This window comes from Cervus elaphus, chromosome 5, assembly GCF_910594005.1.
Source record: "Cervus elaphus chromosome 5, mCerEla1.1, whole genome shotgun sequence".
Classification (NCBI taxonomy): domain Eukaryota; kingdom Metazoa; phylum Chordata; class Mammalia; order Artiodactyla; family Cervidae; genus Cervus; species Cervus elaphus.
In genome coordinates this window covers 113,012,470-113,084,078 of record NC_057819.1, presented here as the reverse complement: position 1 = coordinate 113,084,078, position 71,609 = coordinate 113,012,470, and the positions used below count along the sequence as shown (strand labels likewise).

Below are 71,609 nucleotides of genomic sequence, written 5' to 3'. Positions count from 1 at the left end.
TAGCTGTATTCTTGAAAGCAATGGTTTAGGACTCAGTTAAGACTCAGGTGGTCAGTATCAAATGTGTCCAAGAGAGTGTAGGAGAAGAAATACGAAAAATGATGACTGGATTTGAGATGTAGGGTAATTAGTAATTTTTGTGGGATAAGTTTCAGTTAAATGATGAGATTAAAATTCAGGGATGAGCAGGAAGTGAAAAGTGGAGGAAATGAATGCAGAAAATTTTTCTAGAAATAATGACGGGAAGAAATGTAAGAATACAAGAAATTGAGAAATAGAACAGGAATATCAGGTCATAGTCTAGTCCCTTCATTTTACAGATGAAGAAACTGAGACCCACAGAGGTTAACCAATACTGTTATTTAACCTGGTTAGAAAAGAGCTTAGACAGAAAACCAATAAAGATGGAATGGTAACTCAGGAGGGATAAGAATCAAGAGAAGACTATCTGTCTTCAAAGAAGAGCCCATTAAATTCTTCGATTTTCATTTTGTACCTGGCCTTCTTCCTCTGGTACCATGAACCCACTGGTTCTTGAAATTATTTTTGATCTATCCAAAAGGATCATTATTACCTAGAGAAAACCATGACTTTGATGGCTCACTTACTGGAGAAAAAGCAAAGTTATTGATTTGAGCAAAAGGGAAAAAGAAGTTTGTGTATCACACTATTTTATTCTTATAGGAACTTTATAGTCCTAAGGCCTGGAAGACAGGAAGGATTACTCATGCTAAATTTGAAATGCCTCACTATAATAATCTTGATAATACTCCTCCCTTTCTCATTTTGGAGATAACAAATAACCCTAAGGTAACTATCCACCTACAGAAATGGACACATTAGGGTAAAGGCATTCATTTAAGAAAAAAGCACCTAATTATGAAAACTTCAGATGAGCTGGCAAACACCATTTTGCTATGGGTGGCAGAGTTCACCAAGAAACACCCTGATAATGTGTATATAAAGGTACATGAAACTGTTTGAGTAGGACATTTGCCATCAGAGCTTCCCTCCAGAAACAAGCAGGGCAGTCTAGACACCATGAGCGTGCGCTTTTCTTCTGCATCCAGACGCCTTGGCTCCTGTGGGGGAGCTGGCTCTGTGCGGCTCTCCAGTGGGGGAGCCGGCTTTGGGGTCGGCAGCACAGGCAGCGTGCCAGGCTTTGGAAGCGGCTTCACCTGCGCCTTTGGAGGAAGCTCCTCTGCAGGAGGCTACAGCGCGGGGCTGGGCGGAGGAAATGCTTCCTGCGCCGCCTTCACTGGAAATGAACATGGCCTCCTCTCCGGCAATGAGAAGGTGACCATGCAGAACCTCAACGACCGCCTGGCCTCCTACCTGGACAACGTGCGCGCCCTGGAGGAGGCCAACGCCGACTTGGAGCAGAAGATCAAGGGCTGGTATGAGAAATTTGGGCCTGGTTCCTGCCGCGGTCTCGATCATGATTATAGCAGATACTTCACGGTAATTGACGACCTTAGGAACCAGGTAAGAAATACAGTGTCATGAGGTTTAGTACCTGTAAGGGTAATTAGCCGCATAGGCACAGATGCCTAAATTATCACAGCGAGGCTTTGCTCTCAGCTGCTAATTTTAGGTAGTTTATTAATATTAAAACTAATTTATAAATTCTGGTCTTCAAACATGGCTCACTCATCATCTGGTATGTGGTATGCATGTTTATGCTTTCAGAAATACTAAAATATCAAAAACTGCCCAATGTCTCCAGTTATATATTTACATAGAAAGTTTTCCATAGAAAGTTTTTTTCTTTTTTAATGGGTAAGATAGAGAGTAAAAGAGGCTATACTTAAATTTTCTGTTTTCAAGGATCATCTTCTTGCAAGAGACAGGATGCCAAAAATATTGCATAATTTTATAGTTGACTTTATTTCAAGGAAATCTGAATTTTTAAAAATATTTCCTCATTCTTAACTAATTCTCCAATTATCAGATAATTTCTGCAACAACAAGCAATGCCAATGTTGTCCTGCAAAATGACAATGCAAGGCTCACAGCTGATGACTTCAGACTAAAGTAAGTGGAGCTGAAAAGAAACCAAAACAGTTGCCTAAGCCTTTCCCTCTTTTATTTAGGCTATTTGAGGTCATCTCCATTCTTTATTTGTTTTAAACCAAATGCATGTTCGAATGACTTACTGAACTATATATTTTATTGGGAAATTGGGGGACTGACACAAATGAATGTCAAAGTCATACAAAAGGGAATTTTGAGTTTTCTCATTCTCTTGTGTCAAAGAAATTTATTTATTTTTATGATTATGAATGATCTACCTGAAGTTTGGAGTATATTTTAACAGTTGGACTTAAAAGCTTAGTTTGAAGGGTTTTTTGTTTTGTTTTATACAGTTTCTGCCTTAACCTTTTTTAATATCCTTTCTGAGTTTATTATATTTTATTCTATTTGCCATGCCTTGTGGCATGTAAGATAATTAGTTCCTCCAACAGAGATGGAACCCCCTGCAGTGCAAGTGCAGAGTCTTAACCAGGAGACCATCAGTGAAGTCCCTTAGCTTGAGTTTTATGATGACCTAAAAGGTGATGATGGGGCTTCCCTGGTGGCTCAGAGGGTAAAGAATCTGCCTGCAGTGCAGGAGACCCTGGGTTCAATCCCTGGATTGGGAAGATCCCCTGAAGAAGGGAATGGCTACCCACTCTAGTATTCTTGCCTGGAGAATTCCATGGACAGAGGAGCCTGGAGGGTTACGGTCCACGGGGTGGCAAACAGTGGGACACAACTGAGTGACTTAACACAAAAGGTGATGACTGATGTGATGACGCTTTCCAATATTTTTCTAAGGTTTGAAAATGAACAGGCCCTCCACCAGAGCGTGGACGCGGATGTCAGCAGTTTGCGCCGGGTCCTGGACGAACTGACTCTGTGCAGAACGGACTTAGAGATTCAGCTGGAGACACTCAGCGAGGAGTTGGCATACCTCAAGAAGAACCATGAGGAGGTAGGTGGTCTCCCTCCCCTGTTTAAAAACTTTTTAAATAAAAATGTTTAAAAATATGTTTCAGATGACAAATATAATATCTTGAATTCAAGAAAGAAATTGTTGATTTCTCCATATGGCTTAGATGGTCTGAAATGTTTCTGTTCATCTCCTTCCAAAGAAACCCTAACAGAAGTTTCTAAACATATGGATCGTGTCTGTCTGGCTCCTTCAGAAATATTCCGATCCCAACATGGTTTCTTTTAGGAGATGAAGGCTCTGCAGTGCGCGGCCGGAGGCAACGTGAACGTGGAGATGAACGCGGCGCCCGGCGTGGACCTCACGGTTCTGCTGAACAACATGCGGGCCGAGTACGAAGCCCTGGCGGAGCAGAACCGCAGGGACGCAGAGGCCTGGTTCAACGAAAAGGTAAAAAGCAAGCTAGGATGCGCTGACTTGGCACCCGGTGCTAACGCAAGCATCGCTCATAACAAGGCCCATAATGTTTCAGAGCGCTTCGCTGCAGCAGCAGATTTCTGATGATGCGGGCGCCACCACCTCAGCTCGGAATGAACTGACAGAGATGAAACGTACTCTTCAAACCCTGGAGATTGAACTTCAGTCTCTCTTAGCGACAGTAAGTAAAAATGACACCAAAGAGTTGCTTTAGAAGTTGAGGGGAAAAAATTAGTTTTTCTGCCACCTGTTGTTATTAATTTTCATTTTTATTCAGTCATTACTCTGCCTGAAATAAGATACATTTGCATTTTTTCACAGTGGAATATCTTTGGCCTGAAAATTATACCAAGATGCTAATAATTGTCAAATGTTAGAATTAAAAAATACAATGATTTTTTAGGTACTCAAAAAGAAACAGGGGCTAAGACTCTGCACTCCCAATGCAGGAGACCCAGGTTCCATCCCTGGTCAGGGGACTAGATCCCACATGCTGCAACTAAAGATTCCACATGTTACAACTAAGACTTGGCACAGCCAAATAAATAAATAAAAATAAAAGGTAAAAAAAACCAAAGAAAACAGTTTTTACCCTGAGTCTTCTCTCCCACGTCAGAAGATCAAAAATCACTGTTCATGGAGTGCAAAAACACACTTGCACCCATCCTAGTTTCTTTATCTAGCATTCCTTTGGGCCACTTAATTTTAATTGGAACACTTACAGGTTCCCTTTTAAGTGACATAAACAAGCAAAGTAGAGGCATGAAGGCTGCCCATAAAGCTAAACATGCATGACAATAATATTAATAATAACCTTTTTCATTAAGGGTTGCCCAGCACTTTCACCCATTGTGAGTTCACAATAACCCTGGGTCTCGGGCAGACCAGACTTTATATTTCATGTTATTATTTCCAAGAGAAGAATCTGAGGTTCAAAGAAGTTAAGCAGTTTTCCAAGAATCCCACAGTCAGATACAAAGGTACCCGAACTTCTCTCCAAATTTTCTAACTCCCACGTCTATACTTTTTCCACTGTGGCTAGTAAACTTCCAGAAGAGGCTATAAATATATGTAAAATTCTTGCAGGTAGAAGAATAAGACACTCTCATTGTCATCCCATGTAAAATTACAGCAAGCACCCATCTGTGGGATAAACCCATAAAGCCAATGAATCAAACTATTTAAAGCCTAAGAACACCACTCTTTTCTTGGGATCATTCTACTTCCAGAAAATTTATGCAGAGGTTACTTTTTTAAAGTTTTTTTAAAATGCATTTTTAGCTGCATTCAGTCTTCATTGCTGCACGTGGACTTTCTCTATTTGTGGCGAGCAGGGACCACTTTCTGGTTGCAGTGTGCAGGCTTCTCATTACAGTGGTTTCTCTTGTTGCAGAGCATGAGCTATAGAGTGCAGGCTCAGTAGTTGTGGCACATCCCCTGCATTGTCAGGCAGATTCTTAACCACTGCACCACCAGGGAAATCCCAGGATTACTTCTTTAATGTAACAGCTATAATCCTCATGACACAAAGCTGCCACACAATTAGAAATGAGTTCACAAACTGTAGGGGGACTTTAATTCCTGGAAAAAGTGGCAAACTGTACCAAAGCACAGGGTAAGTGAGAGGAGACAGATCTTTAGACTGTGTCCTAAGAGAAAACAAATTTTCTAACACACATGGGGATATGAGTAGCATTTACCACCAACTGTGCTATTCTCCAATAGATTAAAAATAGTATGACATCTAATAAGGGCAACAATTAATATTAAACAAGAGGAATACAGTTATGATGTAAGGATAACTCAATATCTCTTAAGTGCTTTGAAATATCCTAAAACAGTGACATCATCTACTAAATTGTCTCACTGATCCTCAGAAACACTCACTGGAGTGCTCCTTGACGGAGACGGAGGGCAACTACTGTGCCCAGCTGGCCCAGATCCAGGCTCAGATCGGAGCCCTAGAGGAGCAGCTGCACCAGGTCAGGACCGAAACCGAGGGCCAGAAACTGGAATACGAACAGCTCCTGGACATCAAGGTCCACCTGGAGAAAGAAATCGAGACCTACTGCCGCCTGATAGATGGAGAGGATGGGTAAGTAGTATTTACACTGAAAAATCTATTTTAAGATTATTAAAAACTTTTTTGAAATCCAAATACAAAGTGTATATGATCTAGGTCATGTGTACATAAACTCCTCCTAGTGTTAAGAGTCCGTTATCTCCCATCTTAAATCATTCATCTTAAATCAATTTCTTGCAAAACAGTGTGAAATATCTAATACATACTTTATGTTTTTACAGCTCCTGCGCTAAATCAAAAGGCTATGGTGGGCCAGGAAATCAGATAAAAGGTAAACAAAAGCTGGGTTGAGCATTCAACATTTGTATATGTTTCAAGGAATGAGTTATTTCCCCTTTATGAATTTGATAAATTCTACCAATTCTTGTCTCATTTAACTTTTTTCTTTTTTTAAAGTGAAGTATAGTTGATTTCCAATGTTGTATTAAGTTCTGCTATACAGCAAAGTGATTCAATTATATATATACATATACGTAGTCTTTTTTAATATTAGTTTCCACTGTGGTTTGTCATAGATTATTGAATATAATTCTGCATGCTATACAGTAGGAACTTGTTGTTTATCCATTCTGCATATAAAAGTTTACATCTGCCAAGCCCAACCTCCCAACCCATCCATCCAAACCCCTCCCCCAGGTGACCACCAGTCTGTTCTCTGTATCCCCGATTCTGTTTCTGTTTCGTAGATAGGTTCATTTGTGTCATCTTTTAGATTCCCCACGTAAGTGATGTCATATGCATTGTCTTTCTTGTTTTGACTTAATTCACTTAGTATGATAATCTCTAGTTGCATCCATATTACTGCAGTATATATATCATTTTAGATCCATCTAAAGCCACCGTGGTTAAAACAATTGTTGAAGAAATAGATCCTCGTGGCAAAGTTCTGTCATCTAGAGTTCACACTGTGGAAGAGAAATCCACCAAAGTCAACAACATGAAGAGTGAGCAGAGGGTGCCTTCCTGAGCCCAAAAGGTTGCCCTAAATCAAAATATGAAATCAAAGCTAGGTTCCTAAATAAGAGCCCTGATTTCTCTGCTTTTCTTCCCATGAACTTTAAAAAAAATTATTTTTAGAATAGTAACATTTCTTTGGCTGTCTCTGTGGTGGTGTTTCAATAAAAGTTCTTCCTCTTGCAAGTCATCCTCACTGGTTCTGGTCAGTCTTTGCATTTTAAATGTACCCACCCACCCACCCATCCCCACCAACAGAAGCTGAATTTGTTTTTAATTTCTTCTCTTTAATGCAATGGTCTTCACAAGTTAGGTGTTAAGTTTAACAGGCAAAAAACTAGTTGGTGTCTTTTTCATATCTTTGTCAAATTTTAAACCTTCCTTCCTTCAGTAAATACTTGTTGAGCATATACTACCAACAGTAAGAGTAATAAAATCCAGTCACTGAGTGCAACACACTCATTGAAGTGGAAATAAAAGGAATTGAAGAATCAGAAATAAATGACATAAAGACTAGAATGACATTAGAAAAGGTCAACAAAACTGAGTTGGGTTTTTTTTTTTTAAAAGATAAAATTGACAAATCTTTAACTAGACTAACCAAGAAAAAAAGAGAGAGAACTCAAATAAATAAAAGTATCAATGAAAAAGGAGACATTACAACAGATGCCTGAAATACAAAGGATCATAAGAAAACACTAGAGGGACTTCCCTGGTGGTCCAGTAGCTAACACTTCATGCTTTCAATGCAGGACACCCAGGTTCTATCCCTGCTCAAGGATCCCACATGCTTCAACTAAGAGTTTCCATGCTGCAACTAAGACCCAGCACAGACAAATAAATATATAAAAAAGAAAATACTAGAGTATTTAAATACCAACAAAATGGATAATTTGGAAGAAACAAATTCTTAGAAACATACAATTTACATAGACTGAATCATGTAGAAATAGAAAATTTGAACAGACCAATAATGAATAAAGAGATTGAATTGGTAATCATACCCCCTCAGCAAAGAAAAGCCCAGGACCAGGTGGTTTCCTGGTGAATTCTACCACTTAAAGAAGAATCAATGCCTATCTTTCTTAAACTCTTCCAAAAAATTAAATAAGAGGGAAATTTTATAAACTCATGTTACAAAGCCAGCATTACCCTGATACCAAAGATAAAGACACTACACGATAATAAAATTATAGGTCAATATCTCTGATGAACATAGGTGCAAAAGTCTTCAACAAAATATTAGCAAACAAATTCAAGAGCATATTAAACGGGTCATAAACCATGATCAAGTGGGATTTATCCCTGGGATGCAAGATGCTTCAATACATATAAATCAATAAATGTGATATATCACATTAACAGAAGGAAGGATAAAAATCATATGATCATCTCAATAGAGGCCAAAAAAGCATATGACAAAATTCAAACCCTTTCAGGATAAAAATACTCAAAAAATTTGGTATAGAAGGATGTATTCCAGTACAACAAAGGCCGTATATGATAGTCCCACAGCTAACATCAAACTTAATGGTGAAAAGCTTAAAGCTTTTCCTCTAAGATCAGGAACAAAAAATCTTTTCTTCTAAGATCATGTCCACTCTTGCCACTTTTATTCAATACAGTACTGGAAGTCCTAGCCAGAGCAATTAGGTAAGAAAAAGAAATAAAAGGCATCCAAATCCAAAAGGAAGAAGCAAAACTGTCTCAGCTTGCAGATGACATGATCTTAAATATAGAAAACCCTTAAAACTTCCTCAAAAAACTATCAGAACTAATAAATTCAGCAAAGTTGCAGGATACAGCTCAACATTTTTAAAAAATCAGTTACAGTTTTATATACAAATTATCCAAAAAAATTAAACAATCTTATTTACAATAGCATAAAAAGAATAAAATACCTAGCAATAAATTTAATCAAAGAGATAAAATATTTGTACACTAAAAACTATAAAACATTGATGAAAGTAATTATAGCAGAGGCAAATAAATGGAGAGACATTCAAGTTCACAGATTGGAAGAATTAATATTGTTAAAATGTTTCTACTATCAAGATGCTCTACAAATTCAAACAATCCCTATCAAAATCCCACCTGTATTTTTTTACAGAAATGGAAAAAAATCCTAAAATTCATAGAGAAACACAAAAGACTCTTGATAACCAAAGCAATTTTGGGAAAGAACAAAGCTGAAGGCATCACACTGCCTAATTTCAAAATATATTACAAAGTTACTGTAATTAAAACACTAGGGTAGATATATAAATAGCCAATAAACACGTGAAAGGAGGCTGAAGTTTACTAATCATTAGGGAATGCAAATCAAAACTGAAAGGAGATACCACCTCATACGCAAGTGAATGACTACTGTCAAAAAAAATAGAAAATAACAAGTGTTAGTAGGGATGTGGTTGCCAGGTGCTGCGAAGAGGAGGGAATGGGGAGTTATTGTTTAACAGATATGAGTTTCAGTTTTATAGTATGAAAACAGTTTTGGAGATGGATATTGGTTGCAAACATTGTGAATGAATATATTTAATATCACTGAACTACACACATAAAATGGTTAAGTGGTAATTTTATGCTTTGTGTATTTTACTGCAATTGGGAGGGAAAAAAACAGTATGGTGGGAGGGGGGAAGACAGACCTAAACCATTGAAACAGAATAGAGAACTCAGAATTGAACTCACATGTATACAGTCAACTGATTTTTGACAAGGGAGCCAAGGATACATAATCAGGAAAGGACAGTTTTATCAACAAATGGTATTGGGAAAACTGAATATCCACATGTGAAAAGAATAAAATTGGGCCCCTATTGTACTCTTTTCATACTGTTCATAGAGGATGAGATGGTTGGATGGCATCACCAACTCGATGGACATGAGTTTGAGCAAGTTCCAGCAGTTGGCGATGGACAGGGAAGCCTGGCATGTTGCAGTCCATAGGGTCACAGAGTCAGACATGACTGAGCGACTGAACTGAACTGATCATACACTATTCACAAAATCAACCCAACACGGGTTAAAGACCTAAATATCAAGACCTGAAACTATAAAACTCTTCAAAGAAAACATAAGGAAAAGCTTCTTGACATTGGCCTTGGCAATGGTTTCTCAGATTTGATACCAAAAGCAATAGGCAATGAAACCAAATATATATCCAGGACTTTTTAACATAACTTCCAGGGGGAAAAAGTCAAAATAATGATAACGAATACTTGCTATGTGCTAGGGTCTATTCTGTGCATGCATGAAGCTCAGTGTCTGACTCTTTGTGACACTATGGACCATAGCCCACCAGGTTACTCTGTCCATGGGATTCTCCAGGCAAGAATACTGGAGTGGGTTGCTGTGTCCTCCTCCAGGGGGATCTTCCCAACTCAGGGATTAAACCCAAGCCTCCTATGTCTCCTGCATTGGCAGGTGGGTTCTTTACCACTGGCACCACCCGGGAAGTCCATGGTCTGTTCTAAGCATCATTTAATTCTCACAACAACACTATGAGGTAGATTCTATTAACACCCTCTTTTTACAGATAAGAACACTGAAGCAGAGAGTGATTAGATAATTTGCCCAAGGTCTCTCAGCTAATAACTGGAGTTGCTGGAATGCTAATCCACGCAGTCTGGCTCAGTCTGTTTGCTTAATTACAACATAACACCATGCTAGTGAGAACTTCAGGCTTCCACCTTCCAGCAAAGGAAGGAATTTAAAAAAAAAAAAAAAAAACCTACTAAATCATCCTAACTCCAATCAGTCTGAGATTAAGCAGTCTCAGAGTTTCCTTCCCAAACGAATCAGGGAAGCCATTTTGTGAGAAGAATTAGCACACCAGAGTCTGATTCTCAGAAAAAAACTAAGAATCTGGTGACAAAACAAACTTCATCTGTGTTTAAGAAACACACTTTTTTAAACTTGGCTAGAAGAAATGTAGAATGTTAATTTTAAACAACCGCAAAAGATACCAAAAAGTAAAAGTAAAGTTGCTCAGTCGTGTCCTACTCTTTGCGACCCCACGGACTGTAGCCTACCAGGCTCCTCTGTTCATGAGATTTTCCAGGCAAGAGTACTGGAGTGGGTTGCCATTTCCTTCTCCAGGGGATCGTCCCAACCCAGGGATCGAACCCGGGTCTCCAGCATTGCAGACAGATGCTTTACCGTCTGAGCCCAAAGCATATATGAAATTAAACACTAAATTTATCAGGGGAAAAATTAGCATCCAATCATTAGAATAAGATAATGTAAGGAATAACTTTATCCTGAAATAAGCAGACATTAAAGCTGCCTAACTTAAAGTTTGTATGTTCAATTATTTTTGAGCACCGACATTGTTGTTGTTCAGCTGCTAAGTCATGTCTGACTCTTCATGACCCAATGGGTTGCAGCACACCGAGATTTTCAATCCTTCATTCTCTCCCTAAGTTTGACCAAGTTCATGTCCATTGAATTGGTGATGCTATCCAACCATCTCATACTGTTCATGGGGTTCTACCTACACTATGTATATTATATAATGAATTTACTAATACCTAATAGATTCTCAAGAAATGATAATGATATGCAGCTGAATACACATTTCTTATCGTTAATAAAATAACCACTGTCAGGGGAGAAATATATAGATAGAACTAGCTTAGAATATTTAACCCTGTCCCCCACTTCTAGAAAGGACTAAAGCATGTCTAAACTTTTGTAGTAATTGTTAGTTTGGAGGAAATCTATGATTAAAAAACTCAAGAGGTTTGCCCTTATGAGTAAATAGATAACAATGTTTCACAGCGTTTAGCATCATACATTCCAGTCCTGCTTTGTTATAGAAATGCTTTATAATCTGTGTTGCCTCTTAGCTTCACAGTCAACTTGTCTTCAAAATGATTTTAATAATACATGCTTACCTTATGACACAAAAGATTATCATTTAATTAGTATTTATAAAAGATCTAGAGATAAGCAGATTATGTTAATAACACTTTGCAGTCTCATAATACCTCTTATCCACGAAACTCAAGACTTATCAACTATTACGCTGACAACATACTCTGTTTTTCTTGTATTACTCATGGGAAACATGGACAAAAACATTGAAATTTTGACCAGGTCACTACAAAATCAGTACCAAGTTTCGAAATATGAGCTGAATCTCTTACTACACATTGTTCTAAATGTGTCCCAGTGGTCTCAGTTTGTTTTACCTTAATTATCTTTAAATACTTTGGATCAAAAAATATGGATTTTTATGGATTCTGGTACACCAAATATCATTTAGAAACAATAATGTTAGATGTTTTCCAAAGGTATCCACAACATTGACAACTCTTTTTCAGAAAAACTACTGTTTCAAAACTATTTGGACACATAATCGGTTAACCAATCAATTTGCACCATTTTAAGTGATGGACAGCTGACCCTGTCTGACATGTGTACTTTATTATAATAATTTAAATAATTAACACTTACAAAATGTTTGCGCCCACCCAACTGTGTTGTAATCATTAATTATTGGAACTGCTCAACATTCATTTGAGACTTTTCAACATTATTATTTTCATTTGCCCAACAGGGAAAAGAAGCACAACCAGACAGGATAACTTCCCGTGGGCATCAAGGCAGAAAAAGGAAGACTCTGCTCAACAATGACAACTAATCTTTTACCTAGAGTACCATGATTATTGGCTTTCTAAGTAGTGATGAAAAACCCCCTCTTTTTCATATACTTTACTCCCTCCTCACCAACATGAAGCTCATTTCTCAAAAAAAATTCATAATGTCTCAAATACATACATTTTTGGGCTTCCCTGGTGGTTCAGAGGTTAAAGCGCCTGCCTCCAATGCAGGAGACCAGGGTTCAATCCCTGGGTCGGGAAGATCTCCTGGAGAAGGAAATGGTAACCCACTCCAGTATTCTTGCCTGGAGAATCCCAGGGATGGAGGAGCCCGGTAGGCTACAGCCCACGGGGTCGCAAAGAGTCGGACATGACTGAGCAACTTCATTCATTTAAACTATAAAACATTAAACAATATTTTTGAGTTAGAAAGATGAGCAATTTGGAGGCTCAGAAGTTACTTGAGTAGACATTCTGTTCCTGGACTAAACCAAGAAATCTCAATACAAATAATTTTTCTGTCAATGCCACATACTCATTAATTTTAGTTAAATTGATAAGCAAAGTTCTGCAGGACTTTTATTTCTGTTTTTTTTAATCAATTAGAGAGCTCCCACTACCAAAGGATCACTATATATTGAGAGCACCTGATTTGAATAAGAGAGAAAACATTCAATAACACATGAATAATAAAAAATAGTTCATAAGTATTTTCAGAACAAAAGCGTTAGACACTGTCCATTTGAATTATGAATCTTTTGTTATATTGGAGGAAAAAAACAACTAAAATCTATTTCAGAGGTCAAAATGATGTACATTGACTCATATATAATATTGACTTTTAAAACTGTGGTTTGGTATTACTCTATCTGGCACCTTTTTCATATACAAAGATATCCTTGGGCCAGCTTTCCACCTACAGACTGGACACTATTAAAAAATCACCCAATTATGAAAAACAACAATTAGCATGCAAGTAATATTTTATTACAGATCGGCATAGTTAAGGCTGAAATGACCTACTAAATCCTATAAAAGGCCAACAGAGCTAACTTCATGGATGGTGTCTTTTGACTTTGTGCCTCTCTGAGAAAGGGTCGTTTGGGGCTGTCACCATGTCTTTTCGACTTTCTAGTGGATCCAGGCGGCTCTGCTCTCAAGCTGGCCCTGGTCGGCTAACGGGTGGAAGGACAGGCTTCAGGGCTGGAAATGTATGCTGTGGGTTGGGAGCAGGAAGCAACTTCTCTGGCCCTCTTGGAAGCGTTTCTTCTAGAGGAAGTTTCTCCCATGGTGGTGGAGGGTTGGGAAGTGGTGTCTCTACTGGTTTTCTTGAAAATGAGCATGGCCTCCTCTCTGGGAATGAAAAGGTGACACTGCAGAACCTCAATGACCGCCTGGCATCCTACCTGGACCATGTGTGTGCTCTGGAGGAGGCCAACGCTGACCTCGAGCAGAAAATCAAGGGCTGGTATGAGAAATGTGGGCCTGGTTCTGGCCGGCAACTTGCTCATGACTATAGTAAATATTTCTCAGTCACTGAAGATCTCAAAAGGCAGGTAAGAAAGATGGATACTTTTACTACAGACTTTGGGTGTGCATAACCTTAAAAAAAAAAAAAAAAGATGTAATAGAAAACATGCTTAGCAAATTTGTATGAATTTGCTAACTCTACATTCCCAGTACTTGGCACACTGCCTGGCAATAAGGATTTGCAGAATTAATTGATGAAAGAGAAATTGTTTCCAAATAGATAGAATTGCTTCACTGATCTTTTATCTAGCTCATACTTTTTGATGAAGAGTATTAAAATTGTCTGTAATTGGAAAAGTTTACACTTGGCTCTTAAACTCTGCAGAAAATCCAAATTTCTTTAAAATAGGAAAACATGATACTAAAATAGATGTTTTATGGATTAAGAAGATAAGAATCACAATGAGATCTGGAATCTCCCTTGACTTTTGGGACCTAACATTTTGCACCATCTACGCTATTTAGATTATTTCTGTGACTACCTGTAATGCCAGCATTGTTCTACAAAATGAAAATGCCAGACTGACTGCTGAGGACTTCAGGCTGAAGTAAGTAAACATAAAGTAATTAATTATAATAAAGGTAAAAATACTACAGTTGGAGTAGAGAATATAACTTTTGGTTTAAAAATCAACATGGTTTTATAAAGTCAGACTAGATCACTGAAGAGATTAAATGTGCCTGATACAAAGCTAGCATAAATTTTATTTTTTTAGCTTTTTAAAAACGTTTTATTTTATATTGGAGTATAACCAGTTAACAATGCTGTGATAGTTTCAGGTGGCAGCAAAGGGACTCAGCCATACATATACATGTATCCGTTCTCCCTCAAACTTCCCAACAGGCTGCCACATAACATTGAGCAGAGTTCCCTGTACTATACAGTAGGTCTTATTGGTTATCCATTTTAAATATAGTGGTATGTATATGTCGATCCCAAACTCCCTAACTATCCCTCCCTCTCATCATTCCCCCTGACAACCATCAGCCTGTTCTCTAAGTATGTGAGTCTGTTTCTGTTTTGTAAATAAGTTCATTTGTAACATTCCTTTTTAGATTCCACATATGAAGGATGCCATACAATATTTCTCCTTCTTTGCCTGACTTACTTTACTCAGTATGATAATGTCTAGGTCCATCCATGTTGCTGCAGATGGCATTATTTCATTCTTTTTAATGGATGAATAATATTCCATCATATATATGTACCACATCTTCTTTATCTATTTCTCTGCTGATGGGCATTTAGGGTAAAGTTAACATAAATTTTAAAGAGTAATTTTCTTCTGGTAAGCACATGGGATGCCAAAAATAAACTCTGAAAAAAAAATAAACTCTGAAGAAACAGCTCCAAAATAATATTCATAAATCAATAAGTGTTCCAAAGTGTTTCATCATTTTGCTATCATCATCTGCTTCAGGGGTATGTACTGAACATCAGTATCTTTCTGTATATGAAACATCTAGAAAAGTCATGCTTTGCACCTACCTACGATTGTAGTTCTCAAGCATTTTAACAACCTTTTAGGTATGAAAATGAGCTTGCTCTGCACCAGAGTGTTGAGGCGGACATCAATGGTCTTCACAGAGTTATGGATGAGCTGACTCTTTGTACAAATGACCTGGAGATACAGTGCGAAGCACTCAGTGAGGAACTGACATACCTCAAAAAAAATCACCAGGAGGTAAGGAACCCTGGTTTCCTATGGTATCTGATGCCCCTCCTCAAGTCCACTGTGGATCTCAATCAAAAGTCTACCTTGAACAGATTTGTGATTGCCAGGAGGGAAGGGGGAGAAGGAAGGGATGAATTGGGAGTTTGAGATTAGCAGAGGCAAACTATTATATATAGGAGAGATAAAAAGCAAAGTCTTACTGTATAGCACAGGGAACTATATTCAATACCTTGTGATAAGCCATGATGAAAAAGAATATGAAAAAGAATCTGTAGGTATGTATGTATAACTGAGTAACTTTGCTCTATAGAAGAAATTAACACAACATTGTAAATCAACTTGTGTGTGTGTGTGTGTGTGTGTGAGAGAGAGAGAGAGAGAGCTCAGTCGTGCCTGACTTTTTGCAACCCCATGGACTATAGCCCACCAGGCTCCTCTGTCCATGGAATTTTCCAGGCAAGAATACTGGAGGCAATTGCCATTTTCCTCTCCAGGGATCTTCCTGTCCCAGAGATCGAACCCACGTCTCTTACATCTCCTGCACTGGCAGATAGGTTCTTTACCACTAGCGCCACCTGAGAAGCCCAAAATCAACTATACTTCAATAATTTTCTTTAAGTATACTTTGATGATTAATACAGATTGCTTTTCCAGGAAATGAAAGTCATGCAGGGTACAGCTGGGGGGAACGTGAACGTGGAAATAAACGCAGCCCCAGGAGTGGACCTCACTGTTCTGTTGAACAACATGAGGGCTGAGTACGAGGACTTGGCGGAACAGAACCGCGAAGATGCCGAGGCCTGGTTTAATGAGAAGGTACATGTAGCAAATCACAGGCCAAGGGTTTGTTCAGGAGACCGCCAAGCAGGTCACTAACCCATCTGACAATTATGCTTCAGAGCACATCGCTGCATCAGCAGATTTCTGAAGATGTGGGAGCTGCTACGGCAGCCAGAAATGAGCTGATGGAACTGAAGCGCAACCTGCAAACCTTGGAAATAGAACTTCAGTCCCTCATGGCCATGGTTCGTAGGCATCACCTTGACTTGAATGTGTGTCTGTATTAAGTAAATATATATATATATATATATATATATAGTTGTTGTTTAGTTGCTAAGTCATGTCTGACTCTTGCAACCCCATGGACTGTAGCCCGCCAGACTCCTCTGTCCATGGGATTCTACAGGCAAGGATACTGGAGTGGGTTGCCATTTCCTTCTCCAAGGGATCTTCCCAACCCAGGGATCAAACCAGCATCTCCTGCATTGGCAGGCAGATGCTTTACCACTGAGCCACCTGGGAAGCCCATATATATATATACACATATGTATATATATTAATATATAACTGAAAATATATAATTATATATCTGAATATATATAACTAATTATATTTCACTAAAGATGCATTAAATGAACATGGACATATTATATATCAAGCATTTTGTCTATAAATATTACTTCTTATTCACCAATCCCAAAACTTGAAGAAGGAAAAACAAGTTTTCTCAATGGAGAACAAAAATTTTTTTAATTTGGCTAATGTTGATTTTCAAGGGGAAAGATTTAGCCCATGTACAAAATATTTCTTTCTACCTTGAGAATGTTTTTAAAGCATGAACATGTGGTTTATCTGTTACATGTGCAAGCTGTGCTTTGTTCTTCTTTCAGAAACATTCCTATGAATGCTCCTTGGCTGAGACTGAAAGCAATTACTGCCATCAGCTCCAGCAAATCCAAGAGCAGATTGGAGCAACGGAGGATCGACTCCAGCAGATTCGGATGGAAACAGAAGGCCAGAAGCTTGAGCATGAAAGGCTTCTCGATGTCAAAATATTTTTAGAAAAAGAAATTGAAATGTATTGCAAATTAATAGATGGGGAAGGAAGGTAAATATTAACTTGTGAAAAACATGAAAAACATCGACTAGGTTTTCTCAGTGTACGTGTAAACCAATACTGTATCCTAGAATTTCCTGCTCTGAAGAGCATCACTTAGCAATTTGTTACTACATGTAGATGACATGAAAACAGGCAGCAAAATCCAATCTCTTAGTATGTAAAGTATCTATACCTGTTAATGTAGAGAACATTTAAATATGGAATATTGAGCCATGCCTGGACTCCAATCCAGGAGGAAAACTGCTTTCTGAGATTGAGCATTGAAGCATATCTCTTATAATAACACACTCCATTGTGGCTTCACTGGTTACCACCCTGTTGCGGTGTTGTTTAGTGGCTAAGTCATGTCTGACTCTGCAACCCCATGGACTATGGCCAGCCAGGCTCCTCTGTCCATGGGATTTCCCAGGCAAGAATACTGGAGTGGGTTGCCATTTCCTTCTCCACGGGATCTTGGAGATCTTGGAGATCTCATTTCCTTCAACTAATGTTGAAGCCATATTTGAAACTAGAACTTCAATTGAAACTAGCACTCCAAAACCTTTATTCCCCATTCATAGTTATTTATGAGATCCATAATGAAAGAAAACTGCAGCAATTTTCTTTTCTCTTCACAGAAAAAGCAAGTCCACATGTTACAAATCAGAAGGGCGTGGGCCCAAAAATTCTGAAAATCAAGTCAAAGGTACAGGAGGGCTTTTTTTTTTTTCCACTTGGAATAACTCTTTAAACTCCAGGAGTCATATTAAATAAGTCACTTATTTGGAAACTAAGTAAAATTGTATATAAGTTTAGTTCTAGTGGATGAAGGGTATCAGCTCTTAACATTCATATTTCATGTTCCTGTAGAACAGATGTGGTCAAATTATGAAATTACTGAAATGGGAAATCAATTCCCCCAACATTTTTCTTACTTAGAACCTATTGTTTTCCCAGTTTCAATGTTTTCCTAGAAAAGCAACTTTATTTTAAACCACGAAAACAGGGCAAGTTGGTGTTTAAAAGAAGACATTACTTGCTCCAGGCCTATACCTGCCTGATACTTCTTAATGCATGTTTCACTTATGCTTTCAAACACCCATTGTTCTAAAAGATAAGAAAGATAATCTCAGGCCTTGCTAAGCACAGATATTGAGCATTACATCTCAATTTTCAGCAGACTCGCAAACTGTTTTTTTTTTTAATATTTTTATTTATTTATTTACTTGGCCGTGGCGGGTCTTAACTGCAGCATGTGGGATCTAGCTCCCTGACCAGGAATCAAATCCAGGCCCCTTGCATTGAGAGCAGCAGTCTTAGCCATTTGACCACCAGGAAAGTTCTGTAAACTGATTTACACGAGCATGCCCATTGTGACTAAATACCTTTCCACCTGTTAAGAATGAGTACTAAGCTTGCATTTGTTTTATTTCAGACTCAAAAGAAGAAGCTGTTGTCAAAACAGTGGTTGGGGAACTTGATCAGCTTGGCAGTGTCCTCTCACTAAGGGTCCACTCGGTTGAAGAAAAATCCTCAAAAATAAGCAACATTACAATGGAGCAACGACTGCCTTCTAAAGTCCCTCAATGAGGGGAAACGCTATTTAAAAAAAAAAAAAAAGTCTGCTTTTGTAAAATCCTATTGACCAAAAACCCAAGGAAACCATTCATTTCTGTTCTTCAAAATAAAAGGGTTAGAAGATGTTTTCCTTCTCTTCCCTTTCTCAGGTTCTTTGTATGCCATCCTTCCCAGGAATAGGAAAAAATCTTGCTCTGTCCCTGGTTTTCGCTTGCATTTGGTGGAATCTTTATTGCCTTTTCATTAAAAATTTTCTGTCCCAAGTTATTTTTGATAAATTCTGTGCTTTTGAATTTCCAGTTGATCTCAGTGTCACAGTACTAAGGATATGCTAATAAAATTAAGGGCTTCACTTGTAGTCATATTTACTCCAGTTCATGACAGGATGAATTGGAAACAATGCCAGTCCTAACCTCTGGTCCCAAATCTGTCCCTGATTAACTATGTAAATGACTGGTTCTCTTTGAGTTTGAGCTGCTATGGATGTAACAGAAAATGATACTGATTGAGCTTTATAATTGGTTCAACCTTAGAATGCCTGGCCTGCAGGGGTGATGGGCTAATGTTAGTTTGTTACTCTGAATCTGGATAACTTTTTTCCATTTTGCACTTAGTTACTTATTGACTGGGGTGGTTCGCAATCTTGCTCATATCCTCCTGCACACAAGATCCTGCCTGATATCGTAACCAAGTTATTTTAGAAAGTACAGCTGGGTCTTGACAGCAGCAAAGTTCTGGGATATAAAAGCTTATTTTATATGGGTGATGAGGCAGAGAGCTCTGCAATAACCTAGATTTCCAATGTGAATGACAAAGTATCACAAAAGGGTTGTTTTGGCTTTTGGGGGGGGCATGGGGGTGGGGGAGGATTGGTTTGTTTGACTGCACTGTGTTAGTCACAGCACATGGGATCCAGTTCCCCAATCAGGGATCAAACCCAGGCCCCCTGGACCAGAAGCTTAGAGTCTTAGCCTCTGGACCACCAAGGAAGTCTCTCACTAAAGGATTTTAACCAACTGGTATATACACCATGTGGAATTCAAAGTGGCCCACATACTCAACTGCAACATATCTAGGTGCTGAGCCACACTAAGGTTGCATCTCCAGGTCTCAAAGATCATTTTGATTGCTATATTTCCTACTCCCACATAAGTAGTTGACCTCTGCCCTGGCATAGTTTCTTGAACTATAGCTACAGCTGGACGTTACCTTTTTCATGGTCTTCTTCTGATGAAGGGCTCCAATTTTGGTAATGGAAGTCATAAGTTCAATGGTGTAGAGTTGGATCGGGTTAGGTTAAAAGTACTTTCAATTGCAGGACCATAATACCAATGTCTTACATTTATTGAGTGTGCTTTAATCTTGCTTTCTGTGAATTCACCATTTTGATCTTCATAAAGACTTATAAGGTAAGTGTTTTTATTATTTTTATTTACATAAAGGCATAAACATACAAATAGATTAAGCAATTTCCCCAGAGTTACACAGATGATGGGCGGTGGGGGATAAATTCAAATTCAGATCTCCCTTTCTTCCTCGCTGACCAGAGTCTTAATTGACCAGGAAAAAATCAACAATTTCCCCAAAGCACCTTCTATTTCACACTAAGATTCCATTGCCATCCAGGAATGTCCATCATCAACAGATTCTTGTGTGCAGAGATGTAGTCTTTTCCTCTCTGTTCACCACCCATCTCCAGCTCCTCTCCAACACCAGTCTTCTCTGTCTTCATATTTATTAAGTCCTGGTCACTAGATATTCTCTCTCTTAGGCTGCAAGCTACTTCATTATGTCTTGTTACCATCTCATTCTGACTGGTAGGGTCATCCAGAGGCTCCATCTCCTAGGAATTGGAGGACTAGAACCACAATTACAGCTCTCTCAAGACACCTGGCTAATCCATCATCTCAGTACCACAATGTTGGACCCTCTTTGTTTGCGACCACCAGTGCTAGTCACTCCTTATTCCCAAGAGCGTTCTTATTCTTTCCAAAAACAATCTAACTTCCATTTTTCTATATCCACTCTTTCCTATTCAGATAAAAAGACTTGTCTCTCTATACAAGACAGATTTATATTTAATACAAACTTAAGTTGTGATTCCAAAATGCATGGTTTTAGCTAATACTTCTGGAAAGCATAAGTATGAGGGCTGGAAAACTTAAGTACTCATCCACATTTCTAAGAATTCAGTCTTAGTGGAAAAAAAAGGTAAAACACTGGTATCAATAGCTAACAAATCCCCAAAACTTTCATTCAGTTCAGTCACTCAGTCGTATCCAACTCTGCGACCCCATGGACTGCAGCATGCCAGGCCTCCCTGGCCATCACCAACTCCCGGAGCTTGCTCAAACTCTGTCCATTGAGTAGGTGATGCCTTCCAACCATCTCATCCTCTGTCGTCCCCTTCTCCTCCTGCCCTCAATCTTTCCCAGCATCAGGGTCTTTTCCAATGAGTCAGCTCTTCGCATCAGGTGGCCAAAGTATTGGAGTTTCAGCTTCAGCATCAGTCCTTCCAGTGAATATTCAGGACTGATCTCCTTTAGAATGGACTGGTTGGATCTCCTTGCAGTCCAAGGGACTCTCAGGAGTCTTCTCCAACACTACAGTTCAAAAGAATCAGTTCTTCAGTGCTCAGCTTTCTTTATGCTCCAACTCTCACATCCATACATGACTACTGGAAAAACCATAGCTTTGAGCAGATGACCTTTGTCAGCAAAATAACGTCTCGCTTTTTAATAAGCTGTCTAGGTTTGCCATAACTTTTCTTCCAGGGAGCAAGCGTCTTTTAATTTCATGGCTGCAGTCACCAACTGCAGTGATTTTGGAGCCCAAGAAAATAAAGTCTCTCACTGTTTCCATTGTTTTCCCAGCTATTTGCCATGAAGTTATGGGACCAGATGCCATGACATTAGTTTTCTGAATGTTGAGTTTTAAGTCAACTTTTTCCCTCTCCTCTTTCACTTTCATCAAGAGGCTCTTTAGTTCTTCTTCAATTTCTGCCATAAGGGTGGTGTCATCTGCATATCTGAGGTTATTCATATTTATCCCAGCAATCTTGATTCCAGTTTGTGCTTCATCCAGCCAGCATTTCTCATGATGTATTCTGCATATAAGTTAAATAAGCAGGGTGACAATATACAGCCTTGACATACTCCTTTCCCGATTTGGAACCAGTCTGTTGTTCAATGTTCAGTTCTAAAACTTTCATTGGGCACTCTTAATTGTTAACTACCAAACCTTGTCCAGTATCCATCATTCAGACCTTGGCTAACAGAACATGTCCTAGACATTTCACCATCAGGCCCTTGGAAACAAATATTTTACAGAACAGGCCGAGAAGGTACTGCCCTGAACAATCAGGACCATAAGAGCTCGTGGCCTCTGGAGTAAAACACAGCATGGAGGAATCAGGCAGGATCTCCCTCCTCAGTCCTACAAGGACAGCAAAAACACAAACAGGCAAGATACAAACAGTTTTGTGCTATATTAGAACTTTCTGAGGATATCTGAAAGGCCCTATTTTGTCTCTGATTCAGATATTTCACATGTTCCCTGAGCCCCAAGGGCTGATGCAAGAGTCATAGTCTTGAATGTGACCAATTTGAGGCTGCACCCAATCATGGTACAGACAGAGTACTGCCATCTTCTTTCCAAAAACACACCATACTGAACATGTAGGTTCTTCTTCCTCCCCACACCCCATTTAAGAATGAAAAATGTATAAAACCAAAAAGATAGAAAAAAATAAGAGAAGAATTAAAGGTGGATTTTTTTTTTTTAATTTGGAAGAAAGGAAGTGACGGAAGTAGCCTCAATAGCAACAACCAAATACATCTTCCTGGAACTAGTCAACCTCATAAAATCCAAGAGAGATTCAAGGCTTAGAAGAACCAAGTGTGATGGAGGACTGGGCTGAGGGATGAAGCTGAGGTCATGGTGACTGACAGAGGTGAAAGTACCATACACTAATGACACAGAAGCTTCAAGAAGCCTCATTAGCACAAGGGCACAAAGGGGGCCCTAGAATTAGGTTCATATGGCCACTTTTTGTAAAATTTGCAAAACTAAAATAATTTACCACAATTGGTGAAATCTGCTGTCTGTTTCCATGCCAACGTCCCTTCCATCATCAGTTTCCCTCAGGTCTGGTGGTGTTTGGATATCCACAAGCATTCTGAGGGCCAGTCTAAGATAAAGGGGCGGTAAGTTATTATCCAAATGTAACATCTGAGAGGGAGCAAAAGGTGCTATTAATCAGGTGCACTAGTAGGCATGAACTGATCTATTGTAGGCACATGAATATAGAGTCACTTTAAGTGGACAGGAAATTGAGTTCCACATGCTGGGATATATTTAGGAGGTTTTCATCATTTCTGTGGGAGGCGTCTAGCAGAATTCCCACTGCCCTGATGTGCTGGTTCAAACGTGAATGCATTTCAGTTGTCTTATGCTAAGTGAAAGAAGTCAGATTCAGGGATACATACTGTATGATTCCATTTACATGACATTCTGGAATAGGCAAAACTATAGAAATAGAAAATTGATCAGTGTTTGTCTGGAGCTGGGGCTGTGGGGATAGGTTGATGACAAAGGGGTAAAAGGAATTGGGGGATGAGTAACAGAACTTTCTATATCTTGATTGTAGTGAGTGTTACACGACTATGAAGTTGTCAAAACTCATAGAGTATGCTTAAAGAATGAATTTTATTATACATACATTAAACCTCAACAAATCTGGCTAAAATGAACTAACAAAAAGATTTAAGAATTCTACCTTAAAGAAAAATGAAAACATGTCTGGCATTATTAATAACAGCAAAAAGTAGGAAACAATCTGAAAGTTCCTAAATAAGATAGTAAACAAATTACTTAATATTAGGTTTGGCCCTGAGTAACAATAACAAAATAACATGACTTTACACAGATAGAAGTGTGTTTCTCTCATACATAAAAATTCAAAAGTAGGCTAATCAGGACTGTGGATGGCAGCTTTGTGCCTCACGGCATCCTCCGGGACCCACGTTCCTTTCAGTTTTCCATTCTGCCATACCCAGGATATGGTACCAGCTCATAGTCCAAGATGACCCTCCAACCCTCATACCCAGCCATCACACCCTGAACCAGGATGGAGGAAAACGGAGAAGACAGGACAAAAGATCTGTGTCTGCTTTCTCTTAGACAAAGCTTTCTAGAACTTGCCACATATACTGCTTACATCATATCAGCTACTTAATTACATTGCCACAGCTGGCTGCAAAGAAAGCCAGAGATAGCAGTCTTTCTTGTGGCGAGCTATTGCCCAGCTAAAATTAAGGGTCAACCAATGGTTTCATCCACACTGGGCACCCACCCATGCACTAAAGTGTATTATGGAAGGTGAACAAAACAAGTTACAGAACAACACATTTAACACAGAAGACTCACAGATAGCGTGTGTAGTTTTACACGTTGTGTATGTGTGCAAATAAACAGAAATCCATTTGGAAGGGTGAAAACACTTGGATGGATAAACTGCAGCTTCCTGATAAAGCAGGGAGGACAAAAGAGAGGGGAAGGTGAGGAAGGATTTTAACATTTTATTCTATAAACATTGCTATGTTTGTTTATGTCAAGAATATTTTCCTGTTGTTTTATGGCAGAAACTAACATAACATTGAAAAGCAATTATCCTCCAATTTAAAAAAATCATATTTTCATGCAGAGAGTAGAATGATATTGCCAGGGACTAGGGAATGGAGAAAAAAGGGTACATAATTTTAGTTAAAAGATGAATAATAAATTCTGAGGATCTAATGTGTAGCATAATGACTAAAGTTAATTATACTGTACTGAATACCTGAAATTTGCTAAGAGAGCAGATATTACATGTTCTCACCAAAAAGAAAAAAAAAGGTAACCATATGAGGTGATAAATGCATTTACTAACTTCATTGTGAGAATAATTTCTTACAATTGTATTACAATTCTGTAATACTGTATTACAATTTATGCATTATAATTTTGTCAGTTGGTCCTCAATAAAACTGGGAAAATTAATAAATAAAAGCTGGGGGATGGGAATTTCCTGGAGATCCAATGGCTATGACTCCATGCTTCCATGATCAAATGTCCGGGTTCAATTCCTGGTCCGGGAACTAAGATCCTGCATACTACACAGCCAAAAAAATAAAATAAAAATTTTAAACTGGGTGGGGGAAAAACAGACTGTAGTAAAGTTGATCAAACCCACTACACAGATATCAACTGCATTTCTTAGTACAATTTGTCCAGAAAGTGTGATTTCTAAAAGATATCTTTGGCAATATTAGATAAGTATCTGGAAATAGTTCCTTAAAAAGGATGCAAAAGCATATTATGAAGAAATCTGCACCTTTTCACTGAAGAACATTACGAAAGACCTAAATAAATGGAAAGAATATTCAACTTTTTGGATAGACATACACAATATCACAGAGATGTCAATTTTATTCAAATAGCTTAATGGATTTCAAGCAAATCTTGGGCTATTACTGCATTTGAGAATCAGGCTTTAAATTTTATATGAAAGAGCAATACAGAAGGAATATTTGACTTGATGGCAAATAAGAACTAAGAACAAAGGAATACTTGCCTTACCAGATACCAAGTTATATTACGGAGCAATGGTAACCAAAACGATATGTTTCTGCACCAGACCAAAAAATAGTAACAGGTGAATCCCCACCTAAATGAAGCTTTATTGAGGACTTCGATTTCCTGACTAATTGAGGCATTGGACAGTTCCTTTATGACAGTATGGCATGGCATTGCAGAGAGAGGGTGACACTATTCTGTACAGTGTTGAAATCATTATCCATATCGAAAAAACGAAATTTGATTACATACCATAGAATACACAAAAATTATTCCAAACTACCAAAGCCTTAACCATGAAAGGCAAAATGTTTCGAGTATGTTACCAGAAGATACTTTTATGACCTCGCAGAGTTAATCACTTCCTTAAGTTAGATAAAATAATCACAATCCAAAAATGAAGAGTGATGTGTGCATGTGTGTGCTTAGCCACTCAGTCATGTCCAACTCTTAATTCAACCTATCTAAAAATAAGACGATAATGAGTTAATATCCAGAATATAAAACAAACTCCTACAACTTAACCAAAAAAAAAAAAAACCCAACATGATATTTTAAGTGGGCAAAGGACTTAAATAGACATTTCTCCAGAGAAAATATGCAATTGGCCAACAAGGACATGAATAGCTGCCCAACATCACTAATCATTAGGAAAATGCAAGTCAAAACTACAATGAGATACCATGTGATATGGTGACTGTCAAAAAAAAGGAAATAACAAATGTTTGTGATGATGTGAAGAAATCAAAATCCTTGTGCACTATGTATGGGAATATAAGATAGTGCAGCCACTATGGAAAATAGTACAGTATTTCTTCAAAAAATTAAAAATAAAATTTCCATATGATCTAATAATTCTACTTTGGGGTATGTTCCCATGAAAAGGGTACACAAGGACTGGAACAGATATTTATACATCCGTGTTCATAGTTGCATTATACATTATTTAAAATAACTAAAAAGTGGATGCAACCCAAGTGGCCACTGACTGATGAATGGATAAACAAAATACATGCAATGGAACATTATTCAGCCTTAAAAAGAGAGGAAAATCTGATACATGCTGCCACATGGATGAACTCTGAAGACATTTTGCTAAGTGAAACAAGCCAGTCACAAAAGGACAAATAGTGTATGATTCTACTTATCACAAGTGTCAGAAGAATGACTGGCACATAGTAGGTTCTAAATGAATGAAAGAATTAACCCATATTTTCACAACAGCCTCACATAATAAATATTCATGGAAATTTTGTCCATAAGCCAATTTCCAGATTTTTTTCCCCAAATTGCCATAATATTTAGAGTTTTCAATAAATATGTGGGAATCCACATCCAGGAAGAAGCTTACTGATGACTTTCACCTAAGCGAAACCACCACGAAGTAGAAACAGGTGAAATAATTCTTTCCAGGTTTTTGCTTCAAATTTTGCAAGGTCAGGAAATAAGTTAATGTCCTTCCAAACTCCCACAACCCATAACAGCAATTAGGGGTGTGTTCCTAATTACCAAAATGGATGTGAGAAGACAACTCTACCCAGACATAAGTACGTGTCAACAAAACACCCTGCATGTCAGCCAAAATGGAAATTAACTTCCCACCAGAAACAGTAGCAAGGGTTGAGGAGGAAAGACGGTGGTTGAAGATCCAAGCTGGGGAAATAATGATTGCTGTCCTGTCCTCTATTTATGTGGAAAGAACTGTAAAAACAGAAGCAGTAAAAGTCTCAGAAACATCAAAATCTACCTTGGCCTAACAGCCCAAAACCATAACACCAGATTTTTATTCGGTGGTGGACTGGTGAGTTTTTATCTTCTAAGGAGGGAAGTGAGGAATGACTCACTCACAATTTAAAAATGTAATAAGGAACCAGAAATTGCTCCACCCAGACCCATTTCTCAGATAACCACCAACCTGCGGGCAACTGCCCTCCTACAGAAATGAGCTGGGCAAAGTTAGATACTAATTAGGAAAATTCATCCAATTAAGCTAACTTGCTGAGGCTGGCAAGCAGTGTTTGACTCTCTGTAGGCAGAATTTCATCCAGAACACACTTGAGCATTGTCTATAAAAAGGACGAGAGAAGAGCTGGGATGGGCAGTCACTCCATTCCAGCTTTCATAAACACAGCTCTGCAACACACCTGTCCTGACATCATGTCTCTTCGACTTCCCAGTGGATCCAGGAGGGCCAGTCCCCGTCCCACCACCGGCTCTCTCAGGCTCTCTGGTGGGGGAGCCAGCTTTGGGGCTGGAAATGCTTGCAGCATGCCTGGAATTGGAAGCAGTTTCTCGTGTGCCTTTGGGGGCAGCTCGTCAGGAGGAAATGCCTTGGGGAGCAATGCCTGTGCTGGCTTTACTGTGAATGAGGGGGGCCTCCTTTCTGGCAATGAGAAGGTGACCATGCAGAATCTCAATGACCGCCTCGCATCCTACCTGGAGAATGTTCGCGCCCTGGAGGAGGCCAATGCTGACCTGGAGCAGAAGATCAAGGGCTGGTATGAGAAATTTGGGCCCGGTTCTTGCCGTGGTCTTGATCACGACTATAGTAGATATTTCCCAATAATCGAGGATCTTAAAAACCAGGTAAGAAATTACACTTCACCATCATTTTTATGTACTTTTACTTCCAAATGTTCTTTGTCTTTCTTCACTGAATACTAAAAACATTTCTCATTCCTACTTGTGACTTCTTAAAGGGAATTTCAATTTAGCACTGGAAATAAGCACTAAATAGATTCAGTAGTTATGATGAAAATGTCACTATCTATCTAGTAACTATATTAACTTGGATTATTTCCATTTCCTAATCTTAAACACACACACACTTTTTGGTTTTTATCAGTTATGATAAATTGCCTCTAAAAAGTCAAACTCCCTGCTTCCAGATCATTGCTTCTACCACCAGCAATGCCAATGCTGTTCTGCAGATCGATAATGCCAGGCTGACCGCTGATGATTTCAGACTCAAGTAAGTAGACTTACAGAGTGAAAAAAAAAATTCACAAGGTCAATGAGAAGCATTCCATTAAATTTATTTTTTGATCCCTCATTAAATATTACCAACTCTGGTCCTAACACTGTAAAATACTTGGACTTAAACAGAATGTTATTATTTTTTTACTCTTTGGCTACGAAATATAAAGTATGAACTGCTATCAAAGCAGTGTGCAAAACCCTAGTTCTTTTTCTGCCAAGAAAGTATCTCAAAATAATTACGATACAACATATTTTGAAAATGTCTCTCGTGGCCAAATGTGTCACTTTATTTTCTTAAACTTTTTATTTTGTATTGGGTTATAGCCGATTAACAATGCTGTGATAGTTTCGGGTGAATAGCAAAGGGACTCAGCCATACATATACATGTATCCATTCTCCCCCAAACTCCCCTCCCATCTAGGCCAAATGTGTCACTCTAAAATTCCAGAATTCTAGCATTTGATCACTGATCAGTGACTAATTCCCCAACCATGAAATTAACTGGAAAATCATTAACCCTCTTTAAGGTACGAAAATGAGCTGGCTCTTCATCAGAGCGTAGAGAGTGATGTCAATGGGCTTCGCAGAGTTCTGGATGAAATCACCCTCTGCAGAACAGACTTGGAGATTCAGTATGAAACCCTGAGTGAAGAGCTGACTTACCTCAAAAAGAACCATAAAGAGGTAAGAGCTGACTGCCTTTATATTGCCATCCCTCTGCAGACACTATCCATTTAACAGGAGATAATGGACTTGACTTCTTAAGTAAGAAATTGGCACTAAAGATCCGTGATCAGACAAACATGAGGCCTGAGTGGTTCATAGCAGTGGTGAAGTATTAGTCCAGATTCACCTCTGATCTCACATCAAATTTCCCATGGCAGGGAGGGGGAAAGAATCTTCTTTTCCATACCAAACATACCAATCAGGGTTCCAAGAGCAATGTTTCAGCTAGGCAATTATGGCTAAGTTAAAACGGCATACTTAGGAGATTACATCTAATTAGATAAAATAAATATACTCTAAGGATATCTTAAGGAAACCAGAGCTAGATTTCTATAAAACAGTGGCAGATTTAAAACACTTAAACATTTACTTCGTATACACTTCAGCATATGTTCTTAATGTATAATCTTAATATATATGATAGATATAAACTTAATGTATATAAAAATAATGAGACTGAAGCTAAACATATAAAAATGTACACTTCCAAATAAATATCCAAAGTGGTCATCATTGGAAGTTAGATTAAAAAATCAGATCATACAGCCATGACTCTGGAGACATTTTGGGGAAGGCTTTCAGAACCACTGTTTTCTGAGAAATCTTTATTCTTTGAAATTGAATTTCTTTTAAAATAGTCAAAAAAGTTCTAAGAGTCATGCCAAACCTCAAAGCAGGAGATCAAGCTAAGAATGCAATTTGATTAGCCGTGAGGCTGTCTTGAAACAATACCTACTTAAAGAACATTAATATGAACATACAGGTTCAGGAATGTTTATAGTCCATGGTAGCTACGTGATAATCTTTTTTTTTAATCTTTGGGTGTACAACTCAGCATGTGGGATCTCAGTCCCCCAACCACAGATGGAACCCGTGCCCCCTGCAGTGGAAGCTCAGTCTCAACCACTGGACCACCAGGGAAGTCCCTATAACAGATTTTTGATGAATTGAATAAATTGATTTTTTAAATGATTCACTCACAGACAGACCCACATGCATCTTTTTTATATATTTCTGCTTGAACTGAGAAAGTTTTCACTAAATCCTCAGAAGTAAAAACCCCACCTGGAGAAAGAGAAGGTATACAGATCACCGGGAAAAAAGAAAGCCTCATTATTGTCATTAGGTCCAATTCAGGGCTCTGGACATGGGCAGGCAGGAGGGTTTCTGCAGTAGAGACCTAGGCTGATCCCTGCTGTTGCAATGTATACAGTCTTAGCAGTGATGTCTGCTATCCACAACCTTAGAACTGAGTGCATCCCAACAGCCCACACCTCGGATGGGATAATAAGTAGACTTTGGCTGCAAAACTGATTCCAGCTTCTGTGATGATGACAATGATCATAATAACTAGCATTTGTTTTAGCATTTAAACACCAGATAGTATTACTAGGTCTTATCATTAATAATTCTTTCCCATCGTTCAACCACCCAGAGAAGGATATTTTTTATTCTTATTTTATCTGAAAATCGAGACTAAAAAGTCAAGGATTTTCCCAGGTTCGCTTAACCACTATAGAGTAGAACCGGAGTTCATGCAGAGATCTGTCTGACACCCAAGTCCATCATGACACTAGTCCCTGTGCAAGCTTAACAGCTTAACTGACAGCTAGGATTCTTTAGAGGAGTAGGTTCTCCCTTTATTAATTGCAAGTAAGCAAGTATGTTTAAATTATAAATATACATATGTAACAAATATTTGTTTATAATTATTCAGAATTCTTTAGACTTAGCCCCTGGATCATGTTCCTACTGTCTGAGGTCAGGAGAGAGCTGATCAGAGAACACTTCAAAGCTGGTCTCTTAAGTAAAATGCAGACCAGTGCATCAAGGTGGAGACATTTCAGCCATAAATAAATAGAATAAGAGATAAGGATAACTCATTTTAAATATCTTAGGGACTTTCATTTGGGAAAGGAAGAAAGACTCTTTTTCTGTGCAGCAGAACTAAAATCGATGAATTGGAGTTTTAGGAGCAGGAATTAAATTGACCAGAAGGAAGAGCTTTGGAGCAATTAAAACTTTATAAGAATAAAACACATTACTTCATGAGACAGGAAATACGAAATGTAGAGGTAGCTGCACAGCCTGGGAGGTGGACCCAGAGAAACTCTAAGAACCCTACCAAATCTAAGCCTCTAGACTTTTTACGACGTCCCTACACAGCTAAGCTGATTGCTCTTCCATCTCCAGGAAATGCAGGTTCTGCAGTGCGCGGCCGGAGGCAACGTGAACGTGGAGATGAACGCGGCGCCCGGCGTGGACCTCACGGTTCTGCTGAACAACATGCGGGCCGAGTACGAAGCCCTGGCCGAGCAGAACCGCAGGGACGCTGAGGCCTGGTTTAACGAAAAGGTGAGCCTTAACCGGAAAATACCCCCTCTACCTTTGAACGCTGTTCACAAAACTAAGATGTGCTCCCTCCTTTACACTTGACAGAGCGCTTCCCTGCAACAGCAGATCACGGAGGATGTGGGAGCCACCACCTCAGCTAGGAATGAGCTGACAGAGATGAAGCGCAACCTCCAAACACTGGAAATTGAACTTCAGTCTCTCCTAGCCACGGTATGAAAAGGCTGATCTCTTACCATCTCCTAGGTTATCTTTTTTATTCTTTTTTTTAATTGATGTATAGTTGATTTACAATGCTGTGTTAGTTTGAGGTATAGAGCAAAGTGATTCAGATATACACATAGACTTTAGCTGCAAAATTGATTCCAACTTCTATGATGATATAATGATCATAATAACTAACATTTAACATGTGAACATTAAAAAAAAATGTGAACATTACATATATATATATCTTTTTCTGATTCTTTTTCATTATAGCTTATTACAAGCTTATTACAAGATATTGAATATAGTTCCCAGGAGGACCTTATTGTTATCTATTTCATATAAAGTAGTGTATATCTGTTAAGCCCAAGATCCTAATTTATCTCTTTCTCCCCTTCCCCCTTTGGAAACCATAAATTTGTTTTCTATGTCTGTGAGTCTGTTTCTGTTTTGTAAATAAGTTCACTTGCATCACTTTTTAGGTTCTACATATAAGTAATATATATTTGTCTTTCTCTGACTTACTTCATGTATATGATAATTTCTAGTTGCATCCATGTTGCTGCAAATGGCATTCTTTCATTCTCTTTTTTTTTTTTATATTCTCAACTGAATGTCCCTGTTTTTTTTCTTTTCTTTTTTTCATTTATTTTTATTAGTTGGAGGCTAATTACTTTACAATATTGTAGTGGGTTTTGTCATACATTGACATCAGTCAGCCGTGGACTTACATGTATTCCCCATCCCAATCCCGCCTCCCACCTCCCTCTCTACCCAATCCCTCTGGGTCTTTCCAGTGCACCAGGCCCGAGCACTGGTTTCATTTATGGCTGAGTAGTATTCCATTGTGTAAATACACACCACATTTTCTTAATCCATTCATCTCTTGATGGGTCCTTGGGTTCCTTCCATGTCTTGGCTACTGTAAATAGTATTGCTATGAACATTGGTGTGCATGTATTTTTTCAAGTTAATATTTTCTCTGGATATATGCCCAGGAATGGGATTGCTGGATCATACAATAACTCTATTTTTAGTTTTTTAAGGAACCTCCATACTTTTTTTCCATGGTGGCTATACTAATTTACATTCCCACCAATGGTGTAGGAGAGTTCCTTTTTCTTCACACGTTCTCCAGTTCATTATTTGTAGACTTTATGAGGATGCCATTCTGACTGGTACAAGCAGCTACTTCATTGTAGTTTTGATTTGCATTTCTCTAATAATTAGTGATGTTGAGCATCTTTTCATATGCCTGTTGGCCATCTGTATTTATTCTTTAGAAAAATGTTTACATGGGTCTTCTGTCCTTTTTTTGATTGGGTTTTTTGTTTTATATTGAGCTGTAGGAGCTGTTTGTATATTTTGGAAATTAAGCTCCTACGTTACCATTTTAAATGTGTGCCAGTTGATGTTAAAAGCCTTAACTGTGTTGAGAATATATCCATATATCCAAAAAATATATATTTTTATGTAGTTAACTTAGAACATAAGAAAAGAATGGTATTTTATGTAACAGCTGAAGCAGCATCACCGATATCTTTTGGCTTATTCTACCAAAAAAGAAAAATTTGCTGATTTTTAAGAGTGTCATAGAGTGTCTTCTTAACTATGTGTCAATGTGAAATCTAAAACAATTACAGGGAGAGGGAACAAAAGGAAAAGGTCATCTATCAAAGCAAATGTCTGCATATCTGTATATCCATCCCAGATTCTTTACTGTTTTCCAACAGAAACACTCCCTGGAGTGCTCCTTGACGGAAACGGAAGGCAACTACTGTGCTCAGCTGGCCCAGATCCAGGCTCAGATCGGGGCCCTGGAGGAGCAGCTGCACCAGGTCAGGACCGAGACCGAGGGCCAGAAACTGGAGTATGAGCAGCTCCTGGACATCAAGGTCCACCTGGAAAAAGAAATCGAGACCTACTGTCTCCTCATTGGTGGAGATGATGGGTAAGTGGAATTCTTTACAGGGAAAATGCAATATACCAAAATCTGCTTGAAACTTAGATACCCGGAAAGTGAACATAAATTGAAATGACCAAATTTATGAGCATAAATGCTAAATATTAAGCGTGATACACTACTGCCAAGATACAAATTAGCCACATCTTACAAAATCAAGGTGCCACAAGCCCTGTATTTAAGGTGAGAAGATTTTAAAAACCACATCTTGTTGCTAAAGCAAAGTAGCTTCAACTGTGTGACCCACTGAAACTCTTCTCACCGAACAGCTAAAGAAAAACAAGAGTTAAAAAAAAGAGGGGGACTTCCCTGGCAGTCCAGTGTCAAGACTATGCTTCCACTTCAGGGGGTGCAGGTTCAATCTCTGGTCAGGATACTATTAATAAGAGAACAAAAAAGGAAAACAAGAGTGAATCTAGAGTTAAAGGATTTCTTTCTAAGTCACTCTCCTGTGTGACATTTTCAACAATTTGTGTCCACAGGGCTTGCAAGTCTGGAGGTTACAAGTCTAAAGACTATGGAGCTGGAAATGTGGGAAACCAAATGAAAGGTAATTAAAATGGAATTCTGATTTTCTGCTATTCTACTTCCTTTTCAATGCACAGCTTGACTGTTTTCATATTTCCAGGCCTCAGTAAGTACAGATGTAATAAAGAACTGTAGTGGATACCAGTGTGTGCTAGATGTCTAACTTTAGCGATGTGTGCTAATTTTAAACAAAGTGTTTTGTCATCACATTTTTAGTTAGCCAAGAAATCGAAATTCCCCAAAAATGAGTCTGAGTATTTGTGCTTCCTGCATAGTCATTTCTATATAAAAATTCTATTATTCCTTTAATTAATATAACTTCTTATTATTTTTCCACTTTTTTACTGTAGTAAAATACACAGAACATAAAATTTACTATCTTAACCATACTAAGTGTATAGTTCAGTGGCATTAAGTACATTCATAATCTTGTGTAGCCATCATTACTGTCTATCTCTTTTCATCTTGTAAAATTGAAACTCTTTTCCTGTTTAAAAAAAAAAACTCCCCTTTTCCTCCTCCTCCCTCCAGTTTCTTCAACTACCATTCTACTTTCTCTTGCTATGAATTTGACTACTCTAGGTACCTCATATAAGTGGAATCATACCATATTTGTCTTTTTGTGATTGATTTATTTCTCTTAGCATAATATCCTCAAGACTCATCCACATTTTAGCTATTGTGATTTTATTCATCTTGTTTCAACTCTCTAAAAATTTCCTTTGAAATTTTGAATTTTAGATCCAGTCAAAGCCATTGTGGTTAAGAAAGTCCTTGAGGAGGTAGACCAGCGCAGCAAAATACTTACCACCAGGCTCCACTCCCTGGAAGAGAAATCTCAAAGCAATTAATCTGATATGCAAGAGACAGCATATGCCAAAAACTCTCTGAGAAGAGATGGCATAATATTTCTGTCTGGGAAAATAAGCAAGTCTTAAAAAAAAAGGTCTGTCCTCTTATCTTCCTGTTACTGAAATATAATCTCTGTCTGGGCAATCAGTAGCATTATCAGTAGTATCTTCCCATTTATCTGGAAGAACATCACACATAAATATGATGACTCATTTGATTACCCCACAGAAAATGTTGTCAGTTCTTTTTAGTCAATAAACCTTCTTCCTTTAGCAAGTTATCACTGGTGGTGTTGTCTTATCTTTAAAATGTTCATGTATGTGGTACAGATGTACGAACATCTAACAGCTCTTGATCTACATGAAAACTTTAAAAAATAATTAAGATTTCTCCCTGGATTTTCATGAGGCTTTCCCAATAACTAAATATGAGATAAACTCAAAAGGAATAAAAATCCTTCCACTGAACCCCCAATCTGCCATCCTTTGACATATAGCAAGTCTATTCCTTTTCACAGTAGTCCATTTCAGGTTCATCTATAAAACAATAACAGTACTTCTCTCAAGTGGTTATTGTAAAGATTAAACAAATAAATTATCATAAAGTACACTTAAGGGTAAGCACTCAATAAATGTTAGCTCATTTTTTAATACTCAATATTTATAGTGATTAATTTTCAGATCTCATTTACCTTTTGAATAAATATTTAAACACTATTTCAAATGTAAAGGAGGTTAATTAAAAGTTCTGGCTTAGAATTTAAGTTTTTTTAATGGAGAACTTCATTTGTATTACAAAGTACACTTGATATTTGTAACTCTCTTGATCAACATCTCCAAGAAAGGGAAATAAATTAGATAAACTGAAAACATAATTTCCTCAGATCAAATATTACCCCTAGACATTCAGCTGACTCTTAATACCCTATAGATACCCATGTTGTGATCCATTCATGAAAATCTGATTTCAAGATCCATCTGAAAGTATTAAGCAGATAATAATATTATTATTAAGCAGGTAATAAGCACTAGAGTTATCCTTGAATTATTTTTATTGTAGTTATTTCTCCACTGATCTCCAGTAGCATATTGGTAGATCAGTGGAGAAATAACTCCAGAAAGAATGAAGGGATGGAGCCAAAGCAAAAACAACACCCAGTTGTGAATGGGACTGCTGATGGAAGCAGGGTTCGATGCTGTAAAGAGCAATATTGCATAGGAACCTGGAATCCATGAATCAGGATCAGTTAGGTCCATGAATCAAGGCAAATTGGAAGTGGTCAAACAGGAGGTGACAAGAGTGAACATCGACATTCTAGGAATCAGTGAACTAAGATGGACTGGAATGGGTGAATTTAACTCAGATGACCATTATATCTACTACTGTGGGCAGGAATCCCTTAGAAGAAATGGAGTAGCCATCACAGTCAACAAAAGAGTCCAAAATGCAGTACTTGGATACAATCTCAAAAATGACAGAATGATCTCTGTTCATTTCCGAGGCAAACCATTCAATATCAGGGTAATCCAAATCTATACCCCGACCAGTAATGCTGAAGAAGCTGAAGTTGAACGGTTCTATGAAGACCTACAAGACCTTCTAGAACTAACATCCAAAAAAGATGTCCTTTTCATTATAGGGGACTGGAATGCAAAAGTAGGAAGTCAAGAAACACCTGGAGTAACAGACAAATTTGGCCTTGGAGCACAGAATGAAGCAGGGCAAAGGCTAATAGAGTTTTGCCAAGAGAACACAATAGTCATAGCAAACACCCTCTCCCAACAACACAAGAGAAGACTCTACACATGGATATCACCAGATGGTCAACACCGAAATCTGATTGATTATATTCTTTGCAACCAAAGATGGAGAAGCTCTATACAGTCAGCAAAAACAAGACCAGGAGCTGACTGTGGATCAGATCATGAACTCCTTATTGCCAAATTCAGACTGAAATTGAGGAAAGTAGGGAAAACCACTAGACCATTCAGGTATGACCTAAATCAAATCCTTTATGACTATACAGTGGAAGTAAGAAATAGATTTAAAGGACTAGATCTGATAAACAGAGTACCTGATGAACTACAGATGGAGGTATGTGACATTGTACGGGAGACAGGAATCAAGACCATCCCCATGGAAAAGAAATACAAAAAAGCAAAATGGCTGTCTGAGGAGGCCTTACAAATAGCTGTGAAAAGAAGGGAAGTGAAAAGCAAAGGAGAAAAGGAAAGATATACCCATTTGAATGCAGAGTTCAAAGAACAGCAAGGAGAGATAAGAAAGCCTTCCTCAGTGATCAATGCAAAGAAATAGAGGAAAACAACAGAATGGGAAAGACTAGAGATCTCTTCAAGAAAACTAGAGATACCAAGGGAACATTTCATGCAAAGATGGGCTCCATAAAGGACAGAAATGGTAGGTATCTAACAGAAGCAGAAGATATTAACAAGAGGTGGCAAGAATACACAGAAGAACTGTACAAAAAGGATCTTCATGACCCAGATAATCACGATGGTGTGATCACTCACCTAGAGCCAGACATCCTGGAATGTGAAGTCAAGTGGGCCATAGGAATCATCACTATGAACAAAGCTAGTAGAGGTGATGAAATTCCAGTTGAGCTATTTCAAATCCTGAAAGATGATGCTGTGAAAGTGCTGCACTCAATACGCCAGCAAATTTGGAAAACTCAGCAGTAGCCACAGGACTGGAAAAGGTCAGTTTTCATTCCAATCCCAAAGATAGGCAATGCCAAAGAATGCTCAAACTACCGCACAATTGCACTCATCTCACACGCTAGTAAAGTAATGCTTAAAATTCTCCAAGCCAGGCTTCAGCAATACGTAAACCGTGAACTTCCAGATGTTCAAGCTGGTTTTAGAAAAGGCAGAGGAACCAGAGATCAAATTGCCAACATCCAATGGATCATCAAAAAAGCAAGAGAGTTCCAGAAAAATATCTATTTCTGCTTTATTGACTATGCCAAAGCCTTCAACTGTGTGAATCACAATAAACTGTGGAAAATTCTGAAAGAGATGGGAATACCAGACCACCTGACCTGCCTCTTGAGAAACCTGTATGCAGGTCAGGAAGCAACAGTTAAAACTGGACATGGACCAACAGACTGGTTCCAAATAGGAAAAGGAGTACATCAAGGCTGTATATTGTCACCCTGCTTATTTAACTTATATGCAGAGTACATCATGAGAAATGCTGGGCTGGATGAAGCACAAGCTGGAATCAAGATTGCTGGGAGAAATATCAATAACCTCAGATATGCAGATGACACCACCCTTATGACAGAAAGTGAAGAAGAACTAAAGAGCCTCTTGATGAAAGTAAAGGAGGAGAGTGAAAAAGTTTGCTTAAAGCTCAACATTCAGAAAATTAAAGATCACAGCATCTGGTCCCATCACTTCATGGGAAATAGACAAGGAAACAGTGGAAACAATGGCTGACTTTATTTTTCTGGACTCCAAAATCACTGCAGATGGTGACTGCAGCCATGAAATTAGAAGACGCTTACTCCTTGGAAGGAAAGTTATGACCAACCTAGATAGAATATTAAAAAGCAGAGACATTACTTTGCCAACAAAGGTCCGTCTAGTCAAGGCTATGGTTTTTCCAGTGGTCATGTATGGATGTGAGAGTTGGACTATAAAGAAAGCTGAGCACCGAAGAATTGATGCTTTTGAACTGTGGTGTTGGAGAAGACTCTTGAGAGTCCCTTGGACTGCAAGGAGATCCAACCAGTCCATCCTAAAGGAGATCAGTCCTGGGTATTCATTGGAAGGACTGAACTGAAGCTGAAACTCCAATACTTTGGCCACCTGATGTGAAGAGCTGACTCATTGGAAAAGACCCTGATGCTGGGAAAGATTGAGGGCAGGAGGAGAAGGGGATGACAGAGGATGAGATGGTTGGATGGCATGACTGACTCAACGGACATGAGTTTGTGCAAGCTCTGGGAGTTGGTGATGGACAGGGAAGACTGGCATGCTGCAGGCAATGGGGTCACAAAGAATCAGACACAACTGAGCAACTGATTCAAACTAACTGATCAAACTAAGGGAAAATAAATTCTCTCATTTATTTGTTGGAGAAGGAAAGCACTGAAGCCTGGTTAAGGGATCAGGAAGCCCTGAACTGCCTGGATTCAAAATAATTTCTACCTCTTTCTAGCTGTGTGTCTTTGTGAAAAGTATCTAACTGTTCTGTTGCTCAATGTCATTACCTGTAAAACTGAGATAAAAATGAAACTATCTAGTTCAGAGGGTTGTGGTGAGGAGTCAGTATCCAGTCCATGTACTTTGAAAAGTGCCTGGTTCATATTAATCTCTCAATAAATGTATCTGTATCAAAAGGTACAAACTGCTAGTTATCAAATAAATAAGTACTAGGGATATAATGTACAGTGATAAACATAATTAACACCACTCTATGTGATATCTGAAAGTCATTAAGAAAATAAATCCTAAGAACTCTCTTCAGAAAAAATTATTTTTTTAAATTCCTATATCCATGGGGTCACAAAGAGTTGCATATGACTTAGCCACTGAACAATAACAAATTCCATATAAAAAAGATCTACATGAGATGAATGAATGTCCACTAAACTTCTTACGATAATCATTTCATGATGTATATAAGTCAAATCCTTATGCTGTACACCTTAAATTTATACAGTGCTATCTGTCAATTACACCTCAATAAAACTGGAAGAGGAAATAAAAATTTTTTTTTAAAAAGTAAATGTAGGGAACTTCCCTGTTGGTCCAGCAGTTAAGACTCCATGCTCCCAGTATAGGAGGCCTGAATTTGATCCCTGGTAAGGGAACTAAAGGGCTTCCCTGGTGGCTCAGAGGTTAAAGTGTCTGTCTGGAATTCGGGAGACCCCGGTTCGATCCCTAAGCTGGGAAGATCCCCTGGAGAAGGAAATGGCAACCCACTCCAGTACTCTTGCCTGGAGAATCCCATGGAGGGAGGAGCCTGGTAGGCTACAGTCCATGGGGTTGCAAAGAGTCGGATACAACTGAGCAACTTCACATAAGGGAACTAGATCACACAAGCTACAACTAAAGGATCCCACATGCAACAACTGAAGATTCCTTCATGCCGAAACTAAGGCCCAGCATAGCCAAATAAATGAATAAATAAAAGTGAAATATTTTAAAAATAAATTAAATGTAGCTATATAATGATGAAATTAGAGAACTTCAAAGACATAGAGCTTAGAGGTTATAGAGTCCCTGTCAAGCTTCCCTAAAGAGGATTCAGGCCCCAAAAGGATGAAGTGGCTGGTTTAGAGTCATCCTTGGTTCTCAGAACAAGAGCAATAATCATATTAATCCCTTTAAAGGTGAATACTAACTCTCTCTACTTTATGATAATGCTCAGGAACTGAACTGAAAAAATCAGCCAACTAAAACAGAAGCATTTAGGAGAAAAAAAAAAATGACCTAATTCCAACCAATGTGTTGCCAAAATGGCAAGACTACAAAGAGAACAGAGAAAAAGGCACAGCTCCTGATCCTATTCCTTGTGATACTCATGCCTGCAGGAGTGCGGGGCTCAGCAAGGCCAAGGTGTTCCTGCTCAGGAGGGAAGTACTACCTGGCAAGGCAATTAACATGCTTGAACTAGTCTCAAAGGCAGGATGTAGCTGAAAGCTCTCCAGAAAGGGAAGAGGGATGTAACTGCTGTGGTTCATCAGAGCCTTTTACCTACTTAATGTAAAAAGGAGTATAGTTATATACGGTACTGAGAGAACATGGATTTTAATTTTTTAATTATCAAGATTACAATTTGCATCTTAAAAATTGCTTTACCACATCTACCTGTCACATACACATACAAACATACACACACAAAGAAGTTCTTTCTTTTTGCAAAGAAGTAAACTAATACAAAATATAAAATATCCTGTGATAATTTTTAAATTGCTCTGAAGGGGCAGAATTTAAGAAGGAAATACTGAATTTTCTGTGTAAGGAACCCTAAAAACTAAAAGATCTATGCGCTTCACTGGTAAATTTTCTCTCTTCAGGTGTGACACCTCTCAGCCAAAGAATCTCTCCCAGATAAGTGGGAGGCCAGGGACGGCCTCGGGTGACAATCTGGAGGAGAGGGTGTCAGCCATATGCTTACTTAGATGTAATGAAACGATTGTTGGGCAGAGTCAAAAGACCCAGGTTTCTAATTTTGGTTCTTACATGGACAAATTATATTACATAAAGGAAAACATAACTTTTGAGCTTCAGGTTCCTTCTCTGTAAAATTTCCTGACCACTTCTCACAAAGCTCATAAGCATTTACTCTGCGTGTGTGCTCAGTTGTATCCAACTCTGTGCAACCCCATGGACTGCAGCCCATGGCTCCTCTGTCCATGGAATTTTCTAGGCAAGAATACTGGAGTGGGTTGCCATTTCCTTCTCCAGGGGATCTTCCCAACCCAGGGATCTCCTGTGTCCCCTGCATTGGCAGGTAGATTTTTTACCACTGTGCCACCTGGGAAGCCCATTCATAAGTGTTTGCTTATACACCAATATGTAGCCTCAGTTCAGTTCAGTTCAGTCGCTCAGTCGTGTCCGACTCTGTGACCCCATGGACCGCAGCATGCCAGGCTTCCCTGTCCATCACCAATTCCCAAAACTTACCCAAACTCATGTCCATTGAGTCCTGGGGATGCCATCCAACCATCTCACCCTCCGTTCTCCCCTTCTCCTCCCGCCTTCAATCTTTCCCAGCTTCAGTGTCTTTTCAAATGAGTCAGTTCTTTGCATCAAGTGGCCAAAGTATTGGAGTTTCAGCTTCAGCATGAGTCCTTCCAATGAATATTCAGGACTGATTTCCTTTAGGATGGACTGGCTGGATACATAGGCTGGTAGGGTTGAAACCTGCAAAAGTGATATAGAAATGCAAGCATGAATAGCAGAAGAGATTAGACAAGAAAAATGATTTCTTATTTAAAGGGGAAAGAAGTCTTGAATCTGAGGAATCATTAGAACAAACTTGAAAAATGACTCCATGCCAATTAAGGATAGTGGTGTAGGTGTAAGTATAGGTTTCCATGGCGATAAACACCAGTGAAGGTAGTGTCATGATGCAATGACTGGGATCCACAGCAGTGGGCTTTTCCCAGGTGACAGACATACCATCTGGAACCTCAGTTATCAGAATACAGTATAAACAGGCTGCTGATCTGAAAATCAAAATCAACAGAGATTTGGTCCAAGCAGATATTACAGCAAATATTCAGTAACTGAAGAATTAATGAGTTAAGTAAGAAACCTACACTCCTCAACCTCTTTCTTAAAAATAATGCATTGCAACATATACATAGCTAGCCTTCTATTTTTCAGGTCACTGCTGCTAGTGATCAAAATTCCAGAACTATTTTTAAATGGGCAAGGACATAAGGGTTATTAATTACCTCGATTTGTCATTAAAAACAAAAAGCAGTCTTCTGTTCAAAAGGGGGTTGTATTCCAAGAATTGTTTATAAATATTTCTAGGTAACAAACATATTTCACACTTACTATTTGTCACATATTATTCCTAGTCCTTTAGGAATATAATTTGTTTAATCCTTATGATAACTCTATGAAGTAGGAACTGGTGTCTTCATTTTACAGATGAAGAAACACCAAGGCACAGAGATGTTAAGTAATTTTCTCAACATCACACAGCTGGTAAACAGCCTGATAATGACTGGAGAGCTGGAAGTGCAAAAATGTGGTTCCAGGATTCTTTAAGTGCCATGCCAATGCTGACCTTTGGGAACTTGAATATATTTTCTTAGAACAAAGTTATTGTTGTTTTTGTTGTTCAGTCACTAAATTGTGTCCAACTTTTGTGACCCCATGGACTGCAGGCCTCTCCATCCCTCACTATCTCCCAGAGTTTGCCCAAGTTCATATTCATTGAACATGTTATAAATGAACAATGTTGTACATAGTTACAAAATTCCATGCTGGCTTATTTTACCACATGTAGCTGAGCTGAAATTCTGTAGATCTGTTGATGTACTATCCCTGGTTCCCATTACAGTGTCAGTCAGAGCAAGCACTCAATAAATGTTTCTTGAGTTTAATACACAAAGGACACCCCACTATGGACATAAGCACTCTGGAAGGACTTGGAGCATCCAACAGCAGGAACATAGGTGTCCTCCTTCCCAGCCTCGCCCACATCAGTCCCAACAGTTTGAGAGTGGAAAGGAATTTGGACTAATGGGCCAATGGAGGTAGAACAAGTCTTTGGCAGTTGACAGATGGGGGTCTTGGTTTTAACAGCAGCTCAAAATTTCAGCAGCAAAACTAAGGAGAGAATCTGGGTTTTTACTGCTGAGTAGGAGGATACGATTGCAAGTCTGTGACAGAAGGTGGTGTGAAACATTGTGTGGAATGGCAAGCTGAGTTGATAGGACCAAGCTACAGGGAAACTGGGTCTCTAACTAGGGCAGCTGTTTGTAAGCAAGGGAAGATGATAAATAAACCACTGGCAACCAAGAGTGTACAGCTAGGTCAACCACCGAGATGGTAAATAAACTCTATTGTTACTTGGTTTTTTAAAATAAGCAAGTTATTTTTCTGACACTTTCTCAACATTGTGAAAATTACATGAGAGAAGATTTGATGGGAGCATATAAAAAGGAACAAAAATTTTATGCACATTCTTCAAAATTAGGGACTGTGACTTTCCAAGATCTGAGTGCTTTTTGCAAGATGCTCAATTAATAATTGATAAAAATTGACATATTACTGTGTATAAAGTATAAACTAATAATATAATAATAGAGTGATAAATAATAAAGTAGAATAATACTAAAACAAGATTAATAGAATAAAATTATAGAATTATAAATAGAAAAGAGGTAACAGAATAAACAGAATAATCAATAAATATAACAAGTGAATAATAAATAATACAGTAATAAGTAAACAGAATCACAACTGAATAGAGTAATAGGTGAATGGTAAATGAATGAAGCAATAGAACCAGCTATTAACTATTACATTCAACATAAATGATGCAATGAATTTGAAATAATCATACGACCTTGTGAGCAATTAAGAAAGCTGGCATTAATTACCATATGTAAAATAGGCAGGTAGTGGGAGTGGCTGCACAATGCAGGGAGCTCAAGCTGGTGCTCTGTGACAACCTAGAGGGGTGGGATGGGCGGAGGTGGGAGGGAAGTTCAAGAGGGAGGGAATATATGTATACTTATGGCTGATACACATGTTATATGGCAGAAACCAACACAACATTGTAAAGCAATTATCTTCCAATTAAAAATAAATTAAGGGCTTCCCTGGTGGCTCAGAGAATCTCCCTGCCAATGCAAGAGACACGAGTTTGATCCCTGGGCCAGGAAGATCCCACATGCCGTAGAGCAACTAAGCCCATGAGTCACAGCTACTGAGCCTGTGCTCTAGGGCCTGGGGCCCGCAACTACTGAAGCCCGAGCATTCTAGAGCTTGTGCTCCACAAGAGACGCCATCTCAATGAGCAGCCCTCCCAGCTCAACTAGACAGGAGCCCCTGCTCGCCACAACTAGAGAAAAAAGTCTGCACACAGCAATGAAGATCCAAGACAGCCAAAAATATTTTAAATAAAGAACTAAACAAGGTATGTTTAATTGATTAATTTTGAAAAAGAAAGCAGGTATTAGACTTACCCTTTCCCCAAAATAAATTATTCTGAAGCTATCAAAATTCCCAAATTTAATTTTGAAAATCTTATGGTATAGCAGGAAGACATGATTCCAGTTTATTCAAACAGGCATTTTGGTCCAACTTCCTCTTTGCACACAACAGCAAAATCTACAAAGCAATATAATGGAGAATATTCTTTATCCTATGAATAAATAAGCAAATTAAAATGCAGATGCCTTGGAGCTTTATTTAGGCAATACCATTAACTACATTGAGATCTTAAATCATCACTCTGAGTTTTGAATTTTTTTATTTTAAAAGAAATAAATTAATCTAAATTATTATGCATGCTTCATCCTTTTCTAAGTGGTAAAGAATTATTCAAAACGTGCCTGTCTAGTCTTATCTCTAGACTAGACAGCAGAAAATGCATATAATTTAATAGAAAATATTTTAGAAATAGTCTTATTTGAAGCAATTTTTAAGCAGTTTCCAAAAGCACTGGTATCAAAGTTAAGGTTTATCTACAGAACAAAATGGAGGTCAAATGCCCAGTTGATGTCTTGAAAACTTTGACGAGTGCTGGCCTATGAAAATCAAATTGAAGAAAGAGACTTACCACAAAATAGAATCATGCCTCATGCTTGTCTACCTCACCTTCAAAACAATAATTTTCTTCAAGATTCATTTTATTAATAGCAAAATCAACCACAGAAAATAGAAGTACAGTTTTAATTTAGTTTAAAAATCTTTTAAACCTTAATAGAATATGGTAGAAATCCATCCCAACACCAAGGGGAATTCATGCAGCTAGTGAGCCAAGTGACTCCAAATTTTGGCTATGCAATTTAATCTTGTCCCGGCTGCAGTTTGGCGCCACCTTCTGGCAGTTGTCTTCTATGTCTAAAATCAAGAGAGAATTCTGGGACCCGCTAACTTCAAGAAAGTAGGCCATGGGTATTTTCATTGCATTATATATGTCTGTTCAAGGACTGATGGCCCCAGTATAGAAATTCATGAATGTATATCTGTGAGTTAACCATACCAATCAGAAACAGGTACATGATATACATAAGCAATTCATGAAGTGTGAATGGCCAACCAGCTTTAAAAAAGTGACCAAGGGCCAACATCTATAGTAAACCAAGAAAGGCATTAAAACAGGTCCAGTTTGTTTAATGATTAAACTCATGGTGTAGGGAAAAGGCACTAATACATCACTGGGTGGACTGTAAATTGGCAAAAAACTTCATAAGAACATCTCAGCACCAGATATTTAAGAAAATAATATGTCCTAAAGGGCCAACAGCTCTATTTCTAGAAATTTATTCTTAAACAATCAGTTATTTATTATATGTCTATTCCTCCTAGCAGTGTTTTATCACAGTGAAAAATTAGACATAATAAAATATCTGACAATGAAGAATCAACAGACCATCAAAAGTCCATAAGAGGAGAGTCATGCAGCCATTAAGGATATTCAGGTTCATGGACTGACCTGAAAAGATGTCAATCATCAATTAAACAAAAAGCAGAGTTTCAACACAGAAAATACGCTATCATTTACCTTTAAAAGAAAAAGAATTGTACACAAATTATATACGTGCCCATTAAAAAATGGAAACAATATACCTATAAGTGTTAACAGTGATTATTCACTGGTAGTGAAAATATGGGTGATGTTTATTCCTGCTACAAGTTTATATATATTTTCTAATTTTTTCTGTGATAAATATCGGTAAATTTTTGAATCTTCCAAGAAAAATCATCTGTTTGTTTAAATGTTTTTACAATGAATATGTTCCTATTTTTAATCTTTAAGGAAAAATAAAAGAGTAGTCAAGTGGTAAGTAATGTCATAGAAACTTTAAGAACAATGAAGAAAGAAGTCGTGGGGAGGAGAAGCTGGTAAATTAGGAGCTGGTGACTGGAGTAAGAAAACGTTCTAGAAGAGGCAGTGTTTGAATGGTGGTGAAATGTGGACACACGGAAAGAAGAGAACCGGGCATGGTTTGGGTCCTCGGCTGGCTCCAGGACGAATCATACAAAGTGCTTCTAGAAACACCCAATCACCTACCATGAAGACGTGATAGGTCAGTGTCCAAACATCACCCATTTACCCTTTCTAGAAGTATCAGGGACTTCCCTGGCAGTGGTTAAGACTTCGCCTTCCATTGCAGAGGGCCTGGGTTCCATCCCTGGCCAGAGTACTAAGCTTCCACCTGCCTCACAGCCAAAAAATCAAAACATAAAACAGAAGCAGTGCTGTGACAAATTAAATAAAGACTTTTAAAGAAGAAATATCAATACGAGTGTCTACTCTGCACCGAGAAGGGCAATGGCAGGCCCTGGACTTGCTGTTGAACGCCACTGTGGGAAGAACGCTAGGCTTACCCCCACGCACTCTTCAACCTCAGATTCCCAGACACCAGGTTTCTCTGCCTCCTTCCAGGGCACAGGGATCAGAGGAGAACTATTGCTTGCTGGGACCTGTTTCTCATTCATCTAGCCAAGCCCCACATTAGAGCTAAGTCTCGTTCATTTTCTCCCTTCCTGAAAAGATCTGGCTTCTTAATCAGTATTCCCACCTGTTCCCTTCATGCAATAGTAACCATATAGACTGGCCCCCAGGTTCAACCCTCCCAAGCCTGGCCCAGATCTACAACCTCCCAATTCATACTTGCCCTGTCCTGTGAACCCTTCCCATCTGAGGCCACAGCTCTGCAATGGTTTCCCAACAGCCGTGTTCCCCTAGGGTCAGCCCTGTGCCTCTTCTCTCACAAGCAAAAAACAATTTGGCTAAGTACTAGGAAGATTTCCAAGTGTTCCATTAACTTGTACATGGCATTCTCTTATTATTTTCACCTTTCCTGTACCCACAGTTATGTCTCCTCTCCCATTCCTAATTCTGTACTTCTTAATCTCTCTCTCTTTTCCTAAATCAGAACCACAAAGATGTCATCTATTTTAATGGTCTCTTTAAAGAATCAGTTTCTGAGCATCTGTATGTATTTGTTATTTTCTATCTCGATGTCAGCTCTTCTTGTTATTCATCTATTTTTCATCTATTTTATTTTGTTGTTCTTTTAAAAAAAATTTTTGTAGGGACATCCCTGGCGGTCCAGTGGTTAAGACTTTGCTCCCCAGTGCAGGGGGCGCACGTTCGATCCCTGGTCGGGGAGCTAAGAACCCACATGCCTGGCGGCCAAAAACCAAAACATGAAACGGAAACAGTATTGTAACAAATTCAATAAAGACTTTAAAAGTGGTCCACATCAAAAAAAAAATCTAAAAAAAATTTTGTAGTAAGGTTCTTCATTGTTAGTCTCTCTTTAATAATGCAGCTATTTGAGGTTATGAATTTTCCTCTACAATTTTAGCTATAACTCAAAAGTCCAGGTCTGGAGTTTTCTTCATTACTTTCTAGTTGGTTCGTAATATGGGGTTTGATTTTCTTTGGTCCAGGAGTTTAGGAGAATGTGTCTGAGTTTACAAATTAAGGTTGTTCCAGTTGTCTTTTTATTGCTGAATTCTAATTGTGTCAAATAAAAACAAATCTGGACTTAGATAAGGATGATTTTCCTTAGAAAGACTCTTGCAGTAGGAGGATTGCTCTGATGTCAGAAATATACAAGCATGTCAAAATCATGCAGAAAAGAGTTTTTTTTTAATAGACTAAAATAGGAGGCAGGCAGAGATACACAGAATCTTTGGAGAGGAAGCAGGGCAAGCAAGGAGAAAAGACCTCTGGGATCTGACAGGAAAAGAGTCTGCTTCTCCTGAGGTCAGCTGATTCCAAGGAGCAATTATAAGAGGGGCATTCCACTTTTTTTGTACTTGCTCAAGCTTGAGGGCACATGTGCCACAGCTAGAGAGTCCATGCACATGATGCAAAGATCTCACAACTAATGCAGCCAGATAAATAAATTCTTTTTTAAAAAGCCATGAGGTTAGGGCCTGAGAGCCCTTAGCAAAGGTCACTGTGACCATTTTGGGGAAGGATGGCCACATGGGGTCACTTTATAGCTCAGAAGGTTGAGTCCCCAACTTTCTGGAGACTCAAGAAAAGTGACCTGCTCAAAAAAAAAAAAAAAAAAAGCCAGAAGAAGCTGAGGGGTCAACCTCAGAGAGACACAGAGGAGACTGCCCAGCAAACTGACTTAGTAATGGCGAGAGACATGGGAGCCTGGGTCATGCCACTCACGTTACCATCTGGGTTATAGCTGTCTGTGAGTCCTCTAAATAGATGCTGTGTACCTTGTATGAAGGAAGATCCAAAAGGACCTTTCAAGCAAAAACAGTCCAACTCTGTGCTTAGTTCAGTTCAGTCACTCACTCATGTCCAACTTCTTGCGACCCCATGGACTGCAGCACACCAGGCTTCCTTGTCCATCACCAACTCCTGGAGCTTACTCAAACTCAGGTCCATTGAGTGAGTGATGCCATCCAACCATCTCATCCTCTGCTGTCCCCTTCTCCTCCCACCTTCAGTCATTCCCAGCATCAGGGTCTTTTCAAATGAGTCAGTTCTTCAAATCAGGTGACTAAAGTATTGGAGTTTCAGCTTCAGTTCAGTCCTTCAAAGGAATACCCAGGATTGATTTCCTTTAGGATGGACTGATCTGATCTCCTTGCAGTCCAAGGGACTCTCAAGAGTCTTCTCCAACACCACAGTTCAAAAGCATCAATTCTTCGGCACTCAGCTTTCTTTATAGTCCAACTCTCACATCCATACATGACTATTGGAAAAACCATAGCCTTGACTAGATGGACCTTTGTTGGCAAAGTAATGTCTCTGCTTTTTAATATGCTATCTAGGTTGATCATAACTTTTCTTCCAAGGAGCAAGCATCTTTTAATTTCATGGCTGCAGTCACCATCTGCAGTGATTTTGGAGCCCAAAAAATAAAGTCAGCCACTGTTTCCACTGTTTCCCCATCTATTTCCCATGAAGTGATGGGACCAGAGACCATAATCTTAGTTTTCTGAATGCTGAGCTTTAAGCCAACTTTTTCACTCTCCTCTTTCACTTTCATCAAGAGGCTCTTTAGTTCTTCTTCACTTTCTGCCATAAGGATGGTGTCATCTGCACATCTGAAGTTATTGATATTTCTCCCGGCAATCTTGATTCCAGCTTTTGCTTCATCCAGTCCAGAATTTCCCATGATGTACTCTGCATATAAGTTAAATAAACAGGGTGTTTTACAATATACAGCCTTGACATACTCCTTGGAACCAGTCTATTGTTCCATGTCCTAACCATTGCTTCTTGACCTGAATACAGATTTCTCACGAGGCAGGTCAGGTGGTCTGGTATTCCCATCTCTTTCAGAATTTTCCACAGTTCATTGTGATCCACACAGTCAAAGCCTTTGACATAGTCAATAAAGCAGAAATAGATGTTTTTCTGGAACTCTCTTGCTTTTGCTTTTTAAAGGATCCAATTGATGTTGGCAATTTGATCTCAGGTTCCTCTGCCTTTTCTAAGACCAGCTTCAACATCTGAAAGTTCACGAATGGTTGAAGCCTGGCTTGGGGAATTTTGAGCATTACTTTGCTCGCATGTGAGATGAGTAAAACTGGGTGCTAGTTTAAGCATTCTTTGGCATTGCCTTTCTTTGGAATTGGAATTAAAACTGACCTTTTCCAGTCCTGTGGCCACTGCTGAGTTTTCTAAATATGCTGGCATATTGAGTGCAGCACTTTCACAGCATCATCTTTCAGGATCTGAAATAGCTCAACTGAAATTCCATCACCTCCACTAGCTTTGTTCGTAGTGATGCTTCCTCAGGCCCACTTGACTTCGCATTCTTGATGTCTGGTTCTAGGTGAGTGATCACACCATCACGATTATCTGGGTCGTGAAGATCTTTTCTGTATAGTTCTTCTGTGTATTCTTGCCACCTCTTCTTAATATCTTCTGCTTCTGTTAGGTCCATACCATTTCTGTCCTTTATTGTGCCCATCTTTGCATGAAACGTCCCCTTGGTATCTCTAATTTTCTTGAAGAGACCTCTAGTTTTTCATGTTTGTTGTTTTCGTCTATTTCTTTGCATTGATCACTAAAGAAGGCTTTCTTATCTCTCCTGGCTATTCTTACTTAAATCTCCACCTCTGCTAAGTCACTAGGTGGCGCTAGAGATAATGAACACACCTACCAATACAGGAGACCTAAGAGAAGCTGGCTGGTTCCCTGGGCAGGGAAGATCCCCTGGCGAAGGAAATGGCAACCCTCTCCAGTGTTCATGCCTGGAGAACTCCATGAACAGAGGAACCTGGCGGGCTACAGTCCATATAGGACATGACTAAAGCAACTTAGCACACACAAAGTCACGTGTCTGTTCTCCTAACTCTCCATAAACTGACTCAATGATCTTCAGGAAAATTAGGGAACTGAGCTGTGTAAAGGAATTCTAGAGTCTTCAAACATGACAAGTACAAAGCTAAGTCATTTTCTTTCAGAACAAAATTTGGCAAAATGTCACCGAACAGATGCAGGTGGGGAAGCAAAGGCCTTAAGCAGACACACTTAACTGAAGCTACCAAGAGAATGCAAAGATAACAGGGAAAGAATTCGGGAAAGGAGAGGAAGGTGTGAAGGAAGATAAGCGCTCACAGCATTGGTGGATTTCTGCTCTATCTGTAACTTCTTTGGTGTCTGACAAGAGCACCGGGTTGAAATCGATTTAGGGATGATGCCAGATCCAACTAGAACCACCTCTCAGAATACTTCTTGTTGCAAAAAATTTTTTTTTCCTCCAAGTAGTTGAGCCTGGTGGGGCTCACAGTGGCCACCACCAGGACACGAACCTAAAAAATGATTCTCTACAAGGGAGGCTCCGGCTCATTCTGGCATGTCCTTGCTGCTCCCTCCACAAACAGCTCCTCTCCTCACCAATAACCCTTCCAACACACACACACAATCACAAGCCCAGAAGATGGAGAAATAAAGGCTTAGAAGGCAGAACAAACAGTAGGGGACAAAAGTGATCAAAGTGTTCACAAAGCAAGTCAGGCCAGGCTGTATTTCATTCATTTCAAGGAATACTTAGTGACTCTCCGCAGTATGTCACGTATTACAGAGAGACTGTGCACACATCAAATTGGAGCTTTTCCCTTTCCCTGGCTATCTGCCACCAAAATTTCTGCCAACACGCCACAAATTCTCTGGTGTCCACTTCCTTCCCTTAGCTAATCTGATCTTGTGCTTTTATCTCAGTATTCTCTGGAATGAACAGACGGTAGATACCCTGAGATCATTCTATTATTAACTCAAAAGATTAATCAGGGGCAACAGGCCATATTCTTTAGTGTTTAGTTTTCCTCCTAATCTAAAAACATGCAGCTTATTCCTCTGAAATCTTTTAAAATACAAATCCATCTCACAAAAAAAAAATGCTGCTGGTTACTATTGGCAAATCATTCTGCACTTATTACAAAAGTCAGGTGCTACAGTGAAGTGTCATTTATATGATCCTTCACAGGTAAAAATACATAAATAAATGAACTGCTAATTACAAAGTAATCAAACATACATGGAACTGAAGGCAGAGCATTGAGCTGGGAGCCTGGACACCCAGGATTCAGTCTATTGCTTTTAAACAATTATATATTAAAAAAAACTACCGGATGCCAGGCACTGAAGCCAGCATTCCTGAATGTTCTGTTTCACTGGAACCTCATCCAATTCTGAAAGCTTTCATTTTACAGGTGAAAGAAATGCCGAGAACTAATGTGTAATCTTTGGCAAATCATTATTTTAAGTAAACAAATTATTAAATTCAGGGATGTCTGAGAACAACAGAGACTAAGGTTTATTAAAGAATTCTAATACTTCAAACAGGAAGAACACTTTATTTACATATGTGATTAAAATTCTTTAATTCGTGAAATGCCAACATTCCAGACAGTTTGTAACTCACGGAATCTAGATTAGTCTGTTGGATAGAGTCACTATTTAAAAGAAAAGCACATAGAAAGAGAAAGCATGAAAAAGGATTTAAGGAAATCCAAACAGGGGGAATTCCTATGGGTTTACCTCCACATTTATTCACCCACTGCCTCATTAGGTAAAGAATTTGAAAAATAAATAAAAAATAAAATGAAGCTATGAAATCTCAAAAAAGAAAAGAATTTGAGGCCGGGCTTCCCATGTGACTCCGTGGTAAAGAATCCACCTGCCAACACAGGATATGCAGGAGACATGGGTTTGATCCCTGGGTCAGGAAGATCCCCTGGAGTAAGAAATGGCAACCTGACCCAGTATTCTTGCCTGGAAAATTCCGTAGACAGAGGATCCTGGCAGGCTACAGTCCCTGGGGTCGCAAAGAGTCAGACACGACTGAGCACACACACATACACAATGGCCATTTACTTATTAAATGCCTTTCCCAGCAGTCATTTCCAAAGTATAGAATAAAGAATAAAAGAATAATATCAGAGAAGCATCTCAGAATCACTTAATTTTTTTTTTTTCCCCTGCGGGATCTTAGTTCCCTAACCAGGGATCAAACCCAGGTCCCAGCGTGACAGCTCTGAGTTCTAAAGACTGAACTGCCAGAGAATTTCCAGAATAAGTGAATTTTTAAACTGAATTTTAAAAACAAAGAAGAGATAGATGTCAGCTTTTAAAATCGTATCAAGAAGAAAGCTAAGAATAAGAAACAAGAATACCTCAGTCATCTCAAGCTTCCTCAGTTAAGACTCAAATATCTAAATATCCCAAAATAGACGATACATAAAGTTTCCGAACTGAAACTGCTACAACTCAGATGACAACTATAGAAAAACTCCACAAACCGCAGGAAAAATTCAGAGGCCAAAGATACTGCTAAACTTTGTCTCTTCTCATTCTTCTCACCTAAAGCTCTTTCTACCCAGGATCTGAAATTTCTAAGTTTCACCAAGTTTCTTCCACTTAGGTATTGTGCCTTTCTGTATACTTTTTAGCCAAATGCCAGCCTTTATGAAAGTGGAAAGATTACATTTCATCATTTGAAAAGGAAGGAAAAGAAAGGGACTGTTCCTCCCAGAACCCTAATATTTGCATATAATTTACCCATTACTGTTTAGACTTCTTTGGTTTCATAGCTTTGGGGAAAGGTTAGGCAAGGTGACCAAAGTACTTTAATGGGCGGTGCATTTTTTAACTTACCTTAGAACAGTGTAATGAGAACTACTCCCAGTTTAACGATTTAAAGTTTAGGAAACACCTTGAATCCTCAAAGCACTGATGCGCTAAAAGTAAAAACAGTGACACACCATTACTGCAAAAACAGTAGAACCTAAAAGCTAAGAACCTAAAGAGTTACACAGTAAAAGGAACAATCACCTGTTTAATAATATGTCCCCATCAAAGGCAGTCTAAGAAAGAAATCACTGGACAACAAACAATTGAATATAAAGATTCAAGAACTCACACAGTTTAACAGAGACTGCCAAGATAAGCAAGAAAGTTGTAAATAAAAGTCAGCGACTTGGGCCTAAAGCTCAGCAAGCCAAGAAATATTTTTGAAAGCATCTATACCTTCCTAAAAAACCCACTTTTTAAAAATTGCTGCAAAATGCCCATAATGTAAAATTTACCATCTAAATGATTTTTCAGTGTACAGTTCAGGAATGTTATATACATTCACATTATTATGTGACCAAACTCCAGAACTCCTTTCTTTTGCAAAACTAAAACCCTGTACCCATTAAACAACTGATTTCCCCTCCCCAAGTCACTGGCAACAACCATTCTATTTTTGGTCTCTGAATTTGACTACACCAGGTACCTCATATAAATAGAATCATGCAGTATATCTAAACAGAAAAAAAAAAAAAAAACCTTTCAAACCAGAGAAACTACTAGCAGAGGCAAATGGAAATAATCTAAAGAACAAAGGGACAGAAAAACAGGAAGCAGAAAGTGAACAACGGGGGAGGATTCTAGATTTCAGTATCTATGAAATATGATCTCAACCATAACGTTAGTTATCAGAAGTGGATCTAGATCCTCTTTTCTAAATATCTTTCAAACAAAAACAGAAAAAACCTGAGCAGAGAGTAGACTGGAAACTCCAGGTTTGGGTATCTGCAAAACAACTCCAAGCCTAACACTGGTTCTCAGAAGTGAATCACATAAAATTTTTTTTAAATAAAATAAAAAATAAAGTAAATTTAGGGAATTTCCTGGCAGTCCAGTGGTTAAGATTCCGCGCATCCACTGCAAGGGACACAGTTCACTCTCTGGTTGGGGAACTAAGATCCTGAGTGCCTCATGGTGCAGCCAAAAATAAATGAATGAATGAATAAATAAATTTTAAAAGGAGTGATTCAGATCCTCTTCTCTAGTTATCAACAAAATCAACATTATCTCTTCATTTCTTAAGATCTGATTCTAAAGAAGGAAGTTGATGTTGTTGACTTAAAAAAAATAGTCACAACCTAGAAGTAGAGAGTCATGCTTTAGTTTTAGGACCTGAAGCCTGGGAACAAAACATAACTCTCAGCTTCTAGGTTGTGACTGTTTTTTAAGTCACCAGTATCATTATTTCATATTCCAGTTCAGTCAGAAAGAAAAGCATCTTTGCAGCACAGCATCACACTGCTAACTCTGATCTAATACTAAAACCATCTGCCTGAACACTTTCTCAATCTTTCTTAGACTTTCTCTGAGCAAATAAATGTCATTAAGATCTAATAATGCATACATATAAATGTGGAATACTATTGTTTCAGAGTTTCTTAGTAACAGTAGAAATAGCTAATTCGATCTCAAAATATTATACAAAGGAAGACAATCATCTAAAGTCACAAAATTCAAAAACCTTAGAAATAGGCAATTGAAACAATCAGAGAAGGACAAGCAAACCCGAAAGAAATGCTGATGTTAAAGCTCATTTCAACTTAAAGAGAATAAAATGAACAAAGTCATAAGTTTGATGGGAAATTTCCATTCTCATCATATTAAGTATATTTTCATTACACCTGTTAATCTGGGGATATGCCCTGCAATTGGGAAATCATGAAGCAAATTTAACACAATTACTCTTTCAGAAAAGAGTTATCAGTCACCAAACCTCTGAAAGATTAAAACTGTAATTCTGAAAAATAATTTTTTTTGCTTTGCTCCACCTTATTTCTTTTCTTAATTTAGTAGAGGCCCCGAGGCTCTGACCTAGCTTCAGAGAATGAGCCAGTAGAGTGGGTTCAGAGGGGGAAAAAGTATGCAGTTGCAGATTAGCAAAGGTGTTACAGGGATTAAGAAATGACACAGCCAAGGAACACCCTAAAAGTGTGTATATAAGGGCCCAAGAGGCAGCCTGCAAATAGGTTCTTCACGATCACCTCTCCTACTCACCTGGACAAGCCAGACCTTCGCAGGAACACCATGTCTTGCTCATCTCGCATGTCCTCCTCCAGGGCTGGAGGCAGCAGCTCCGTCAGGGTTTCTGCTGGTGGCAGCAGCTTCAGCAGCGGAAGCAGATACGGTCTCGGGGGAGGCTCTGCCCGGGGCTTCCGAGGAGGGGCCGGCAGCTGTGGCCTGAGTGGGGGCGCAAGCGGAGGCTTTGGAGGGGGCTTTGGTAGCTCCTCCATAGGGGGCAGTTTTGGAGGAGCTTCAAGTTCTGGGATTGGCTTTGGTGGGGGCTCTAGCTTTGGCGGGGTCTCTAGCTTTGGTGGGGGCTCTAGCTTTGGCGGGGGTTCTGGCTTCGGCGGGAGTGCGGGATACAGCGGAGGCGCTCGTGGAGGTTTCTACAGCTATGGTGGTGGCGTGGGTGCTGGCCTGGGTGGTAGCCTTGGTGACGGGGGGCTTTTCTCTGGAGGTGAAAAGCAAACCATGCAGAACCTCAATGACCGGCTGGCCAATTACCTGGATAAAGTCAGGGCCCTGGAAGAAGCCAACGCTGACCTAGAGAACAAAATCAAGGAGTGGTATGAGAAATTTGGACCCAGGTCTGGGGATGGTGGAGCTGGAAGAGATTACAGCAAATACTATCCAATCATTGAAGATCTCAGGAATCAGGTGAGACACTAGCCATGCTGAGTTTCTATTATTTCTGTATCTTTCCCATTTATTCAGATCATGAATGATGAATTTAAGTCACAGAATTATTTGAAAACATATTTGTTTTGTTGTATGTGTAAAACGGGATTACAAGACATCCAAACACATTAATTTTGTTTGCATCTCACATTTGAGTATTTCTACATAAAAATAGAATTTACACAATGCCAGGTAGCTAATTAACCTAAGAGTGATGGCCATAAATCGACACTAGCTTTCTCTAATTTTTCATCATGATTAATTCTGGCAGGTTGATGTCCTTTAGCCTCCTACTAGACTTAAATAGCCTTATACCTATTTTTCTTCCTCGAAAACCTGGTGCAAATAGTGTATGAGAATGTGATGGAGTCTAAAATGTTTAGATGTAGTTGTATGGGAAATATATTTTTAAAGACTCTTTTATTTCCTGAAAAAGCTCATAGAATAACTGACCTTCCAAAACAGCAAAACTATGTAGAGGATTGTGTTCTGTGAAACAATGTTCCATGCTCATTCCAGCAAATGTACAGGCTGCTAATTTTTGCAGAAGGATGTAGTCTAAGTACATTAGGGTCATCAATGCAGGTGTCATTACTAAGCAAATTTTAACTCACTTTTAAAGGTTCACTCAGGAGACATCTACTCTCACAGACGGGCATGTAGACATAGGTTTAAAAAAAATAGCAACCATGATTTATTCACTATTGTCTTTTCTAGATCATTACTGCCACCATTGAAAATGCTGGGATCATTCTGCAAATTGATAATGCCAGACTGGCTGCTGATGACTTCAGACTGAAGTAAGAAAAGTGAAGACGTGAAAACAAACATTGTAGGAAAAATAAAATTCAATCCCTTGGCTTAGTTTATTCTAAATTTTAAAGAAATCTTTTAGGGGATCAAGACCTAAATTCAGAAACATCCCAAGGGTACATTTTACAAAACCCTCATTCCACAAACAAGAGCAGAACGAAGGCAATTTCAGGATGAAATTTTTGCTATCAAAAATATCAGATATCAATAGAGTTAATGTACGGTTCAGATTTTGCTTTACAAGGGGAAAACTCCTAAGAGAAAACTTATCGTTCATAGATCAAATTGCTCAGGGGACAAAACGTTTTCTTGCATATATGAGAATCGACTGTACTCTTTGAAATGGGCTGTACTGTACTCTTCCAGATATGAGAACGAGCTGCATCTCCGGCAGACCGTGGAGGCTGACATCAATGGCCTGCGGAAAGTCTTGGATGACCTGACCATGACTCGCTCTGACCTGGAGATGCAGATTGAGAGCCTCACTGAGGAGCTGGCCTACCTGAAGAAGAACCACGAGGAGGTAGGAACGGGGTCCACATTAATCAACAATGCTGGCCTACAGAGGTTCCCCCACATCCATTCTATAAAAATAAAATAAATTCCATCTGGATGGACTTTCAGCTTCTGTAACCAGGAGGAAAAAAAGTAATCATGAGAAAATTATATGTGAATTTGGTGGTGGTTTTTTTTTTTTTTTTTCCTTTCCGTGTCCTAGTTTCAACTTTTTGTTGGCTTATGCACATCTTAGGAAATCATTGCTTTTCTTTTAAGTTTCTCTTTTCTTCGTTGGCTGCACTGGGTCTTCATTGCTTGATTTCTCTAGTTGCGGCGATCAGGAGCTGCTCTTCATTGCGGTGGCTTCTCTTGTTGCAGAGCACCGGCTCTAGGGCACACCGGCTTGAGTGGTTGTGGCACCCATCCCCTGCACTGGCAGGTGGATTCTTAACCACTGGACCACCAGAGTAGTCTGGGAGGTCATTGCTTTCCATCACTATGGTCCTTTTTGCTTCGTGCTAGGAAATGAAGAGTATGCAAGGAAGCTCCGGAGGGGACGTGACTGTGGAAATGAACGCTGCCCCAGGCACGGATCTGACTAAGTTACTGAATGACATGAGGGCACAGTATGAGGAGCTGGCTGAGCAGAACCGCCGTGAGGCCGAGGAGCAGTTCAACAAGCAGGTAGATCATCACCCTGAGCCTCTGAGTCCATGGCCACGTGTGAGCCACTTCCTGTCATTGCACCAGCCTGCAACAACTGCATTTTATTTGTATTTAGAGTGCCTCACTGCAAGCGCAGATCTCTACTGATGCCGGGGCAGCCAGTTCCGCCAAGAATGAGATCACAGAACTGAAACGCACTCTGCAAGCCCTGGAAATTGAGCTGCAGTCCCAACTGGCCATGGTTTGTGCAAAGAACTTCTCAAAACTCTCCAACGGGGAAGTTGAGCAGTTGGTTTCCTTTCTTTGCCAAGATGTCCCACTTGGCATGTCATAAAAGCAGGATTAGGAAGGACTGTATTATGGTTGTCAAAAGCATAAGACATTCCAGTTAAAGATAATATATCTATTTCCAAGAAAGATTTAGTTTAAAAAATAATGGCAAGAAAAATTAAGGAAGCAGAGAGAGCCATAGAAGTTGTAACTCATGGAAAGTGCATTTCTCTTAGTATCTTATAAAATGTATTTTTTTAAAATCATCCAATGATTTGTTTTCATGGTGAAATTTTTATTTGCTTTTCTCTTAGAAAAGCTCCTTGGAAGGGACCTTGGCTGACACGGAAGCCAACTACATGGTGCAGCTGTCGCAAATTCAGATGCAGATCAGCAGCCTGGAGGAGCAGATCTGCCAGATCCGGGGTGAGACCGAATGCCAGAACGCAGAATATGAGCAGCTGCTGGACATCAAGACCCGCCTGGAGATGGAGATTGAGACCTACCGCCGCCTGCTTGATGGAGAAGGAGGGTAAATGAAAGTCAGGAACATGCTAAATGCAGACCTTGGTGTATTTATGTTATGCATAACAAAAAGGGGCGTGGGGACCAGACTTGTATTTATAATGCAAGAGTGACACAGTCCGATGAAAAGACTGCTGCCATCTTGGGAAAGAGTCCGCTGCGTGGAGGGTTTCTCCTGCCTTTGCAAAGTGCAAAAACAAACAATTCTTTTTTTCTCCAGTGGTTCTGGTTTTGGAGGATCTGATTTTAGAAGTTCGGGATCCAGAAACATGGGATCCAGGGATTCATCCATGTCTGATGGCTCAAGATCTGGAACTTCTGTCCAAAGCAGAGGTAGATATTTTTTTCATGTTTCTGATTATTTTATAATGGAAACATAAAGACATGCTTTGTTTCTCAAACAGAAAGTATGTACTGTTGTTCACATCATCTTACCCAGATAGAACATACTCAGTGAATACATTTGGATTTATCTTGATCTATGTTTCTGTGAGTTTCTGTGAGACTGACATTGTGATTCTGCGATTTTCAGACCCAAGCAAGAGTAGAGTGACTAAGACCATCATAGAAGAGGTGGTGGATGGCAAAGTCATCTCATCTCAAGTCAGCAATGTTTCTGAGGTGAAACTGAAATAAGCAATTTCCAGATCAACAAGAGTGTCTTTCAGAGGAAAAAAAAAAAAAAAAAAACTCTAAAGGACACCAATGAAGAAACTGCATCAATCTAGCCATCTTTCAGGATCACTTCAGGGAAAAGTATCTATCCAGAAATAGAAGACGAACTAATTTTTCTGCATCCTCTTCTTTTCTTAGTAGAATGCTCTTGAAAAAGTTGAAAGACAGCTTTGCTTTAATTGTTTCTGTGCTTCAATAAACTTACTTTTGCAACTTAACTAAATTATTCCTGAATTTTTTTAAGAAATGCAATACTTTAACCTAGAAATGAAGCTACCAGTTATGACCTAGCTGCATTATCATCATGAATAATAATATATGTATTATACATTATTTATATAGTATCTTCTTCATGAGAATCAAAATTATAGCCATTTTGTATGTGAGAAATTTTAACAACATCACATTAGAACACATTGATAGTTGATTAGACCTCAGGGTCTCTACAACTGCAGTTAACAGTTCAGCCCAAAGAAGGATGAGATTATTTGAATAATCAATCTATAATTAATTACTGTCTAATTTCTTTTTTCTGCTTTTATTTTTGAGTTTCATTTTATATTAGAGTATGTTGTTGTTTAGTCACTAAGCCCTTTCCAACTCTTTTGCGACCCCATGGACTGTAGCCCACCAGGCTCCTCTGTCCATGGGATCATCCAGGCAAGAATACTGGAGTGGGTTGCCCTTTCATCCTCCAGGAGATCTTCCCAACCCAGGGATCGAACCCAAGTCTCCTGCTTGACAGGAGGATTCTTTACCACTGAGCCACCTGGGGCTGTTTTATATTATAGTTGATTGACAATGTTGTGTTAGTTTCAGGTATACAACAAAGTGATTCAGTTATACATACACATATATCTATTCTTTTTCAAATTCTTAATATATAGTTTCTTTTTGTCCATCACTGAACTGGGGATTTCATGAGATAAAAAGAAACAAAAAATATGTCTCTTACTTCAAAAAGTTTACATTTTAGATGGAAAGGAAAGCTAAAAGCACAAAGAAAACAGCAGACAATACAGGGTGTTACTACTAAAGGGCTTGACTCCACAGTATCCACCAGAAGAGCCACAGGAATCTGACAATTCATGTTTGCAGGACACTTAGGAGAATGGTCAACCTAAAAATCTTAGGAAAGAAGATGGGATGTGTGATACGGTGCCAAATTTCTGAAAACCTTCAAAGTCCCAAAGAGAAGAGATGCTCAGACATTTGCTCCCTTGTCAAATCTAGCCACATCTCTAACCAAATATTGTCACATAGCCAAGCTGGTGTTTCCTTTTCCCCTGCTCTCCATGGCTGAAGTCTTTTACCCCATCAGTGGTCCTCAGAGCTCTGTCTTGCCTTGCTGGGAAAATGAAGCCTGTTAAAGTAGGGTAGAGGGTTTATTTGGCCAGTCTCAGGAAGAAACAGGCAAAGGACAAAGCCAGGTTCTATAAGGACTTTCCCACTCAAGGAATTTAATAGGACCAGATCACAAATTAGATCATCAATCCCACAAGCCAGTCTTCAAGAAAAGAACATGGAACTTGGCACAAAAACTCAAATGAAATATTACAATAGGGTAAACTTGAATGTAATTCATGTAAATTGTACCTTCAAATATAAAGTCAATAGGAGCTGAATGAGCGTATGGTATCTTAATAATAAAAACAATCAAATAATGTAGCTTTTTTCTTGTAGGCACATTGAATAAAAAATAAAAATGAACCTAAAAGCACCCTGTAACCAGAGAATGAAGTTAGTACCTAAGCCTCAACCACTATTCAGAGAAAAAGAGCAACATTGTCTCAAGTCAAACATGTGTTTCCCATCAAAGCATTACAGCAAGTTAAAACTTGGATGTTTCTTCTCTGCTGAAAAGTTATGAAATGTGAACTTGCTGATTCAGCCTGATTAAAGACAGAAGGACAGACTTGGAAACCAGCTTATATGTGGCCTCCCATCTTTTGGGCCATCATGGTCTCATCAAGAAAGCCTCTCTCCATGAGTCATCCCAGGTCCAGTCTTCCAGTCCTGTACTACCTGGGGACCTATGTTTATGGTTAGTATTAGCCTCATGTCAGGGCAAAAATATGTGGCTACTCTGAAGATTATCTTTAGGTGAAACCCTCATTCTGGGTTTCCCTGGCATGCATTGAGATGCTGCATTTGTACTAAATGATGGTTTACAGATACAGAAAGGTCTGGTTCATAAGTGCCAACTTCTGAGATGCAATAAGATGTGTTATAAGTTCATTCAACTTTAAAAATTTAAATAATTGAAATTATTATTGAATTATTTTGGATTGTGAAATTTATTTAGAGGGCTGAATAAAATACTAAGGACAGGGTGTTCATATGTTATTGTTTGACATTTCAAAGACAGGTACCGGATTCCAGCCTATTGTTGCTGTTCAGTCACCAAATCATGTCCAACTCTTTGAAACCCTGTGGACTGCAGCACACCAGGCTTCCCTGTCCCTCACCATCTCTGGGAGTTTTCCCAAGTTCATATCCACTGAATCGATGATGCCATCCAACCATCTCATCTTCTGTTGTCCCTTTCTCCTCCTGCCCTTAATCTTTCTCAGCCTCAGGGTCTTTTCCAATGGATTCCAGTCTACCCACCACAAAACTTATCCAAAGATCGGAAACTGGTTTAAGGAAACTGCAACAGTCAAGTGTAAAATGTTATAATATGTTATAATAAAGAGTTATGATGTGGATATCCTAAGAAATTAAGAGAACATGGCCACTTCCTTTGGAAAGCTAATTCATCGGAATGATAGGGAGAAGAGTTCTCTCAGAGACTGACCATTCCTCATAATGTGACAATTAAGATCTGTCAGATTCTTTAATATGCTTAGACCCAGAGATCTGGTATGTGCAAGGATGTTTGTTACATTATTTTCTAATAAAGTAAAAGCATGGAAACCGCCTGAATGACCATCAGTAAAAAATAAACTATGTGCATACAGACAATGGAATATAATGTAGACATTAATAAGAATGCATTAAACAAATACACTCACAGACATACAGAACAGATTTGTGGTTGCCAAAGGGGAGGGGAGGAGAGGGGTCAAGTGGGGTGTGGGGTTAGCAGATGCAAACTATTATATATAGAGTGGATAAACAAGGTCCTGCAGTACAAAACAGGGAGCTATATTCAATATCCTGTGATAAACCATAATTCAGTTCAGTTCAGTCACTCAGTCGTGTCTGACTCTTTGCAGCTCCACATACTGCAGCATGCCAGGCCTCCTTGTCCATCACCAACTTCCAGAATTTGCTTAAACTCATGTCCATCGAGTTGGTTATACCATCCAACCATCTCATCCTCTGTCGTCCCCTTTTCCTCCTGCCTTCAATCTTTCCCAGCATCAGGATCTTTTCCAATTAGTCAGTTCTTCGCATCAGGTGGCCAAAGAATTGGAGCTTCAGCTTCAGTATCAGTCCTTCCAATGAATATTCAGGACTGATTTCCTTTAGGATTGACTAATTTGATCTCCTTGCAGTCCAAGGGACTCTTGAGAGTCTTCTCCAACACCACAGTTCAAAACATCAATTCTTCAGTGCTCAGCTTTCTTTATGCTCCAACTCTCACATCCATACATGACTACTGGAAAAGCCCTAGCTTTGACTAGATGCATCTTTGTCGGCAAAGTAATGTCTCTGCTTTTTAATATGCTGTCTAGGTTGGTTGTAGCTTTTCCTCCAAGGAGCAAGCATCTTTTAATTTCATGGCTGCAGTCACCATCGGCAGTGATTTTGGAGTCCAAGACAAGAAAGTCTGTCACCATTTCCATTGTTTCCCCATCTATTTGCCATGAAGTGATGGGACCAGATGCCATGATCTTAGTTTTTGAATGTTGACTTTTAAGCCAACTTTTTCCCTCTCCTCTTTCACTTTCATCAAGAGGCTCTTCAGTTCCTCTTTGCTTTCTGCCATAAGGATGGTGGCATCTGCATATCTTAGTTTATTGATATTTCTCCCAGCAATCTTGATTCCAACTTGTGGTTCATCCAGCCCTGCATTTCACATGATGTACTCTGCATATAAGTTAAATAAGCAGGATGACAATATCCAGCCTTGACATACTCGTTTCCCAATCTGGAACTAGTTCGTTGTTCCACGTCCAGTTCTAATTGTTGCTTCTTGACCTGCATACAGATTTCTCAGGAGACAGGTCAGGTGGTCTGGTATTCCCATCTCTTGAAGAATTTTCCACAGTTTGTTGTGACCCACACAGTCAAAGGTTTTGATGTAGTCAATGAAGCAGAAGTAGATGTGTTTCTGGAACTCTCATGCTTTTTCTATGATCCAACAGATGTTGGCGATTTGATCTCTGGTTCCTCTGTCTTTTCTAAATCCAGCTTGAACATCTGGAAGTTCATTGTTAACGTACTGTTGAAGCCTTGCAGAAACCCAAAAAAGATGTCCTTTTCATTATAGGGGACTGGAAAGCAAAGGTAGAAAGTCAAGAAATACCTGGAGTAACAGGCAAATTTGGCCTTGGATTACAGAATGAAGCAGGGCAAAGGCTAACAGAGTTTTGCCAAGAGAACACACTGGTCATAGAAAACACCCTCTTCCAACAACACAAGAGAAGACTCTGCACATGGACATCACCAGATGATCAATACCAAAATCAGATTGATTATATTCTTTGCAGCCACAGATGGAGAAGCTCTATCCAGTCAGCAAAAACAAGACTGGGTGCTAACTGTGGCTCAGATCATGAACCCCTTAACGCCAAATTCAGACTTAAATTGAAGAAAGTAGGGAAAACCACTAGACCATTCAAGTATGACCTAAATCAAATCCCTCACGATTATGGAAGTGACAGTGGAAGTGACAAACAGATTCAAGGGATTAGATACGATAGACAGAGTGCCTGAAGAACTATGGATGGAGGTTCATGACACTGTACAGGAGGCAATGATCAAGACCATCCCCAAGAAAAAGAAATGCAAAAAGGAAAAATGGTTGTCTGAGGAGGCCTTACAAATAGCTATGAAAAGAAGAGACGTAAAAGGCAAAGGGGAAAAGAAAAGATATACCCATTTGAATGGAGAGTTCCAAAGAATTGCAAGGAGAGATAAGAAAGCCTTCCTCAGTGATCAATGCAAAGAAACAGAGGAAAACAATAGAATGGGAAAGACCAGAGATCTCTTCAAGAAAATTAGAGATACCAAGGGAACATTTCATGCAAAGATGGGCTCCATAAAGGACAGAAATGGTAGGGATCTAACAGAAGCAGAAGATATTAACAAGAGGTGGCAAGAATACACAGAAGAACTGTACAAAAAAGATCTTCATGACCCAGATAATCACGATGGTGTGATCACTCACCTAGAGCCAGACATCCTGGAATGTGAAGTCAAGTGGGCCTTAGGAAGCATCACTATGAACAAAGCTAGTGGAAGTGATGGAATTCCAGTTGAGCTATTTCAAATCCTGAAAGATGATGCTGTGAAAGTGCTGCACTCCGTATGCCAGCATATTTTGAAAACTCAGCAGTGGCCACAGGACTGGAAAAGTACTGTTGAAGCCTGGCTTGGAGAATTTTGAGCATTACTTTGCTAGCGTGTGAGATGAGTGCAATTGTGTGGTAGTTTGAACATTCTTTGGCATTGCCTTTCTTTGGGATTGGAATGAAAACTGATTTTTCCAGTCCTGTGACCACTGCTGAGTTTTCCCAATTTGCTGGCATATTGAGTGCAGCACTCTTAGGACTTGAAATGGCTCAGCTGGAATTTCATCACCTCCACTAGCTTTGTTAGTAGTGATGCTTCCTAAGGCCCACCTAACTTCAGACTCCAGCATATCTAGTTCTAGGTGAGTGATCACACCATTGTGGTTATCTGGGTCATGAAGATCTTTTTTGCATAGCCCTTATGTGTATTCTTGCCACCTCTTCTTAATATCTTCTGCTTCTGTTAGGTCTGTCCTTTATTGTGCCCAAGATCTTTGCATGAAAATTTCCCTTGGTATCTTTAATTTTCTGGAAGAGATCTCTAGTCTTTCCTATTCTATTGTTTTCTTCTATTTCTTTGCATTGATCACTGAGGAAGGCTTTCTTATATCTTCTTGCTATTCTTTGGAACTCTCCATTCAGATGAGTATATCTTTCCTTTTCTCCTTTACCTTTAGCTTCTCTTCTTTTCTCACTTATTTTTAAGGCCTCCTCAGACAACCATTTTGCCTTTTCACATTTCTTTTTCTTGGGGATGGTCTTGATCATTGCCTCCTGTACAATGTCACGAACCTCCATCCATAGCTCTTCAGGGACTCTATCAGGTCTAATCCCTTGAATCTGTTTATCACTTCCACTGTGTAATCATAAGGGATTTGATTTAGGTCATATCTGAGTTGTCCAGTGGTTTTCGCTACTTTCTTCAATTTAAGTCTGAATTTGGCAATAAGGAGTTCATGATCTGAGCCACAATCAGCTCCTGGTCTTGTTTTTGCTGACTGTATAGCAAAAACACTATTTATTATGATAAATCATAATCGCAAAGAATACATACATATATATACACATATAACTGAATCACTTTTCTGTGCAGCAGAAGTTAATACATTATTGTAAATCAACTATGCTTCAATAAAAAATAAAATGTTAAGAATGCATTAAATTTCTGTGTACTAACCTGTGTGTGAGTATTAAGTCACTTCAGTCACGTCTGACATTTTGGGACCCTATGAAACATAGCCCTAGGCTCCTCTGTTCACTGGATTCTCCAGGCAAGAATACTGGAGTGGGTTGCCATTCCCTTCTCCAGGGGATCTTCCCAACCCAGGGACTAAACCTGTGTCTCTTATGTCTCCTGCACTGGCTGGCAGATTCTTTACCACTGCACCACCTGGGATCTTCCTTGATAGCCCAGCTGGTAAAGAATCTGCCTGCAATGTGGGGGACCTGGGTTCAATCCCCGGGTTGATCAGATCCCCTGGAGAAGGGAGAGGCTACCCACTACAGTATTCTGGCCTGGAAAATTCCATAGACTGTAGTCAACACCACTGAGTGACTTTCACTTTCACTTTTCCACCTAGGAAGCCACGTGGTAACCTGGAATAATCTATAATATTCTGTTAAGTATAAAAAACAAATGCTCAGTCAGTATACATAATACATTTGTGTAATATATATAGAAGGGAGAGAAGAGAGATTAACCCTTATGTATTTTTATGTGTTTGTATGAGCGTAGAAAACTGTGCTTGCACCAAAAGGTTAGCTGTGATTACCTAGTGGGGTCTGATGAGGAACTAGTGGGCAGAGGAAGAAGAATGTGCAATCTTTCTTAATACATCTGTTAATGGCTTTACTGAGTCTATGGAGTAGGCACTGCTTTTGTATTTAAGAGTAACTTAGAAAACGTGCAACTGTATGTGCTTCCTCTGATGATGCAAAAGCATTACAATGAACTAATAAGTCTATAATTATAAAAGCTAGGTGTTTTTATAAGTGATGGCAGCATAACAACTTTTTTTATTTTATAGTGGGGTTTAGCCAATTAACAGTGTTGTGAAGGCATAACAACTTTTTGAGCCAACCAAAAAAGGGGAAGAAGATGAATTCATAAAAGAAAAGGAATTTGCATTTCCTAAACTCCGGGAGTTTGTGATGGACAGGGAGGCCTGGCGTGCTGCAATTCATGGGGTCGCAAAGAGTGGGACACGACTGAGCGACTGAACTGAACTGAAGCATTTGTTATAGGTATAAATACTTTGTTGTTGCTGTTCAGTCATTAAATCATGTCTGACTCTGCAACCCCATGGACTGCAGCACACCAGGCTCACCTGTCCTTCACTATGTCCCGGAGTTTGCTCAAATTCATGTCCATTGAGTAAGTGATGCTATCTAACCATCTCATCCTCTGCTGCCCGCTTCTTCTTTTGCCTTTCAATCTTTTCCAATGAGTCAGCTCTTCACATCAGGGGGCCAAAATATTGGAGTTTCAACTTCAGCATCAGTCCTTTCAATGAATATTCAGGACTGATTTCCTTTAGGATTGACTGGTTGGATCTCCTTTCAGTCCAAGGGACTCTCAAGAGTCTTCTCCAACACCCAGTTCAAAAGCATCAATTCTTCAGTGCTCAGCTTTCTTTTTTTTTTTTATTTATTTTTATTAGTTGGAGGCTAATTACTTTACAATATTGTAGTGGGTTTTGTCATACATTGACATGAATCAGCCATGGACTTACATGTATTCCCCATCCCGATCCCCCCTCCCACCTCCCTCTCTACCCAGTCCCTCTGGGTCTTCAGTGCTCAGCTTTCTTTATGGTCCAACTCTCACATCCATACATAAATGAACGTTTACCATTTCATATATTCAACTCACGATGTAGCCTTATTCTGTAAAAAGTACCCAAAAGAGGACTATGTGTATTTCCATTTTTCCAAAACTACCTTTCTCCCAACTAAAGTAAATAAGCAGGGTTTAAAATTCCCAGAACGCTCCTCCATCTGCCTCAACAGGAGGAAATTGTCAAAACTGGAGACAGGAAGTGCTAACAGAGGTGGCCCTCAGCCTGAGTTCAGAAAGAAGACAGGATACTAAATGCCCCTTTGGCCGTTAAAACTGAAGCTGGATTTCTGATAGTGGGCAAAACAAGGGGAAGACCAGCTTTCAAAGTAGGATAGGAGATGTTTCCTGGTAAAGTCAAGTGTGGCATCTTGAAGTGGGCTTCATAATCTTACCCTGGCTGCAAAGGTGGAGGATGAAACAGGTGAGGCAAATATTTTCATTAAAACTAAATTTTTATGCACAAAAAGTTTAGATGATATGCATTATAAGCAAGAGCCATTCTAAAAATTTTATAATAAGATGGTGAGGAGATCTTCTGCAAAGAACTTTGTAAAGATCTGATACATGTTTTGAGAGATGTAATCATAGTCTAAGCCTTCCCTCTTATCCTTGAAAACAATCTATAGATACAATACATAACTGAGATTATTAGTACCTGGAACTCATTGACCTTGTGGAAAGAGGTTTTCATACTCTCACAATTTCTGTCAATTAAGTCTGGCATCCTCATCTTCAGAGACATATCACTTTTAGCTTTACTTGTTGCTGACAGCTATCTGTGAAATACATTACTTCAAATAATGTTTTCTTAGTTTGCCTAAGATCGAAAGGTCAGATTGTTAAATCTCCATGTTTTTATCAAGAACTCTGTTGCACCATTTCAAAATGAGGTCATTTTGCTTTCCCCATTGGGTGTTCCACATCTAATAGTTTCCGTAAAGATCCAATATTAAATGCTTGTGATTTCTATCACAATCATAGCATGGGGCTTCCCAGGTGGCTCAATGGTAAAGAATCTGCCTGACAATGCAGGACACACGGGTTCGATCCCTGGGTCAGGAAGATCCCCTGGAGGAGGAAATGGCAACCCACCCCAGTATTCTTGCCTGGAAAATTCCATGGACAGAGGAGCCTGGCAGCCTACAGTCCACGGGGTCACAGTCAGACATGACTGAGCAACTGAGCACAAACCACTTTGGTGTATGCTAGAATCTCACACAACATAGTAAATTAACTATGCTTCAATTAAAAAAAAAAATCACACAGTTTTAAAGAGTTGGATAGTGACTTTTATTTCAACCTCAAACCCAGAACAGAAATTCTTCCTGAAAGATGATTCTAGGCCTCTAGCCTCCAGCTGAAAGTGCCCAGAACTTGGAAGTTCCTGCCTTGGTAAAGCAGGTCATCCAATTTAAGGACAGATGTAATGTTGGAAAAGTTTTCCTAATGTTGAGCCAGACTTGTCTCCCTGTGTAACTTCCAGCAATTTGATCCTGGCTCACCAGGCTTTGGCAGCAGTTTTTTTATAGGCTGTGTATCTTCTCTTTTTTCTAAACAAAAAATCCAGTTTCTTTAGCCTCACCTGACATTGTTTCATTCATTCACTCTTCATTATCTGGATCATGTGTTATTGACATAATGGACATATTTGCAGTTAAATAGTATCCTAAAATACAGCACCCAGAACTAAACACCTGGTTCAAGAGAAGAGGGAGAATGGCCCCTGGACCCTGATTCTTTTACTGTATTCTCACTAGCAGCCACTAGTCTGTTGAGGGGGAACTTTTGCAGAGAAACTTTATCCTTCACCTGATGTTTTGTTCCCTTTGTGTCTTTAACTTACAGAACTTCGCTTTTAAAACTTCACTTATTTTACAAAATCTAATTTATTGGGCATCATCCTTTCAGCCTGAAAGATTTTGTAATATACTTTCAAGTCTCTCACTCAACATATTACATATAATTGGGATCATTTTGAAGAAAAGTAACAACCATGAAACCTAAAAATGCAGATCTCATCACCCTCATGGCCCCACACTGGCCAATAATAGCTATCAGCTCGACATCTGTGTTTCCTAAATATGTCATTTGAGGACTTTATTCAGTGTGGAATTGTTTCTACTTTAACAGAAGTTTTAAGGGATGTTTATTGATGACTGGGATGTTCGAAGACACAGGAACAGGCTCAGATTCTACCTCAAGTACAGTGAAGCCAAGGCCATGCAGAGAGACAACATCAAGCAACACCAAGGTTATTGACCAAAAACATTGTCCTTCTAGTGGGACAGTTTTCATTAAAGATAGGTAGACTACACACGAAACAGAAACAGACTCAGACGTAGAGAATAGACTTGTGGTTGCCAAGGGGGAGAGGCAGGCTGGAGAGGGATGGATTGGGAGTTTGAGTTTAGCAGATGCAAATTATTATGTATAGAGAATGAATAAACAACAAGGTCCTACTGTACACACAGGAAACCCTATTCAATATCCTATGATAAACCATAATTGAAAAGAATATGAAAAAAGAATGTGCATATATGTATAACTGAATCACATTGCTGTATAGCAGAAATTAACTCAACATTGTAAATCAACTAAAAAACTGAAAAAAAGACAGATGATAATACGTGAACAACACATTTTGTAATATGCAAATCATGGGGGAAGGGACTTCCCCATGTTAGTAAGAAATTGGCGGGGGGCTGGAAGCGCAGCTTGTTCTTCTTCTTACCTCTAAGTAGAGTATTTCTGCTACAATTCAGGATCTGCATAGAACGATTTAACTGCAAAAGAAATAAGAAGCAGCCACTGCAGAGGTTTATAAGAACCTGGAGAAACTTATAAGCTCGCTGTTTATTACTAACTCAGTACACTATATTGTATCAGCTCCTCTATTCCACTTTAATTATTTGAGGGTCTTAAACTTTAATAAAATAAGAACACAAAATTAGCATTAATCACTTCAGAAGTCCAAGGCAGGTTTCAAGAAAATTTTGAAACTTAACGTTTTATTTTTCTACAATTGACAAAATTTAGGAAAAACATCAGAGAAGGCAATGACATCCCACTCCAGTGCTCTTGCCTGGAAAATCGCATGGATGGAGGAGCCTGGTGGGCTGTGGTCCATGGGGTGGCTAAGAGTCGGACACGACTGAGCGACTTCACTTTCACTTTTCACTTTCACACATTGGAGAAGGAAATGGCAACCCACTCCAGTGTTCTTGCCTGGAGAA

General features: G+C 39.0%; 4 protein-coding genes and 1 long non-coding RNA gene across 5 annotated transcripts; 4 read left to right on the top strand and 1 right to left on the bottom strand.

Annotated features, from left to right (window-relative positions):
• The first annotated feature begins 986 nt into the window (after window positions 1–986).
• KRT27 (keratin 27) lies at window positions 987–6,636 on the top strand. The gene is made up of 8 exons (XM_043904494.1): window positions 987–1,485; window positions 1,952–2,034; window positions 2,818–2,974; window positions 3,221–3,382; window positions 3,465–3,590; window positions 5,287–5,504; window positions 5,714–5,763; window positions 6,317–6,636. The coding sequence occupies exons 1-8, from the start codon at window positions 1,042–1,044 to the stop codon at window positions 6,457–6,459; spliced, it is 1,383 nt and encodes a 460-aa protein (XP_043760429.1). The 5' UTR covers window positions 987–1,041; the 3' UTR covers window positions 6,460–6,636.
• A 6,490-nt stretch (window positions 6,637–13,126) lies between these two features.
• Window positions 13,127–19,067, top strand: KRT26 (keratin 26). Its single transcript, XM_043900951.1, has 8 exons — window positions 13,127–13,608; window positions 14,048–14,130; window positions 15,111–15,267; window positions 15,913–16,074; window positions 16,158–16,283; window positions 16,929–17,146; window positions 17,776–17,843; window positions 18,573–19,067. The coding sequence occupies exons 1-8, from the start codon at window positions 13,168–13,170 to the stop codon at window positions 18,725–18,727; spliced, it is 1,410 nt and encodes a 469-aa protein (XP_043756886.1). The 5' UTR covers window positions 13,127–13,167; the 3' UTR covers window positions 18,728–19,067.
• Window positions 19,068–27,416: 8,349 nt separating this feature from the next.
• Window positions 27,417–35,218, top strand: KRT25 (keratin 25). The gene is made up of 8 exons (XM_043904493.1): window positions 27,417–27,916; window positions 28,219–28,301; window positions 28,838–28,994; window positions 31,230–31,391; window positions 31,476–31,601; window positions 33,329–33,546; window positions 34,041–34,108; window positions 34,828–35,218. Exons 1-8 carry the CDS (start codon window positions 27,425–27,427, stop codon window positions 34,935–34,937), a joined length of 1,416 nt encoding a protein of 471 aa, XP_043760428.1. The 5' UTR covers window positions 27,417–27,424; the 3' UTR covers window positions 34,938–35,218.
• A 6,490-nt stretch (window positions 35,219–41,708) lies between these two features.
• On the bottom strand, window positions 41,709–71,162 carry LOC122695017. Its single transcript, XR_006341298.1, has 6 exons — window positions 71,108–71,162; window positions 56,455–56,493; window positions 55,945–56,127; window positions 53,755–53,837; window positions 44,624–44,768; window positions 41,709–41,837 (listed from the first exon to the last, which is right to left on the bottom strand). It is a non-coding gene; the product is annotated as an uncharacterized LOC122695017 (long non-coding RNA).
• On the top strand, window positions 55,975–60,293 carry KRT24 (keratin 24). The gene is made up of 8 exons (XM_043904489.1): window positions 55,975–56,607; window positions 57,346–57,428; window positions 57,808–57,964; window positions 58,462–58,623; window positions 58,721–58,846; window positions 59,190–59,407; window positions 59,621–59,733; window positions 59,933–60,293. Exons 1-8 carry the CDS (start codon window positions 55,975–55,977, stop codon window positions 60,034–60,036), a joined length of 1,596 nt encoding a protein of 531 aa, XP_043760424.1. The 3' UTR covers window positions 60,037–60,293.
• Window positions 71,163–71,609: the final 447 nt, after the last annotated feature.

Coding starts and splice junctions, on each gene's coding strand:
- KRT27 (XM_043904494.1), top strand. CDS start 1,042: ATGAGCGTGCGCTTTTCTTCTGCATCCAGACGCCTTGGCTCCTGTGGG. Junction 1,486..1,951: donor TTGACGACCTTAGGAACCAG/GTAAGAAATACA, acceptor TCCAATTATCAG/ATAATTTCTGCAACAACAAG. Junction 5,505..5,713: donor CTGATAGATGGAGAGGATGG/GTAAGTAGTATT, acceptor ATGTTTTTACAG/CTCCTGCGCTAAATCAAAAG.
- KRT26 (XM_043900951.1), top strand. CDS start 13,168: ATGTCTTTTCGACTTTCTAGTGGATCCAGGCGGCTCTGCTCTCAAGCT. Junction 15,268..15,912: donor TCAAAAAAAATCACCAGGAG/GTAAGGAACCCT, acceptor TTGCTTTTCCAG/GAAATGAAAGTCATGCAGGG. Junction 16,284..16,928: donor TTCAGTCCCTCATGGCCATG/GTTCGTAGGCAT, acceptor TTCTTCTTTCAG/AAACATTCCTATGAATGCTC.
- KRT25 (XM_043904493.1), top strand. CDS start 27,425: ATGGGCAGTCACTCCATTCCAGCTTTCATAAACACAGCTCTGCAACAC. Junction 28,302..28,837: donor GCTGATGATTTCAGACTCAA/GTAAGTAGACTT, acceptor ACCCTCTTTAAG/GTACGAAAATGAGCTGGCTC. Junction 31,392..31,475: donor AGGCCTGGTTTAACGAAAAG/GTGAGCCTTAAC, acceptor TACACTTGACAG/AGCGCTTCCCTGCAACAGCA.
- KRT24 (XM_043904489.1), top strand. CDS start 55,975: ATGTCTTGCTCATCTCGCATGTCCTCCTCCAGGGCTGGAGGCAGCAGC. Junction 58,847..59,189: donor TGCAGTCCCAACTGGCCATG/GTTTGTGCAAAG, acceptor CTTTTCTCTTAG/AAAAGCTCCTTGGAAGGGAC. Junction 59,408..59,620: donor CTGCTTGATGGAGAAGGAGG/GTAAATGAAAGT, acceptor TTTTTTCTCCAG/TGGTTCTGGTTTTGGAGGAT.